Here is a 72,089-nt window from a genome sequence, read left to right as displayed (position 1 = left end):
CAGTTCATAGACTGCATGGGTGCTTGAACTGAACCAATAAAGGGGAAGGACTTCCTTTTCCTGTTCCTCCTCTCTTTTACCTCCATGGCTCTGAAAAACAAGCCTGGGGGTGTTTGCTTCTGTCTTGTGTCCTGTGTCTTCCTTATTTCCATGTGTCAGCAGTGATCTCTATCAGACTGGGGAGTTACAGCCATGGTAACCTTGGAGCCAGGATTTCAGGTGGGATGGTGCAGCCAGCCCACCTAACATGGACGCCCAGAGGGCTCCCCAGAAGAAAGGAAGGAAGCTGTCTCCAGAGACAGAGGTGTATAAGGGGATGAGAGGGACTGCTCTCCTCCATGTTGAGAGGAGGAAGTTTGTACATTTGTGATTATATCTTTTGAAGTAAATATTCTTTTGTAAAAGCTAATAAGACCGTGGTGGCTAAATGGAACTGAGATGTAGCAGACTCCTCCTTACAACTGAAGGAACAACATTGGTTGGACCTGCAGACATTTGCAGAGAGCTTAGACACCCCCCAATCTCCTGAAGATTACCAGAGAACCACTGGGGCTGTGAAAGCAAACACACCCGGCCTTCTGGTGCTGCCGGGCCAGGATGGTCAGTGTTACAAGTACTTGATTCTGAAGGCAATGGGATTTTATTAATATGGGGGTGATGTGGTCAAAACCGTACTGTAGAAAAATCACTTTGGTAGCCAAAAATGGAACATGGATTGGAGTCGTGAGAGATTTATGGGAGGCAGACCCACCAGCACGCTATTGCAATAATGCAGACATGAGGTGATGAGGTAGGGGACCTGAGTGGTGTCAGTGTCAGAACAGAGAAGGGGGTATATTCTAGAGATATTGCAAAGATGAAACTGAAAGGCCTCGGCAACAGATTGGATAAGGTGAGGAGGAGGAGGAGGGGAAGCAATAGGGAGGGGTTGAGGATGACACTTAGGTTGTACGCCTGAGGGATTGGAAGGATGGTAGTGCCCTCAAGAATAAGAGGGAATATGAAAAGATTGAAAGAGAAAGATAATGGGTTCAGTTTTGGACATATTGAGTTTAAGCTGTCCACTGGGTATCCAGTTCAAGTTCTGAAAGGCAGTTGGAGATGTGAACATAGAGTTCAACAGAAAGGTTAGGGCTGGGTAGGTTGATTTAAGAGTTATCAACATAGAGATGATAATTAAATGCATGGGAATTGATGAGACCCCTAAGTGAAGTAGTACAGAAGGAGAAAAGAAAGTCCAAGATAGAGCTCTATGGGACACCCAGAGTTAGTGGCTGTGAGTAGGATGAAGAGACTGACAGAGAGTTGTCAGAGAGGTAGGAGAGAGTGGTGTCCTGAAAACCTAGAGAGAAGAGAGTATTAGGGACAAGAGGAGAAGAGGCTTTTGGATCTGATGATGAGGAGACCATTGGTAACTTTAGGGAGAGTAGCTTTGCTCAATGATGAGATTGGATGCCAGAGTGAGAGGAGAGGAAGTAGAAGCACTTATTGTAGATACCCTTCTCAAGGAGTTTAGCCATAAAGAGCAGAAGAGATATAGGACTATGGTGAAAGGGGATATAAGGATCAAGTTAGGGTTTTGTTTTGTTTTGGTTTGGTTTTTTGAGGATGGAGGAGACATGAGCATGTTTGTAGTCAGTAGGGAAGCAGCTAGTACACACAGAGAGTTTGAAGATGAGTGAGACGACATAGAGGGAACTGAACCAAATCTATAAAACATAAGAGCGATTGCTCAATTGATAAATGGCCAAAGGATACAAAAAGGAAGTTTTCAGAAGAAGGAATCAAAGTTACCAATAGTCACATGAAAAAATTCTCTAAATCATGAATAATTAGAGAAATACAAATTAAAACAACTCTAAGGGACCATCTCATGCCCATCAGATAGGCTAAGATGAAAGAAAAGGAAAAATTTTAAATGCTAGAGGGGATGTGGGAAAATAGGAACACTATTACCCTGTTGGTAGGACTGTGATTCAATGGTCCATCCATTCTGGAGAATAATTTGGAACTATGCCAAAGGGCTAGAAGATTGTTCATACCCTTTAACCCAGCAATACCACTATTAGATTTATACCCCAAAGAGATCAAAGAAAAAGGAAAAGAACCCACAGGTACAAAAATATTTATAGCAGCTCTTTTTAAGGTGACAAAGAATTGGAAACTGAGGGGATGCCCCATCAATTGGAGAATAGCTGAACAAGTTATGGTACATGATGGAATACTATTGTGCCTGAAATTCTCTCCCTCATCATTTCTGTCTTCTGCCCTCCCTACCATCTTTCAGGCTTGGAAGATGATTTCTTTTTTTAGCCAAAGTGTAAGATTTTTACATTTATCTCTATTAAATTTTATTTTATTAAATTTGGCCAAATGTTCTAACCTTCTGAGCTCTTCCTGGCTCTTGAGCCTGTGATCTTACATGTCAGCTATCCCTCCCAGTTATAGATCATCTTACTTTTTTTTTATTTTGTAAACATCTACTGTTTCTTCTGATGGGGGGCATAATGGATAGAGCACTAAGCCAGGAGTCAGGAAGAGTCATCTTCATGAATTCAAATCTGAACATGACCTGAAATGACCAAACATTTTTTCTGATCCTCAAAACAGCCTTGTGAAGGTAGGTATTCCAAGTATCCCCATTTTATAGATGATGAAACTGATACTGAGGGAGGTTAATCAAACTGCTAAAATTCATAGCATTCCTCTCATCTATTAGTTTAGTAACAAACTTGCTCAAGGTTATAGAGTTGCAAATGTCTGGGCTGGTATGTGAGCCTCTCAGGCTCTGGATCCTATACTTTATATGCTGCATCAGGCTGCCTCTTCTTATTAAATCTGAAAATGTGACAAGCATGTAATCCATGCCTTTATTTTAATTCCCATTTATGCTTTGATTCAGGGCATTGATAAAATGTTAAAGAGCACAGGGCCAAGCGCAATTCCCTGGGGCACGTCAGGAGAGATCTCTGGTTCTCTTTCATTACACTATAAGCTCCCAGCCAGTCTGACTCCTCTCTACAATGTTCTCATCATAATCTCATAAAACAGGGTCAGCAACATGCCTGGAATGCATTCCCTCCTTATCTCCACCCATTTAAATTCTTCTCTTCCTTCATGGTTCATCTTGGGTGCCATAAAGTCTTTCCTCCAGTCTCCAGTATCTCCTCCCTCCTGTGGTCTCAGTTTCCTCTCTTCAGTCTTAATCGTATTGTCAACCACTTCAATTATATACTCTCTTCTACCCCTGAATATATCAATCCTTTGTGTTACCACCATTTACTCCCTGACAATCAACCCTAGGTCACTGCCACAATCCACCTTCTCTACTTCTTCTCTTGATACCATTAATACCACTGGAGGTAGTTAGTGATGTAAGTGTACCAACTGAGTGCACTACAAATTTATGCTATCACTGTTGCAAAACAGCCGTCTTATCCCTCTGTGGTGGACTTTTTATTCCATTGCCCTTAGCAACTATTCCAAATCTTTCTTTTTGTCATGTCTTCTACCACTTTCAAGCTCTTAAGATTGGGTTCAGATTACTCAAATTGATGTCCGGAACTCCTACTAATCCTTTCATGACATGGACTCCTGGTTACCTTCTCTGGACACTCCAACTTATCAACATCCTTCAGCCATTGGGCATGGGCCTGACACAGTATTCTAGATGAGGTCTTATGAGGGTGGAATAAATTGGGTCTCTCACCTCCTTCTTCCTGGAAGATTTGCCTCTCTTAATGCTGCTGCCCAAGGTCACATTCGATGTTTTTGGCTGCCACACCATGGTGCTGACTCATCTAGAGCTTGCTGTCTGCTAAAACCCCCGGTCCTTTTTCAGAACAACTAGTGTCTTTCCATGCCTCCCCCTTCTTAGACTAGTGAGGCTGATTTTTTTGTTTTGTTGCTCTTCAGTCATTTCAGTCATGTCCAACTCTCCATGTCCCCATTTGGGGTTTTCTTGGCAAAGATACATTTCCTTCTCCAGATCATTTTACAGATGAAGAAACTGAGCCAAACAGGCTTAAGTGACTTGCCCAGGATCACACAGCTAGTAAGTGTCTGAGGCCAGATTTGAACTCAGAAAGATGAGTCCTCCTGACTCCAGGACCAGGGCTCTAGCCACTGCTCACCTAGCTGCCCTGAACCACTATTAAGGATATTTGAAAAGTCATGGAGAACAGAAGAGGCAGCACAGGATTGGAGAAGTGTAAATGTACTGATTGTAAAAAAAAAAAAAGTTATGGGAGTCTACAAACTATAGAGAGGTATGTGAGCTTGACATTGTTGGGGGGTGGGGAAGGAGCAGGGAATTCCAGCATGTAAAATGAGAGAAATGGTTGGCAATCTTCTAGAAAGGCCACTATGACTTCCTCAAGAACTGATCACCAGACTAATCTCATTTCTTTTTTTGACTGGATTACTAAAACAATAGATGAGGGGAATGCTATGAATTTTAGCATTTCCTAGCTTTTAGTAAAGCTTTTGATACTGTACTTGTGAAGAGGAGGAGAGATGCAGATTAAAGTGTGATATAATCAGTACTGGTTGGATGGTCAGTGTCTAAAAGTAACTGTTAATGGTTCTGTATCTCTAGGAGAGTATCCCAGGTATCTGGACTGGCCTTCTGCTGTTTAGCATTTTTATCAATGGCTTAGCTAAAAGCATAGATTGCATATTCATCAAGTTTACAAATGAGACAAAGCTGGTAGGAATAGCTAACACAGTGCATGACAGAATCAGGATCTAAAACATTTACATTGCCCGCCCTTTCAGTACCAGTTCATCTGGGTCAGGTGACTTGAATTCATCAAGGAAGGCTGGGTGCTCTCTTACCTTCTCCTCACTTATCTCGGGTATCAATTTGAGTATCAACCCCCTGTAATCATTTTTGTTCAGTTTCCAGTGTAAGGGCATTCTCTTTTAGAGAGAAAACAGAAATAAAACCATAATGGGGGAGTTAGTTCTGCCTTCTCTTTGTGGCCAGCTGTCATCGTCCCATCCACCCCAAGCTAAGGTCCTATTCCTTCTTTTATCCTCCTCCCCCCTCACCACATAGCAAAACAAAAAACAAAAAACAACACCCCCCCCTTTTGTTGTCCTTAGCTTCCCTCACTAGCCTAAACTCATTCTGAGCTTTAGCATTTCATACTTCTATAGGATCATGCCATACTTTGGGATTCTTCTGTTCCCTGGCCCAGCTTTCATTGTCTATGTCTTTCTTTTAAAAATCTAAGTTATTTGATGAGTTTCCTGTGCATATATATTGATCTCTTCAGACCAATCCTTTGTAATTCCCTTGCTTCTGCATCAGGTTGACAATGAGTGGAGTCCTTTGCCTTTTTTTTTTTTTTTGAGACAGCACCTTGATTTTATTGGTAGAAGAAATACCTGGTGAGGAAGCTCTATCAATCTCTCTATCAATAACCTCTCTATCAGTCACCCACTGTGTAGCTTACAGTCTTAGAGAGTTACTTGGGCTCTGAAAGGTTAATTGATTTGCCCAGGGTCCCATAGCCTGTATGTGTCAAAAGCAGAAACTGAACCAAGGGCCTTTTGACTCTGAGATCAGCTTTCTATCCATTTTTCCACTCTCCCATTCATTCTTTGACTTCAAATAAGAAAATGCCTTTAATTTGCTGTTCACTCCTAAGATGCTAGTTGTGGTCATTAAAAATCTCATCATCCTCCTTTTCAGAAACAAGAATAAGAAGGGCTGGATGGTGCTGGTGACCTTTGTGTTACTTCCCCTACCTAGAATAAATTTACTTCCCCAACCACATTCATGGAGGCTTAATGTTTATGCTTGCTCAAGCAAGAATTGCATTTAACCATACCTTCAAGGTTTTAGCCTACCCCTAGAATCTGTCTCCTCTCATAATAATAATAGCTAGCTTGCTTTGTATATATTTGTTTACATGTTATCTCCCCCATTAGACTGTAAGCTCCTTGAGGGCAGGGAATGCCTTTTGCCTCTTCTTGTATCCCTACAGGGCCTGGTAAGGGCAGGCACTTAATAAATGTTTTATCAATTGATTACTTTTACTATATTATAAATTACTATTTTATAAATACTATTTCATTTGATCATTACAACAACTCTGGGAGGTAGGTGCTATTATATCCCCATTTTCCAGATAAGGAAACAGATAAAAAGGTTAAGTGACTTGCCCAGGTTCACAGAGCTAGTAAGTGTTTGAGGTTGGATTTGAACTTAGGTCTTCTTGACCCCAGCCCTGGAGCTCTGTCTACTTTCACCACCTAGCTGCCTCACATCTGTATACCTACGTCATCACACAAAACACTTGCACATACTCGGACTCATTTGACCTTCGTAATAGCTCGATAAGGCAGATGGTATAAATATAATTATCCCCATTTTATAGATGGAGAAACTGAGACCCAGATAAATAAAGTGATTTGCCCAAGTTCACCTGACTAGTAAAGGGTAGAGATGGGACTTAACAGAAGTGTCCTTCCTTGTCCCAAGCACTTTACACCACACCTTTCAAAATAAGGCTAAATTGTTCTTCCATGTATAGCCCAGGCTGTGAGGACCTCAATCAGAAGGAGAAAGTTTTATCTAGGGGAAAACTACTATGTATGTAAATGTCTGGAAGTACTGACAAAATCAAGAATTTGAAAACAGTGAATGTCTCTGAGTGTCTACAGGTAGAACTTTAACATGACAAGCCTTTAAGAAAGAAAAGGGAAGGACATCCTTTCAGTTTTAGGAAGAATTATGTACTTGGGCCATAAATCTGTGGCTTACCTCACTTTCAACTACGTGCCTCACACCGTGCCTTGGACAGCCAGTCGAGCGAGTTGAGAGCCTGACAGGTAAGCTGCAGGATGTGTAATATTTGGTAATACTTGGCCGGAAGAGGGAGATCGGCAGCCACGAAGATTTGTTTTCAGCTGTTGACAAAAAGGTCTATCCTTTTTGAGCTGGACTCAGTTGGGTCGGAAGGGTTGCATTCTCTTCTGACAACCCCAGGGGATGGAGGAGGGCAGCAAAACAAGGGAGAATGAGGGGGACCAATGCTAATGCTGTTACAAGTTGCAAGAGATCTCATTGTCTTCTGCTTGGACAGGCCACATTTGCCGTATTGTGCTCACTTCTGAGTGTTTCCTTTGTGTGGGACAGCGACCCTAACCCAAATTAAACTCAGAGACTTCTTAAGGTGGAAAGCAAAGGTTACCTTTATTACAATCTCTCGAGATGGCTGTCTGCTCCTCTGATACACGTGGAGAGAGAGACCGAGTAACAGGGGCCGCCTTATAAAAGCAAATCTCCGCCCACCATGAAAAGTCTCCACCCACCACACAAACAAGTCTCACCTACAACTATCCCTTACCCCTTTAACTGGGGGTGGGCTTACATTCTAACTGGGAGGTGGGGCTTACATTCCAGGCCCAAAATTCAAAGACAAGGAAAGAGGCGGGAAGCCAAGGGCAAACAGCTCAGGTTGGAGGTGGGGCAGGGCTTATTCTTTTTGTTGTGTGCTTAAAAACAGGGTCTGAGCAGGGGAGGATTTTGAAAATAATAATCAAACATTATTGACCTTTTGAGGAGGCTTCACCTCTGAGAATTCATCTCTCACACCTTTAAGGAGTGATAATAGTGACAATTTGGAGTAAGAGAGCCGTGAACCTAGCCAGAAGACTTGGATTTGAATCCCAATTCTGCTCCTTAAAACTTGGTGGGACATTTAGCAAGTCACTGGACTTCTTTAGAGTTTGGCTTTTCTGTTAAATAAGAGGTTCTTGGGTCTGTAAACTTTTTTTTCTTCGTTTTTGTTTTGTGAGGCAGTTGGGGTTAAGTGACTTGCCCAGGGTCACACAGCTAGTACGTGTCAAGTGTCTTGTCTGAGACTGGATTTGAACTCATGAACTTTTTTTTTCTTAAAAAATTTTTTTGATAACTATTTCAGTATAATTGGTTTTCTTTGTAATTCTATTCATTTTATTTTATATATTTATGATGATCTCTAAAGTCTCTTCCCACTCTATTTCTATGATTTTATGAGTCTATGAGTCCAGAGGAAGGTGACCAGGATGGTATACCATACACAAAGATGGATTCACTTTAATTCACTTCATTTCAGTTCAATTCCATTCAAGTCAAAGCAGCAAACATTTATTGAGTGCCAAGTGGCCAAGGGGGTAGAGTGCTGGGCCTGGAATCAGGAAGAATCTTCTTCCTAATGATAAGGATGGGATCTGGACCCCAAAAGGAAAAACCCTGGACTTTCCCACATTGCTAAATCTCTGGCGTTCACCTGAGGCTATAATCCTATCAACTAGCCTTTCATTGTAGCCTATGCCCAATCTACCTCCAGATGGCCCCCAGCCTCTTCCTATCCCTAATCCATCTAGACTCCATTCTCCCTTGACCGTGATCTAGGTCCCAGGCATTCTATTTACCCCAGCTTGCTGACCACTCCCATCCAGATCTTCCTTAGACCCGCTTCCAGTCACCCCAAGCTACTTGGCCACTCCTAGATCCTTCCCACAGTCTTTATGTATATAAGGTCCATCTTGTCTCCACTAAGGTGCTCTGATTCTTAAAATCTAGCCACTGCTCAGATTCTTAAGATCTGGCCTACTTGCACTAGTGATATAAATGTTTAGATTCCTTAAGAGTCTGCCCAGTATGACCTTGTCTTTGACTGAAAGAAGGCTTGGGTCGAATTCATTTGGGCAGGAACCACATATCGTGATTTTGGGGTCTGAGCACCCCTAAACCTCAACACTGAGTTCAAATCTGGCCTCAGACACTAGCTGTGTGACCCTGGGCAAGGCACTTAACTGTTTGCTTCAGTTTCCTCGTTTATAAAATGGGCTGGAGAAGGAAATGGCAAACCACTCCAGTATCTCTGCCAAGAAGACCCCAAATGGGGTCATGGAGAATCAGAGAGGACTAAAACTGAACAATAACAATAACTAACAATACTGTATTCTGAGCTGTATGGTAGATCTTGAGAGACATATAGAGTTTAGCTAGACAAAAAGGGTGCTGCAGGGAAATCTATTCTGAGGGAATCTGAGACATTTAACCTGGAGAAGAGAAGACAAGACTTAGGGACACCATAGCCGTTGTCTTTAGATATCTGAAGGGCCAGCTTATGGAAAAGGAATTCTCTTTGTCCCCAGGGAGTAGAGCAAAGGGCTGAGGTTAAAGGGAGGTGGATTTTGTCTCAGGGAAAGTAGGATATTCCTGATGATGAGGGATGTCCTAAAATAGAACAGGTGCGGCATGGTAGGTGGTGAATACCCTGATTGGAAGTACTGAAGCAGAGGGTAGACAAGCAATTCTCAGGGAGAGTATATGCTTGCTTAGGAGGGAGGTTGGAATGCTTGGCCTCCATGGTCCTTTCCACCTCAGAGATGCCCTGATTCTGTTAAACATGGAGACTCCGTAACTGTCGAGCTCTTTATGTCAATTTCCAATAATAATACTTAGTTATTGGCAGTCTGTCTAAGAGATTGAAGAAGGACTTGTGAAAAGACTTACCCAATTAAGGTAAAAGAGAAACAGATGTGAAAGAAGGACATGTGTCACAAAGGGAGCTGCTGGCAGAGGTAGGTTTGTAACCCATGGCCCTTAGTTACAAAATCACAGTCATAACATAACCTGTGAGTCCATAGGCCAGCAAAGAATAGACAAATTCCAGTATTAACATAATCCTGCTTAAGCGTAACTTAAATAAATATATAGAGAGAATATATAATTATTTAATGTTAGAGTTGAAAGAGACTTTAGAGATCACTTAAGCAAACTGTTCACTTTACACATGTGGAAACTAAGGCCAGAAAATCAAAGCTACTTGCTAGTGGGTCTGGGATGAGGGCCTAGGTACCCTGATGCCTGTTCAGGACAATGTCATTCCAATTTAACCACAGATCCTCTCTGTACATACAATAGCAATAGTTTTTTTAAGCTGCTAAAATTAATACAATGTGGTAATGATTAATATATGCAATTTAAAAAATAAACTACTATAACACACACATACTCCTTGTGTCCAAGATGCCCATAGAGCAAAAGCCCATATGAGTTTTGGAGAGTATCATATCTCTCCTTCACTTGAGCTGCTCAATCCCACCCCCACCTAAAATCTAAGAAAAATGTCTTCATTTGACAGCCATGCCCATACAGTAAAAGTTCCTGAGTTGTATGGCTGCTTCAGATAGTTCCTAAAGGTTGTCTACTCGTAGAATCATTGGATCTGAGAGCTGGCAGGAACCTCAGATTCCATCCAGTCTAACCCATACATCAGCAGAAACCTTCTTTATAATATATCTGACAAGTGACCACCCAGACTCCGCCAGAAGCATTACAGTGAAGGAGGTAGGTGAGGAACTCATTTTTTCCTAAGGCAACCCATTAATCATTAGAGAAGTAAGTGTTCCTCATATTAAGCTGAAATTTATCCTTTTTGTAACTTCCTCCCTTACTCCCAGCTTTGCCCTCTGGGCTTAACAAAACAAATCTTTCTTCTTCTTCCCCAAGACAGCCCCTCAGATCCTTGAAGATAGCTTTTGTGTTCCTCCTCAATCTTCTTTTCACCAGGCTGAACATATACAATTGCTTTAATCAGTCTTCATAGGCATAGTTTTGATTCCTCTTAACCTTCCAGTTTCCCCTGTCTCCTAAAATTGAACTCAATACTCCAGAGATGGTCTGGGCAGGGCAGGGTACAGCAGGATTTTCACCTGCCATGTTCTGCTCAGTGTTTCAGTATTTCAAGAGATCTATTGGCTCATCAATGTACTCCCTCCAAAATGCAGATTGCAACCCAGCCATTCCTGTCTATCTTGTGTAACTTTTGTCTATTTCCTTCTGTAAATCTGTCATGGGATGGGGCGGGGGCGGAGAGGGGGCAGAGGTGGGGGATAGGGGGCATACAACATGGCTTTCACTTCCTTTGCATTGATTGTGCTGATGCCAATGGAGATACCAATGACTAATCTTTAGTCTACTCTCAATTTCTCAACTTGCTCAGACTGTCTTGTTTTCTGTTCATCCATCTCTCTAATGTTCTCCTTTACTTTGCTTCTCCCATGTAAGTTCTCATTTGTAATACATTTTAGCTTGCTATATTGTATATATAGGTGTGTGTATGTGTATGTGTGTATGTACATATGTACACACACACATACACATACATACATACAGAATAAGGTGACATTTGGGTTTTTTCCTCCTGCTTGATTCATACTGTGTTTTTAGTTCATCATATCCTCAGGTGTTTCTTATACATGAATTGTTGTCTAGCAAAGTTAACTCCAATTTTATCTTAGCGTAGTTGATTGTGTAAAGCCAAATGTTTAAAGCTTTACAAAATTTCATTTGGTTCCTTATTTTATGAAGTCAAGGTCTTTTTAGCTCCCTGCCTTTTAGGTATACCACCCAGTTTTGTGTTATTTACATATGTGGTAAACATCTCAAGGCCAGACACTAGCTGTGTGACTCTGAATAAGTCACTTAACCTTTGTCTGCCTCAATTTCCTGCAAAATGGGAATAATAGTAGAACCTACCTCACAGGGTTTTATTGAGAGGATCCAAAGAGATAATTGTAAAGCACTTAGCATAGTGCTTGACTCATAAAATGCTTATTCCTTGCACCTTCCCCACTCCCCCCATCTAAGTCACTGATCAAAATTTTGAATAGAACCAAGCAGAGACTGGGGTACTCTATTAGGAAGATAACTCATCTCAGTGTTCATTACCACTTTTTGGGTCCAATAATTTAACCATTCCCAATTCCACTTAAATTTGCTATTATCCAACTCACATTTCTTTATCTTATATAACAAAGATATCTTGCAGAATTTTGTCAAATACTTTACTGAAATCCAAGTGTACAATGTCTATTGCATTTATGTCTAATGATCCTGTCAGAAAAGGAATTGAGGTTAGTTTATAGCAACCTTTTCTTAAAGTTGCTGAGTCATTTCGGTCATTTCACCTCTTCCTGACTCCATTTGGGTTTTCCTTGGCGAAGATATTGGAGTGGTTTGCCATTTTCTTCTCCTGCTCCTTTTACAGATGAGGAATTGAGTCATGATCACCCAGCTACTAAGTCTCTGAGGCCAGATTTGAATCCAGTAAAGATGAGTCTTCCTGACTTCAGGCCTGTCACTCTATCCACTGTGCCATCCAGTGGATTTCTTAATAAAGTCATATTAATATTTAGTGATGATCTCCTTCTTTTTCTAAATATTCACAAACATAACTTTAATAACATGTTCTAGAATTTTACCAGAAATCAAACTCAACAGTCCATAGTTTGAAGAATACATTTTCTTCTTCTTCTTTTTTTTTTCTAGGCAATTGGGGTTAAGTGACTTGCCCAGGGTCACACAGCTAGAAAGTGTCAAGTATTTGGTCTGAGGCCAGATTTAACTCAGGTCCTCCTGACTTCAGGGCTGGTACTCTATCTACTGCACCACCTAGCTGCCCCTATTTTCTTCTTTTTTGAAAATCAGGACCAGGAGTTCATGCCTCCAACAATGGAACACTTTTCCTGTTCTCCATAGTGCCCCAATAACAGTAATAGGAAAAAAAAACTTTGTCACAAAAATTTCTGCTAAAAGTCTGCAACCTACAATTTATAACTAATTAGCACAAATTGCAAAAGTAAGATCCAATCCATATAGGTAAGTGATGAATGAATATCTATCTATCATCTATCTATCTACCTATCTATCTATCTATCTATCTATCTATCTATCTATCTATCTATCTATCTATCTATGTATCTCAGCAGTTCTTATAAGTAGAAACATAAATTATCAATAATATCTGAGTTTTCACATTCTCCAAAATCAGATAAATGTAATTAAACAACTATGAGATACTACATTCTACCCATTATATTACCAAAGCATTAAAAAACAATAAAATTCAATGCTGATGAATTTCTGGATTAATAGGAACACTTTTATGTAGCTGGTGGAGTTGTATATTACAGCAATTTTTTTGGTGAGTGATATAGAAATAAATATAAATGAAAGCTATCAATCTGTAACCCAGTTATCTTATTTATAGGACTCTACTGCAAAAATAGTATTTAAAAGGAGGAAAAGTCCTATCTATATGAAAATATTCCTAGCAGTCATGGGGTGCTTGGGTGCTTGTGTTTGGATGCTTGTGCTTGGACCCCAATTCTCCCTAGCCTCAGAAACACTGTCTCTGGAAGTTTCTCCCTAGCCCAAGGACACTGTGCCTAGCAATTACTCATGAGTGGGCCCCAGCAAGACCCTTATCTCTCTCCCTGGTGCAGTTACAAACAGTACCTGAAGGAATTATTAGTTTGAACTGGCTTTGCACTGGGTCATAAAGATACTGTTACCCACTGGACTATCTATACTACCTCCCTACCTCATTATCTATATCCTGGACTCCTCATTATCTGTATTCTAGACCTAAGACATACATATACTTCCGACATCTAGCTTGTCAAACAAGACATTGACTGGTGGCAGACTGGACAACTCTTAGTTACCTCTGAACTCTAGTTAACTTAGTGACCTAGCAGGTTGAAAACCACACCTCCATGTGGCCCCCCCCCCCTTGTGGGCTTTTCCTAGTGAACTCTGGGTAAAATGCCAGTGCAGTAGATACAAAAAGTACATGTTTCTTTAAGAACTGACCACTCCTTAACCATGCCCTGATCCTGCCCTGTATCACCTAGTTAGCATATTTGGCACATGTTTTATTGTATTTTATCCTGTATAAACTTTTAGTGTACCCCTCTGAGGTCGCAGTTTCCTTAAAAATCCTTGCCCGCTGAAAAGCATAACAATAAACTTTTTGCTAACTTAACTTAAAGAATGCTTGAGTCTGTGAATTCATTCCAGACGACCCCATCCTGTACTCCAATCTTTGAGGGGTCTCAACCTCTCAAACTGCATTGCTTGTAACAGTAAAATACTAGAAACAGAACATATCTAATATATGGAGAACAGCTGAACAATTTAAGGTGTATAAATATAAGAATGTTATTGCATTGTAAGAAATATCAAAGATGAAGACCCCAAAGAAATATGGGAAGACTTTTAAGTGATGCTGAGTATACAAACCAAAACTAAAACAACAACATACACACTAACTTCAACTAAGCAAGTAACCTTAAAAAAAAACCCAGAAAAATTCATGCAAACAGTCAATTAAACAAGCATTTATTAATGTGTGACAGGAACTATGCTGAGTGCTGGAAATATAAAGAAAACGCATCTACTGTCTTTTCCCTTAAAGAACTTACATTTTAATGGAAAAGACAATTGGATCAATATCTATCAACATACTTCAACTCTCCGATATGGGTTAGGCTATTTTTTTTTCCCTAAAAGGCAAGGAAGCTGCCTCTAATACTTGGTTAGCCACTCTCCTATCCATGTGGTTTCTTGGGGGCCTCAGGTACCATTGGAGTGTCTTTCTGTTCACCTAAAGGCATAAAAGAGGACTGCCTACATAGAGTTCAGGGTTCTTCAGACTTGGTGGACGTTCCAAGGCCAGAGCCACTACATCCTACTCTGTTGACCAAATGCAATTCAGCATGGGGATGAAGGAAGAATATTCAACTACGTGAGATAAATGTTTGTTGAACATCCTTTCTGCACTGTGACTAAGTAAACTTCTTTTGTGAATTGTAGAATAATCTTAAGTGGCTCTATATCTATATATCTATCTATACAGTGATTCTATATCAGACCATTTGATTCTATATCAGAGGTATCAGCTGATTCTGGTCAGTCTCAAGCTAAAACAGTCACTGTAGTGGGAGGGCTTTAGCAGTTGAGGGGACTGGGAAAGGCCTTTTGTGGTACTTACGCTGAGTCTCAAAGGAAACGGGGGATTGATTCTATGAAGTGGAGAGGAGCAGGGAGAGAATTCCAAACATGGGAACCAAGCAGTGAAAGGGCAAACAGACAAGAAATGGAGTGTGGTATATGAGGAATTGCAAGGAGGGTAGTATGGCTGGAGTGCTTAGAGGAGATAATGTGAAAGAAGACTAGAAAGAAAGGAAGGGGGGCAGCTAGGTGGCGTGGTGGATAGAACACTCAGGGGGACCTGAGTTCAAATCCGGCCTCAGACCAAACACTTGACACTTACTAGCTGTGTAACCTTGGGCAAGTCATTTAACCCCAATTACCTAAAAAAAAAAATTAAAAAGAGAGGAAGGAGCCATGTGAAAAATTTGAAATGCTAAACATAGTTTATATTTGATTGTAGAGGTAATAGGGAACTAATAGAGTTTATTAAGTAGGGAATGACAAGGCTAGGTCCAGGCTTTAGGAAAATCACTTTGGCCACTATGTGGATTACAGTTGGGAAAGACTGAAGGTGGGTGGGCCAATTAGGCTTTCGAAATTATCTCTGCTAAGGGGAGGGTCAGGTAGGGGTTGTGAACTAGGGTGGTTGGGGAGTAGAGAGCAGAGGACAAATACAAGGGGTAGAACAAATACAATGGGATAGAAACGAAAATTTTGGTGCCTAAGGTGGTTAACCTGACTGACTGCATTCTACAGTAAGAGCGAATTTTGGAATGGGGTAGGTTTCAGGGATAAGATAGACACTGAATTTGAGAGGCCTATGGGACATCTAGCCTGCAATGGTGAATAGGCAGTTTGTGATGTGGGACTGGAAGAAGACAAAAAAAAATTCATAAGGGGACACAGAAACATGATAATGGTATTATTAATTTTTATTACTAATTTTTATTTTATTTTATTTCTTTTATTAAATAGATATGAAACAAAGAGCAAATGATGGAACTGTACAGTTTCGTGTGCATTTATTTTTTTTTATTACTCCCTTTTATGCACTCTATGCTTCAGCTAATCTGGCTTATGAGCTGTTCCCAGAACTATATATTTTATCACTTTGGGTCCCCATGTCTTTGCCTTACCTGTTGCTGATGCTTGGAAAGCACTCCTGCCTTATCTCTGTCTCTTACAATTCCTACCTTCTTTGAAGATTCAGCTCATATCTCACCTCTTACTGGGAGCCTTTCCTGATTGCCCCTGAGATGTCAGTGGTTTCTACCTGCTTGAATTGTCAATTATTTAATCATCTGTATACTAGTTATATTCAACCAGTAGAATGTAAACTACCTTAGAAGAAGCACTCTAGTTTTCATCTTTGATTACTCCTCTTCCTCCCCAATCCTACCACTGCCTTACATGTAGTAGGCAATTAAAAGATATTTGTTAAATTTAATTGAATTCTCATTTGTGTATTTCATTGTTTGTATTCGCTGATGGTTATTAAGGTTATAATTGTAATTGAGTGTAATGATTTGGGGTGTCACAGGAAAACAGGGCAAAGGTTACTATATTCACCAGCTCCACCCATCCCTTTTCAGTATTGCTCCAGACATGATATTTGCATGGCACCAGGGGAATGATTGGGCTTGAAAGAATCTTCTTAATCTAGCTCCACCAAGGTCCTTGGTAGTATAGCTAAATATAATCCTTCCAATCTCATTCCTCTCCCTCTCACCTTGAAGGGGACCCCTGCTTGATTTGAAGTGGACTCAGGCTAGCAGCCTGAGTTATTATGAGTTTAAAATTTTTCAGACTTCACACAGAGTTAACATGGTGAAAATTTGAGTGGTAGTAGGGGAAAGAACAATTTAAAAAGACAGAATTAAAATGAACAAGTGTTTCTGGTTGGAGAATTCAACACAAAAGAACTAACACCATCTAATAAGATAAAGAACTAGAAGACTCTTCCTCTTGGTGGGGGAAAAGCAACATTACATGTGCCATCACCTAGGTGGCACAATGGCTAGAGCCCCAGACCTGTAGTCAGGAAGACCTGAGTTAAAATCCAACCTTAGACACTTAGTAGCTGTGTGACCCTGATAAGTCACTCAACCCCTGTTTGCCTCGGTATCCTCAACTACAAGATGGGGATAATAATAGCCCCTTTCCCAGAGTTGCTGTAAGGATCAAATGAGATAATATTTGTAAAGCATTTAACACAGTACCTGCCAGCCACACAGTAAGCACTATATAAATGTTAGCTATTATTAGCTATCATAATTAGTAGTTTGGCAAAAAAGCTTCATTGCCTGCTTATTAACTGACTATGGTAGCAGGTAGCAACAGCAGCTTAGGCAAGATGCCAGGTATGCAATAAAGTTGCCTGGCAGAAAGAAGTGGAGAGCAGTATAACACCAGCAGGTGACATCTGCTGGCTCTGCAATATTAGAGGCGTGAGCTGTCCCTCCATATGTGTTCCCTGGCTGTGCGTGTTCCCTACATGTGTGCTCCTTCACACATGTTCTCTGGTCATGTGTTTCTTACATATATGCTCCTCCATGAGAGTTCTTTAGTAGCTCATAATTACTATAAGTGTTAACTGGTGGGAAAGTGTACTCTTGTTTGTAAAAGGGATCTTTCTTGCTGCATTTCCAATGTTTACCATGCCTGCCCATAGCAGACACTTAATAAATGCCTGTTGACTTATTTTGCTATGATGATAGATTTAATGTCTTTTGTTTTGAACTAATAGGTTCTCTGGTTAGTCTAGTAAAAGAAACATATCAGTGGGGGCTCATGGGATATGGTTGGTTTTTTTTTTGAGTGGACACTGACCCATAAAGTGCTTCAAATCTGAGGTAACCTGAGGGCTCATTTATAATGGATCCCCCAAGTGCTAATAAATGAACAAATGAGTGAGTGAATGAATGAATTAGTGACTCAATAATAGCAATTTAGCAATCGCATGCACCAGATTTTTCAGTATTCTCCTATATACTTTATCTGGGCCTATTAACTTTTAATTCAATGAGGACAAAAGTTACTTTCTTACAATTTCTGCATTTATCTTAGGTTTCTTTCCCCCACAAACATGTCTTCTGTGTACTTCCAAGTGTGAAGCTTTTTCTCCTTGTTAGGAAACACAGTAGCAAACCTGGAGTTTAATAGTTCAACCTATTTCCCATCATCTATTATCTCTTTCCACCAACATAATTTTTAAAGTCTCTTCTGTTGTCCGTAGCCTTCATTAGAATTTTCAGCCCTCTGTGCTTTATTTAGTGCACCAAAAATTATTTTCACAGAACCATAACAGTCTATTGTACTTGTTCTAAATTATGCACCCTTGTTCGCATCTCCTGTACTTGTCTTTTTAAAATCCAGCTTGATTAATCTAGTCCCTGTACATTCAATTCTGTAAGTATTTCTTAAATGCCTTGTATGTTCCAGGTCCTGTGCTTGGTGCTTGCATACAAAGACAGAAACAAAGTCTTTGCTCTCAAGGACCTCAGATTTTATTAGGGGAAAACAGAAGGTTTAATAAACTAAGTTAAATAGAAAATACATACAGCCTCATTCATGGTGGGAAGGGCACTCTGAAGTGGGGGATCAAGAGAAGCTTCCTAAAGGAGGTAGTCATTGAATTGAAGTTTGAAGGAAGATAACAAGTCAGCAAGATGTCCCAGCCCAAGGCCAGATCACTGAAGTTGACCACCGCTGTTATACAATGCCTCCATATTTGGTTTATGAGGGGTTTCCCAAACTCATTGCCCATTTTCCCACATTCAAACATATATTTTTGTAGATAATCATCTTCCTGAGTTGAAGATGAACAATGACTGGTGAATTTATTGTTGTTTGTTGTTCATTCTTCATTCTCTAAGAGGACTATGACCTGAGGGTAACATCTTGACTTGCAAGTAAATTGGATTTAAGTGAGGCAGGGCTGTGCAACGTCATCAGCCTCACTCTCTCTTCCAGAGTCATCTGAGTCCAGTGGCAAGACATAGGTCAGAACAATTGGCAATATCCTAGGATGCAGTAGGAGACTTAGGCCTTTTTAAGCTAGTCTTTCCCAGGTCTCAGGAGGCAACACCCATCTAGTGATTTAAGGCTAGGTAAGAATTGAGACAAAAGATTGCCTAGTTTGCCTACTCAAAAGAATCAATCTGTGAAGGGTGAATTTGTTAACAGATGCAGAGTAATGTGGGGGAGAGGGGGAGGTGCTGATAAAAAACCAAATAAATAAATAAGTATCCACGGCACACTTTTTAGTTTAATCTGCATTATTAGCATTTCACCTATTACTTTTTTAAGTCTAGACAATCAACGAAACAATAAATCAAACCCTGATTTGTAACACTTTCCGATTTCCAAGGTGTAATTGCTCAAACTAAAAATTTAACAACCAGCCACCCAGACATATGAGCCAGCTCCAGCACATCCCTAGGGTACAAACTGTACTAGCTTGGGAGTCAGGAGGCCTCGTTTCCTTAAACCATGAGATCACAGCTCTGGAGCTGGAAGGGACCTTCTCATTTTGATTCCGCCATTGAATAGTTGTATGACCTTATTTTCTATAAAATAAGAGAGTTGAGGCGGGTTATCCCTAAGATCCCTTCCAGCCTTGAGTCCTCCAAGGATGAAGGATCTTCATTAACAACAACAACAACAACCACCCAGAGAACAATAATGAGAGACAGTCAGGGAAAGAGAAAGTGTCTTCTTCAAAGAAAGACTTGTTTGTTCTAAGGTTAAAAGTTAAAAGTTGTACTCAGATAAGAGATTTCAGGTCATGGAGAACAGTTGTTCACCCAGTGTCAGAGAGAAAACCACCTCATCCCACGGCCACATCACCCCCTGGTGGAAAAGATTATATCACCGTTAAACATATGTACTACAGTTGCCTGACTTTCAGTTTAGAGTGGAGAGCACCTAGCCCCGGAGATGTGCTGGAGGCAGCTTAGACTGGACCCAGAGAGCTAGTAGTTAAACTTTCAGTGTGAGCATTTACATCTCTGAAATCAGCAAACTATACATCGGGGCTTGAGTTGTTCTGTTCATTGTCTAGACTTAAGAAAGTGATAAGAAAATTTTAATAATTCAGATTGTGAGAGTCAGGTAAAGGTTAAATTTCCACAGAGAAAGAGAATAATGCAGAGATCTAAAGAACAACAGCTCCAGGAAGTAGTACACTGTAGGTGGGCTCGGGCTTAGCCAATAAAAAGTTAGTTGATGGTTCCAAAAAGACCCCCAAATCAAGATAAGGGTCGAGCCAGCTCAGGCCATTTAGGGTCAACCTGAGGACACCTGAAAAATGCTTAATGAACTTCATTACTATTATCCGACACACCCCGCATAAAATTAGAGCCTCATTAATGAGTCATGGGACGTGTGACCAAGGGAGGGGGAACATACTTGAGCATAACAAGGGGAAACATGTAAGGAAAGGTGTAACCTGGGACGGGATGGACCAATCCAGGCCTGGGAGGTTTCTCACCCAATTCAACTGCATAAAAGTGCACTGCCCTTGCACTCAGGGCCCACCCCTCCTGAAGAGGTGTCAAGCATATTTCTAACAAGATTAAACCTAAAAGTGTGTCATGGTACATTTTTTTCTTGGAGAGCTGGTTGTTAAACATTTACCAGTATACAATATACCTAGGCCAAGAGTTCTTAACTTTGTTTGCATCATAGACCCCTTTGGAAGTCTGGTGAAGCCTATGGAACTGTTCTTAGAATACTGTTCTTAAATGCATAAAACAAGACACATATTATAAGAAAGGAAACCAATTATAGTGAAATACTACTACCACAATAATTTAAGAAGCAAAGTAACATACCCCAGGTTAAGAATCCAGGATCTACAAATTGCTTACCATCTTAGGGAGAGGGTGGTAAGAGAGGGAGGGAGAAAATTTGGAACTCAATTTTTAAAAAAATGTTAAAAATTTTCTTTATGGGTAATTGAAAAAAAATTAAATACTATTAATATATAAATAAATATAAAGAACATATAAATTATATATGTATATACATATGTGTGTGTGTGTCCATACATATATATATATATATATGTATGGACACACACACACATACATATATTCCTGGATCTAATTGTGCACAGTAATAGCAATGTTGTAATGATGATCAACTGTGAAAGACTTAGATCAATATAATGATCCAAGACAATGCCAAAGGACTCATGATGAAGAAATGCTGTCTTCCTTCAGAGAGAGAATTGATGAAATCTGAGTACAAATAGAAGGATAATTTTCTCTCTCTCTCTTTTTTTTTTGCTTTTTAAAAAAAATGTCTCATCTGGAATTTTGTTTTGCACTATTTCTTTCACATGTATAATTGATATCCTAGAGTTTGCCTTCTCAGTGGGTGGTGGAGGGGATGAGATGGAGGGAGAGAAGTTGGAACTCAAAATTTAAAAAGAAAAGAATGTTAAATATAATAACTAAAAATAAACTTTTTAAACCATTTTAAAAAAAAAGAAAAGAATTCCAGCTCTAGTTTAATCTTTGTTTTGTTTTTTATAGAGGAGGAAACAAGTTTATCGACGTATCTAAGGTCACATTGCAAGTTTGGGTACCATCTTAAGCAGAAACATTTTACACTAATTTGATAGACATTAAAAAAAACACTTTCTACACTCTTTAGGTTATCATCACTAATATTATTAATGGCTTTTGTCACTTTATAAAAAAAATCTCTAATGGCTTTTTAGCTTTTGATCACATTCTAAAGTCCCTTCCTGAGAAAGAAATTGTGTTAAATGACATTTTAAAAAAACCCTGAATTTGAGGCTGAATTAATATGAACATGCTTATTTGAGACCAAAAGCATTCAGTAGAACAAAAACACCAAAACAGGAGAGGTGAGGGGTTGTTATCAGACAAAGCCTTTTAATTCTAAATAGTGCATTATTCCAATCAGCAAGATTCTGTCATCTGTGGTTGGCTGGTCTAGAATCACTTGGGTCCCTTCTGGTGACAGTACTTATGACAGGTAGAAGTCAGGGCAGCCACGAAGACCACAAACTCATTGAAGTCCACTTGAGAATCCCCATCATTATCCAGGTCTGTAAATAGTTTGTCAACTGCCTCATCATTCTTCCCATTCTGAAAGAGAAAAAGAAGAGGTGGGTATGAAGATGATAGGGCAGGGTCACCAAGGGCACACTTGTTCCTCTAGGCATTCCTGTAATAACATTCCTTGGTCTCCTCACCTGCAAAATGATAGAAAACTGCCACTTTGTGCCATTTACCTAGCAGACTTGTGTGGGAAGAACTGTCAATCCTGAAAAACTATATACATTTGAGTAATTATTATCATTACTTCCTAAGTTCCTTTCAACTTACAAAGTACCTCCTTATCAACAGTCCTGTGAGACAGGTCATGTAAACATTATGTTTTCATTTTACAGATGAGGAAACTGTGAATGGAAGTGATTTGTTTATTGTCAATCAGCCAGAATTCCAGACCCCCAGTTTTCTTGTTCTTAGGAAAGAAGAATGAACAAGATCAAGGGATAGTAGAGTTAGAAGGGACAATAAAGATTGTATTTTCTCATTCCCTCATCATTTTTGAGAAGAAACTAAGGACTAGAGGTGACATGAAGCAGCTTCTTCTAGTTAAGGAGACAGGATGAGCACAAAAAGAGATCTATAACAATACAAGGGAGCATATTCTAAGGGCCACGTGGGTGGGGACAGATAGTGAAAGTCCTACAGGGATTCACAAGGCTAGAGGTCATTCATGCCTGGTATGCCACCTTCATAAGTCTGCTGGTGTTGAAACATACACACTGTTGGATAACATCTTACCCCACAGAGCCAAAGAAAGGAGCTTTCCCTGGTGCCATAGGCTAAATAAAACTCAGTAACGATGAGAAAATAATACTAAGCATAGGTATTTAAGTCTCACATTTTTTTCCTTCCAGGCATTTGAATCTTCATACAAACTTATTTGTACCTCAGTTTCTCCAGGGGGACTATTTGATATCCAAGGTCTCTTTCAGTTCTAACATTCTATATTCTAAGGTCTTTTATGGCTCTCATGGTCTATGTTCTATATTCTATGTTTAAGGATTTAAGGTGCTTGAGGGCGGGGATTGCCTCAGTGTTGTATGTGTATCCACAGAGCCTGGCATAGTGGCTGGCATACAGTGAGGGCTGAATAAATGCTTGATTCATTGATTGTTAAGGCTTCTACCAGGCCTAAGATGCTTTGTTCTAAAGTCCCTTCCAGTTCTAATATTCTATGTTCTAAGTCCTCTTTCAGCTTGGACATCTTATGTCCTAAGGTCCTTTTCAATGCTAGCATTCTAAAATTCCATCTGAGAATACTGCAATACAGCAATGAACGTGTGATCCCCGCCCACGTCCAGAAAATTCAAAGAGGCTATTTTGCAAATCACCAGCAGATGGCACAAAGGACATATAACATGTACTGATTATGTCAGTGGCCCAGGAGCTACCTGGGGGGAAAATGGATCAAAATATTGGATAATTTTTATGAAGTAAATTAAAAGATACATTTTGACCACTAAGGGCAAAAGCTGGGAAATCCTTGCTTAGGTTTGTTCTACATATATTTTCAAAATATCATCTTAGCTGCATTTTAGAGGAAAGAGATAGAATATGCCGAAATGAGAAGCTTGAGTTCCATTGAGGCAGGCCCTGGCTCCATCATGACTTTAAAATTTCAACAATCTATCATTTTATCCATGTGGAGTCTACCTCCACCAGCATGAGCCACAGCCTGTTTCAGGCTTAGCAGGTGTTCTTGAGGATTATAGGTAAAAAACAAACAAAAATCCATTTTCCTGCAGCCAGTCTGGTGATAAGTCTCTGCATTTGCCTAAGTCTGGTCCTCAAAGAAAGATAGTCTGTCACTAGGTTCACTACCAAAGGCTTTCCAACTTGGTAGGACCTCCCAAAACTTATTCCTCTCCCTCAGAGGCACCAGGAACACGGGGTCTTCTCTACCCCAAGTTGAGACATGAGAAGTTAAGTCAAGTCAACAAGCATTTATTTAACATTAACTGAGCACCTGGCACTGTACAAAGTGCTTGAAATCCAAACACAAGTAGAAAGAAAGATAGTCTCTACCTTCACGGAGCTTACCTTCGAAAGTGGGAAGACAACAAATAAAAAGAAGTTGGAAAGGGTGGAGAGACTGAGGGTTCTCAGAGAGGGGTCACTGCAAACATAGTTCAGGAAGAGAGTGAGGAGTGCAGTCTGAAGAGGAATGCATACATAGGTGGCTTTGGTTACCAAAAAGACTTTGATGGAAGATTCTATTGATATAGAACAATGAAAACAAGGCTTGAATTGGGTAAGCAGAATTAGATGGAGACAAGGAAGACAAAGGGCAAGAGAAAAAGCCAATGATGTCTTTCATCATACATGATAGCATGCTTCTTTCAACTGTAATCTTTTAACAATCTATTTCATAGGCTCCTTGGAGGGAAGACCTGAAGAGCAGCCTAGAGGCAGGACATCTGGTCCTCCTCACTCTGCTTGGAACTAGAGATGGCTGTATCAAAAACTACATAAAAATCCCAGTAACTCCTAGGGCTAGGGCTTTATTAGGAAATACAACCCATGGCCTACTGAGTGGAGGGGTATTAAATTTGCCTTCAAACCTTGGCTCTGTCATTTATTAACTGAGCAAGTCACATTGGCTTTTTTTCTTTATCTCACTCTCCTTATGTGTAAGATAAGGCATGTACCATAGGACCTACCTCACGGTGTTGTTGTAAAGTTCAGATGATCTATCTATCTATCTATCTATCTATCTACCTATCTATCTATCTATCTATCTATCACCTATCTATCTATCTCTTGGTGAACCTTAAAGCCTGGCATCTAAAGCTCTAGCATGGCACTCAAAATCCTCCAGTCCTCCTGTCTAGTCTTCTTTCATATTTCTTCCCTTCATACTCTCAGCATTCTTGTCCAATTGGCCTGTTAGCTGTTTTCTATAAATGGTATTCCATCTCCTGTTTCCTGGCCTTTGAAATGGTGGTTCCCCATGTCTGGGATGCACTCCCTCCTCATCACCTCTTGGAGTCCCTGAATCCCTTCAAAGCACAGCTCAGACTGCCTTCTAAATGAAGCTTTTCTGGATTCTCCCTTGTTCTTTGTGCCCTGTGTTCTCTTCCTCCCCACCCCCCTCCCCCTACCAATGATGATGTCCAAACTTTGTATTTACTTGTTTGTGCACGTGTCATTTCCTTGTGGTAGAATGTAAGCTCTGTAAAGTCAGGGACTGTTTCATTTTTCTCTTTGTCTCCTCATTGCCTATCATAGTGACTAGCACATGGTAGGTTCTCAATAAAAATTTGTTAAATTGAAAATGTTATATAGGTGTCAAGAGGCAGCATGGTGTAGAGGTCAGGAAGGTGTGGGTTCGGGTCTTGCTTTTAACTCATGCCAACTTAGCACAGTTCCTGGTACATAGTAGGTACTTAATAAATATTTATTGGATTAGATTTATTGGATCGTCTGTGGACAAGACAGTCTCTCAGTGCTCTAGGCAACTCTCTAAGATTACAAGTTGCAGGAAAGGTGTTGATCTACCTGTATTAGTTGAAGAACTTCCTTGTATTAGTGAAATTGCAGGTCCAGTTTCTAATGTAAAAAATTAGTTATTGCTATTACTCTATTGAGATACCTGAGTTTTTGTTTTGGCTGTCAATAACTGTGTGACTTCAGGCAAATCACTTCAGCTTTCTGATTCTCAGTCTTCTCATCTTTAAAATGAAAGGGTGAGGCTAGATGATCTTGAAAAAATTTATTCCAGCACTAAATCCTGTAATTCTATGAATTCTAAACTTCTTCTGGCTTTAAAATTCTATATGACTCTTTTAGTACTATCTTCTTAACATGGCGCAGTGGGGAAAGCACAGGACTTGGAGTCAGGAGATGGGTTCCAATGGTAGTGCTGTCCTTCCTAGCTATGTGACCTTTGACAAATTAATTCACCAATCTGAACCTCAGCTTCCCCAGCCATAAAATGGAGATAATAATGCATGTACTGCCTATATAACCTATATAACCTATCTATAGACCTCAGTTTCCTTATCTGTAAATTGAGGCAATTGCAAGGCCCCTTCCAGCTCCAAATCTATGATCAGTTGACCTTGGCCACTCATGGGAGTATGGTAAGGAATGTGCACAAGATAGAATAAAAATGCCAAAGTGGATGAAAATCATCCAAAAGCCAGGAGCCTGGAAATAATAGAGTAAGTGCAAATGGAGACTAGGGAAGAGCAGCGATGTTTAATAAGGGTACTTAGAATGATGTAGATATGAATGCATATGTGCCTCCCAGGTTGTGGAGAGAATACTATATTATGTTATTACCTCTAAATACAATCCCCAGGGACATATGACAATGAAAGCTAGTTGGAGCCATGGCAGTAATCAAACTGAAGCGGCCAGCCAGGGTGACTAATAGCACCTCCCAGAGCTAAAGCAGCCTGAGCTGAAGACAGGAAAGAAAGAATGCTGTAGAGATGCTTGAAAATGTTACCAAAGACAAAGGGACTGTTCCAAGGGGTTGTGAGATCAGAGCAACCCTTTCAATGGGGAATGGAGAAAGGGCAGATTGGGACAGACCATGCTGGGGATTCCTTTTCTTCCATAGTATTTGTATCCGGGAAGTTAAAATGGCCATGCTAGGTAGCTTTCAAAGTGGAAAAAAAAGTTTTAAAAAATTAAGTACAGTAGAAAGTTCAGTGACGTCAGAAGACCGGGGTTCAAGGCACAGCTCTGCCAAATAGCTTGCTTGGACAAAAGTCACTTCCCATAGTGGGGGCCTCAGTTTCCTCATCTGTAAACTGAGGAACTCAGTCTAGATCCCCACCCCTGGATGATGTCCAAGGTTCCTTTGAGCTCTAACATTCTATGTTCTAGGATCCCTTCAGTTCTGACATTCTATGTAAGATTTCCTAGAGTACAGAATAAAATTCTGTTCTAGGAACTGAATCAGTTCATTTCTGCTGTAGTCATTTTAACAAATCTCTTTGGCTCTGACATTCAATGTCCTAAGTTCCCTTCTACTCTGACTCTGTGGGCTCCAAGATCCCTTTAAGCTCCAACATTCTTTGGTTCTATGTATTATTATTATTATTAAAAATAAGAGGTTATTGAATATCATACTCAAAAGTCCACAGTGTACTTCTAAATTTCCTTTTAGACAGAATAGTATAGTATAAAGCTAGACTCAAAAAGGTAGCCTTGGGTTACCCACCCATCTCAGACACTTTCTGTATAACCTTGAAAAAATGACTATTGCTCTGGCTCGCAATTTCCTGCATTGTAAAATGAGGGGATTGGACTAAAAATTCTCCATGTAAGGTCATTTTTGTCTTGGCTACATTTTTTAAAATAATATTTTATTTTCATTCCCAATTACATGTAAAATCAATTTTTAGCATTCATTTTTTTTAAATTTTGAGTTCCAAATTCTTCCCCTTCCTCCCAACACCCCTCCCTGAGATATAGGTTATACATGTGTGATCATGAAAACATATGTCCATATTACTGACTATATTTTAACAAGATGTACAGAGTTCATTAAAATAGGCTGGTTTTGAGTTATCTTGATGACCTGTTTTGGCAATATTGATCAGCTTCACTATGTCTTTTACTCAGATGGCCAGGTATACTAGATGGGTCATTTTTTTCCAATGTATTCTTTTCTATGCTATTCAAAACAGTAAACATTTTGTTTAAATTGGAGAATTTAAAAAGGGCTCCTGTGGAGCTCTGGACTTATTGTCAGAAAGATATGGGTTCTAATTCTGACTCTGCCACTTATTAGCAATGGGACCTTAGAGAAGTCTCAACTTTATTGGTCTTCAATTTCTTCATCTATAAAATGGAGATAATAATATGGATAATTCTAGCAGTAACAATAGGAACTTTGCATTTATAAAGCACTTTCAAATTTACTCAAAATGAATCTATTATCTTATTGTTATGGAAAAGAGGCTTTGTAAATCATTAAACATTTTTTAAAAATGAGAGATGTAACTAATACAATTCTAGAAGCATATCTTCCCTGGTCAGGAATGATCAATTTTATAGAATATCATAGAATCAGAGACATAGAGATGGAAGGGAAATTAGAAACTTATTTGTCACCCTCCACTACTCCTTCCCCTCAACCTCCCTTCCTCAACCCATTTTACTGATGAAGAAGCTGAGACCCAGAGAAGCTGATATGTTATACAAATAATTAATGGCAAACCTGGGATTAGGAACCAGCTCTCCTGACTCCAAATCCACTTCCTCTATGGGAGCTCAATAATAAACTCTTACCTTAACAAAGTTTGGGAACTCTTTTTCCATGAGTGTCTTTAGCTCCCCTTTAGTGAGAGCCTCTTTATTACTGCCAGTCCCTGCATACCGGTCGAAGACATCAATGAGCATCCCCATGGCCGTCTCCAGTTCTGACATCTTGTCCATGTTCTTGACCTCCCTTCTTTGCACAAACAGGCTTGCTTGATGATGTGTCCAATCTGGGAGACTGATGTTGTCTTTTATAGGGCACGACTCAATATTGACAAAGTGGGTGGTTATCAAAGTCAGCCAAGTAATTTCTTTCTTTTTTTTTTTTAATTCTCAGTTCCAAATTCTCTTCCTCTTTCACACACTCTCATACCCATTGAAAAGGCAAGAATTATAAGATCCATTATCTATAGGAAGTCATGCAAAATGTATTTCTACATTTAACTTAGTAATTTCAAAAGACCTATTTCTTTTCCCCCTTATAGATCCAATCTAGTTTACAGAATAAAATTCTATTGCAGGTACTAAATTAGTCCATTTCTACTGTAGCCATTTTTACAAATTTATACTGTCCATGCTTCCTACATATTTCAGTACGACTTATGGGAACAGAAAACAAGCCTTTTACCTCAGAGAATCAGCAAAAACATTAATTCAGATGATTAATAATTTCAATAAATTAGAAGGATAGAAAATAAATTCACAAACGTCATTAGTACTTCATTTACTCCTAACGACAGTCAGGAAGAAATGATAGAAAAAGAAATTCCATTCAAAATTAACTACAACATGTATATGATATCTAGAAATTAAGTCTACTAAGTCACACTAGGGACTTATGCAAATAAAACTTCAAAATGATCTTTACACAAGTAAAGGAAGACTTTAAAAAAAGATTTTCAATGCTCAGGGGAGAAAAAGAAAGAAAGCAGCATTTTGGTGGTAGCAAAGAATTGTAGACAAAGTGAGTGCTCATTGATTATGGAATGGCTAAACAAACTGTAGTGTATTAATGAAATGAAATCTATACGTATATAGTTTTAAATAATTTATTCTCCCCAATTACATATAAAAACAATTTTAATATTCATTTTTTAAAAAGTTTTGAGTTCCAAATTCCCACCTCCCTCCCTTCAACTCCTCCCTGAGACAGTAAGCTCTCTGTATACATATGCCATCATGTAAAACATTTGAAATGGAATATAGGGGTCTTTTTTGGGCAGCTGGACCTTGATTTCTTCAGGGTAGGGAAGTCCTGGTAAGGAAATTCCCTCTACCAGTGCAAACAGGTGATGGTTCTGCATCTTATGGTCTAAGAGCTGTCTGGAATGCTGAGAGATTAAGTCACTTGATGAGAGTTAGACAATGTGTATGTCAGTCAGGACTCAGGTTTTCTTGGCTCTGAAAGCCAAATGCTGCCTCTCCACTGAAATATTATTATGCAGTAAGAAATGGTCACTATGAGGAACTCAGGGAAACGTGAGAAGAGTGATGGAGGGTGAAACAAGTAAAACCAGGTGGGCAACATTGAATTCTAAAGGAAGTTAATTCTGAGTAATTATATTGACCAAACATCCAAGCAAACAGATAATGAAAAAGAAGCCCCTTCTCTCAGCAGAGCAGGGGGTGGAGAGAGGGGACTGTAGGTATAGAATGTTGCACATACAATTAGAATAGAATATTGTAAAGGTTGGGTTTTCCCTCTTTTTCTTTGTTAAAGAGAAGTCTTAATGTTGTGTGCATGTATGTGTTAGTTTTCATACCTTTAAATGACAGTGAATATAAAAAATGAAAAGCATGAATAAAACTTATTCTTTAATTAAAAAAAGTCTTGAATCAGAGAGACTGAGTCAATCAACAAGCATTTATTAAGCACCTTCTTTGTCACTTCAGTCTACACATAATGACAACTTGGGTCTCTTACGCACCTTAAAAGAACCTACTCTAGTGTTTATTCCCACTGACCTCAGAAGTATGGGGGAAATGTTTGGAAGACAAATGTTTTCCTGACTTTGGCTTTTCTTCACAAAATCATTTTATTTGGAGAGTTAATTACTAGGATATAGTGAAAGATCACTTTTAACTACAGTCATAAAACCTATCTTTGAATCTAGGTTCTGTTATTCACTATTTCTCTGTGTGACTTTAGGAAAGTCACTTCCCTTTTTTGGGCCAGATTTCATATGCTTCTCTAAAATAAGGAGGTTGGAACAGATGATCTCTAAGGATCCTTCCAGTTCTAATATTCTATGATCCTACTTTGTATGCTGTAGTGGAGAGAACATGGAGTAATGAGATCTCAGGTTTAGTCTTTACTATGCCCTTAACTTGCTGGGTGACCTTGGAGAAATCACTTATTTTCTGAGACTGATGGTCTTCATCTGGAAAATGAAGGGGTTAGGGGCAGCTAGGTGGTGCAGTGGATAGAGCACTGGCCCTGAAGTCAGGAGGACCTGAGTTCAAATCCAGCCTCAGACCAAACACTTGACACTTACTAGCTGTGTGACCCTGGGCAAGTAACCTAACCCCAATTGCCTTTAAAAAAAAAAAAAGAAGGGGTTGGACTAGATGAGCTTCAAGATCCCTTCAAGCTCCAATAATCAATGTTGTATGGGCTAAGGGACCTTTCAGCTTTAAATCCCTATGGCTCCTCTCTATGTAGGGACAGAATTGTGCAGGAAGACACCTGGGAAGAGAGCAGAAAATGGTAGAACTGGAAAAAGCTTAAGAAGCCTTCTATGAACCCTTTAATTTAATTTAATTTCTTTCTTTTTTTTTTTTAGTTGAGGCAATTGGGGTTAAATGACTTGCCCAGGCTCACCCAGCTCATCATTTCATTTCCTTATCTCCCACTGTATTCACTGATTTAACTTGTTCTCAAGTGCCCCAGGGGACTTTCCTCCACAATTTCTGTCACCAAGTCTTATTTCTACCTTCCCAACATCTCTGGTATGTGAAGAAGGGCTCCATATGCAATAAAATGTTTAAAGCAGCACTTTTTGGGACAAGTGAAAAAGTGTTCAGAGTACTTTTTGTGTTCCCAAAGAACTGGAAACAAAGTAGATGGCCATCAGTTGGAGAACGGCTAAACTAATTGTGGCACGTGAGTGTAATGGAATATTACTGTGTTGTAAGAAATGGTGTGTGGGATGAATACAGAGAAGCATGAAAAGACGTCCATGAATGGATGCACAGTAAAGGAAGCAGAGCCAAGAAGACAATATAGTAACTACAACAATGTAAATAGAAAGAACAACCTCAAAGTAATAAAAAAAAATGAATGTTGCAAAATTACAAAGAATAGGCATTGCTCCAAGGAAGAGATGTGAGAAGCCACCCTGCCCCTGCCCCCACACACACATACACATTTCTTGGAAGAAGGAAGAGGTCTATAGGGGGATGAATTGCATGTATTTTCAGATTTTTCAATGTATCAATCAGTTGTGCTGATTTTCTTTTCTTCTTTTACTTTCTCTAAAAATATTGTTATTTGGGACAGTTCTCTGGGAGGGGGAATGGGAAAGATACTGGGAGAAATTTTGGTGATGTAAAAAATAAAATATATCAATATAATTTATTTTTTAAAATGAATGTTAGGAAATTACAGAAACCAATCACGGTTCTAAAGAATAGATATGAGAGGACTCCATCCCCTACTCTTTTTTTGTTTGTTTGGTTGGGTTTTTTTTTTGGCTAGGCGATGGGGTTAAGTGACCTGCCCAGGGTCACACAGCTAGTAAGTGTTATGTGTCTGAGGCCAGATTTGAACTCAGATCCTCCTGAATCCAGGGCTGGTGCCCTATCCACTGTGCCACCTAACTGCCCCACTGCACCACCTAGCTGCCCCCATCCCCCACTCTTTTGCTGAAGTGGGAGGTGGGGGTATCCAAAGGTATAATACATAGCATATAATATTAGATTTTTTTCACTACTGTATATTGGTTTCAATGGATCACTCTTACTGAATTCTTATTTTCTTCCTCTTTTTCTTTGTTTATACATTTTAAAAATTTCTTTGTTATAAGGGGTTGATCTCTGGGATGGGAGAGGGCTAAAGGGGGGAATTTAAGCTATATAAAGACAAAAGATGTCAATAAAATGTATTTAGGTTTTTTTAAGTGTTAGGTTTAGATCAGAGGAGCCCAGTTCAAATCCTGGCTCAATTACCTATTTAATCTTGGGAAAATCCATTAACTTCTTTGGGCCTCATTTCCCCCCTTAGTCTAATGAGGGAGTTAATTGAGAGCACCTCTGCAGTCTCTTTCAGCTCTAAATTTATGATCAATCTCTTGTTTACTGGAAGAGGAGCAGAGGTTAGCTTAACTGGTGAGAATATTATAGGTGACTTTATGGAATCCCTGAGTGATAGGAGAGAAAGGATCCACTCCCTCATTTCATAGGGTAAGAAACTGACGTCCAGGGAGAGTGATGCTTGACCCAAGATCATGAAGGTAGTTACCTGCTAGGTCTCCTCTCTGACCCACTGCTCTTTCCACTGTGCCACATTGTTCTGAGTGTCGGGCATACACAGTAAGTGGCACAGAGCCTTTTTCTTTGGGAACCTCTCATGCAATTCATCAGTCCCATCAGTCCCAGCAGTCTGTACTGACCTGCCAGGCTATGACTAGTGACTTAGCAATGTTACCTGCCCGGACTGTCCTGGGCAGGCTTCCCAGTCTCCATTTTAATGTGTTTCTCTTAGAGGCACTTCCTTTCCTCAGAACCAGGTGGAAGGGCAGTTACACATTTGCTCACCATCTACACGGGTAGTACTAGATTACTGTGATAAAACAGCTCCCCCTTGCACTCTGTAGCAAGAGGGAAGCTCAAGGAAGCCACTGGAATATCTGGAACAAAGGTGGAACCAGAGCTAATAATTTTTGCACCTGGGACAGTGGTAAGGTGAAATTGAGGAGGCTTACCCAGGGTAGAGGATGTGGGTATGGGGGGAATGCCTCAAAATTAAAAGAGAGAAGGGAATAGAAAGAACAGCACACCTACTTCCTGGCTATTTCTACAGCATACCCCCATGCACCACCCCCTTCTGGTTCCCCTTTAAGTGTTGCCTTCACCCATTAGAATGTAAGCTCCTTGAAGGGATGGTTGGTCTTGCTTGTTTGTAATTGTATCCCTGAGGCTTAGTACAGTGTCTGGTATATAGTAAGAGCTTAATAAACAGTCTCTCTCTCTGTCTGTCTGTATCTATCTATCTATCTATCTATCTATCTATCTACCTACCTATCTATATCTATATCTATATCTATATCTATATCTATATCTATATCTATATCTATATCTATATCTATATCTATCTGTCTGTCTGTCTGTCTGTCTGTCTGTCTGTCTGTCTATCTATCTATCTATCTATCCATCCATCCATCCATCCATCCTCTCTCTCTCTCTCTCTCTCTCTCTCTCTCTCTCTCTCTCTCTCTCTCTCTCTCCATCTATCTATCCATCCAACCAACCATTCATCCATCTATCTGTCTACTGAGGACCCTTAAAGGAATTAGGAGGAAACCCAATACAAGCTTCCTGTGGTGTTATTTCTTGAATTTCATAAATCTAATAATTTCTAGGCTGCTGAAGGGAGAAATCACCTCCAGGACTGGGCTGTAGTTTCTGTCTCTGTGGGGGTAAGGCAGGCAGGGAAGGAAGCCCCCACAAGCAGTGCTTTTGGTGTCCCCTAAATTTTTTTTCCTAGGACAAAGGCTCAGTTGCTCCACCCTAATTTTAATCCTGACTAAAAGGACCATTAATATGGTTGTCCCTAGTGGCGTACAGGAACCAGGGCTAACTCTATAGGATTAGAATCCCAGAATCCCAGAATTGTAGAGCTGAAAGGGAGCTTAGAGATTGTCTATGTCCATTTAGTCTAACACCCTCATTTTACAGAGGATGAAACTGAGACCGAGAGAGGGAAAGTGACTTGGCCAGAGATACATGGTTGGCTAATGGCAGAACCAGGGATAGAATAGAAAATGGTACATCCGGAAGAGACCCAAGAGGCCCTCTGCTAACCTGCCATTTTTATGACTGTTACTAATATTGGCCAAATTTATATAAAGTGTTAAGGATTTTATAAATATTATCTCATTTGACCCTTATTACAAACCTGGGAACTATTTTTATATCACATATGATATATATATATATATATATATAATTATAATATTATAACATATAATATTATACCCATATAAATTATATATGTATCATATATATTTTTATAAGTGCTTTTATCCTTATATATTATAATATATAATAGATTGCATTATAATAGTTGCTATTATTAGCATCTTACAGAAGAGAAAACTGAAACCAACAGAGTTAAGTGACTTGCCCAGGGTCATACAGCTAATAAATATTTGGGAATGGATTTAAATTCAGGTCTTCTTGACTCCAGGGCCAGTGCTATATCCACCACTATGCCACCTAAATGCTCCAAAAAGAAATATGCCATTTGATAGCCATTTCCTTATTTCCCATTTAATCCCTTGATTTTAGCTCATTCTAAGTGTCTCTTAAGAACTCCCCTCAATAGTTTCTAAATTTCTAAATTTCAATAAATGGCAGGAATCTACTGCCAAGTCTTGTCATTTCTATCTCCACAATATTCCTGACATATAACACCCCTCCCCCACTCTGACACTGCCCTGACCCTGGTGCACACCCTCAGATCACCTCTAAACTAGACTATAGCAATAGCCTGCTTGTGAGTCAGCCTGCCTCTGGTCTCTCCCCACTCTAGTCCATCTTCTACTGGCCACCAAAACGATCTTCCTAATGTTTAGGTCTGATAATGTCACTCTCTTGTCCTCTCCCCTTGAGTTCTACTAGATGCCCTATTAGTGGAATGGTTGAACAACTCTAGAACTGTGATAGAATATTATTGTGCTAGAAGAAATAATGAAGGGGGATGGTTTCAGAAAAATCGGGGAAGACTTATAAGAACTGATTCAAAGGGAAGTGAGCAGATCCAGATCATTGTACGTAATAATAGCAATATTATAATGATGATCAACTGTGAAAGACTTAGCTACTCTGATCCAGATAATGATGCAAGACGATTCCGAAGAATGTATGATGAAAAATGCACTTCACCTTCAAAGAGAGAGAACAGGTGGATTCTGAGTGCAGATTGAAACATGCTTTTAAAAACTTCATTTTTCTTTTATGTGTGTGTTTTCTTCTGCAAAATGTCTAATATAGAAATGTTTTGCATGACTTCATATGTATAATCGATATTATATGGCTTGCCTTCTCAAGAGTTTGGGAAGGGATGAAAAGAAGAGAAAGAATTTGGAACTCAAATTTTAAAAAAAGAAGAATGTTAAAAATTTTTACATGTAATTTGGAAATATTTAATGAAATAATAATATGCTTACACAAAAAAACCCAAAGAGGGCAGATATTTAGTTATCAAAATGATGAAGCACTAACCAATTAACCTACACACTTCTATTAAACTCCTACCATACGCTGGGCACTGTATTAGAAGCTGAGGAAATAGGACAAAAAAAACTAACTAGGGGAGACAATGTGCATGTATTATGAGTAAATACAAGTGGAGGGCAATTTAAGAGGAAGGGTAGGAGTAACCAATGGGGTCAGGAAAGGTTTCATGTAGAAATACAGGTAGAGAACTCAGTGCAGACTAGCTATGCTATCAAGAGGTTTCCTGACTGGCTGAGACCTTGGGAATGGAAGAATGAATCAATCACAGACAGGGGTGCTAAGGAATTCCAAAACTGGCTCTGAAAGTAAAGACATTACCTTCCTCTGGGGCCATGAGGAGGGCTGGACACTATGGCCCCAGCCTCCCAGCCTAGGAGTCCAATCAACCAATTTTACAGATAAGAAAACTGAGGCTCAGAGCCAGGTGACAGACTTGTCTTCATAGGCCATTCTAAGCTTGAGGAGTTATAGCTAACAAGACCATAAAACCTAAGTGCTTCTTGGTCTGGAACTAGACACCTTTCTTTTATACACCCTTCTTTTTTTTTTAATTATTTTTTTTTTGTTATGTTTTAAGTTCCAAACTCTGTCCCTCCCTCCTCCCCACTTTGCACTAGAGAAGGCCACTATTTGACACAGATATATATATATATATATATGTGTGTGTGTGTGTGTGTGTGTATATGTATATGTTTATACGTATACATATGTGTGTTGTGTATAAAACCACAGTATGCATACTTCCATCAGTTCTTTCTCTGAAGGTGGTTTATATATCCTTCTAACAAACCTCCTCTGGAATATTATCTCTGAATTTATATGTTCTCTTCCTTGTCAATAAGCTGTAGAAAATATACTCTTGTGGCCTGAAAGAATGAAGATAAGGTTTAGAACCCACAGAAAGGAGTGAGCGTTATAAATACCCCCAAGAGAAGATGGCAGAGACAATGGAGGAAGAAGAGGAAAAGTAATTGGATTTGAGGTGGGGCCACGATGGCTCAGGGACAGGAAGGTCAGGAGACTTGGTGCCTTGAGTTGAGGTTCAGGAATTTAAATTTTCTTACGTAACTTATGGACTTGTATTTGGAAAGAAACTTAAAACTATCTCTAGTCCAGGGGTTCCAAGAGGCCACCAACTCTTAACTTGGAATCCATGAACTTGCCCAGGGTTCCACAGCTAGTAAGCAACAGGATCAGGATTCAAACCCTGGTGTTCTGATTCCAAGGCCAAAGCCCTTGTTTCTACACTCTGTTGGATGCATGGAAACTTAAAACATAATTAAAGGTTAACTCTCCGGCCCAGTCCCAAGTAGAAGAGCTGGTCAGCAGGGTAGCTGCTGTGGTTCCATTAGGCTTCCCACTCAGGGCTGGATTCTTTTTTTTTTTAATATAAACTTATTTTTAGTTTTCAACATTTACTTCCACAAGATTTTGAATTCCAAATTTTCACCCCTTCTTGCCCCTCCCCCCACCCCAAGATGGCATGCATTCTGAATACCCCTTCCCCTAGTCTGCCCTCCCTTCTATCTCTCCCCCCCCTTCTCTTATCCCCTTCCCCTTCTATTTTCCTGTAGGGCAGGATAGACTTCTGTACCTCATTTCCTGTATTTCTTATTTCCCAGTTGCATATGGAAACATTTTTTTAAACATGAGTTTTTAAAACTTTGGGTTCCAAATTTTCTCCCTTCCTCCCACCCCACCCACCCTCATTGAAAAGGCAAGCAACTCAATATAGGTTATACATGTGCAGTTATGCAAAACACTTCCATAGTAGACATGCTGTTAAAAACTAACCCTATTTCCCTTAATCCTATCCTGCACCCCCATTCATTCTATTCTTTCTTTTGACCCTGTCCCTCCTCAGAAGTACTTCCTTCTGATTGCCCCTTTCCCAATCTGCCCTTCTCTCTATCATCCCCCTGCTCTCTTATCCCCTTCCTCCCCTCTTTTCCTGTAGGGTAAGACAGATTTCCATACCCAATTGAGTGTGTATGTTATTCCCTCCTTAAGCCAAATCCTATGAGAATAAGATTCCCTCATTTCCTCTCATCTTCCCATTTCCCCTCCACTGTAAGAACCTTTTCTTGTCTGTTTTGCGCAAGATAATGTACCCCATTCTACCTCTCCCTTTCACCTTCTAGTATAATCCTCTCTCACCCCTTAATTTTATTCTCCAGATATCACCCCTTCATCTTCAACTCACCCTGTGCCCTCTATCATCTATCTATACATACACATAATTTTTTACCCTCCCACTACCCTAATACTGACAAAGGTCTGATGAGTTATAAATATTGTCTTTCCATGCAGGAATGAAAACAGGTTAGCCTTAATAAGTCTCTTATGATTTCTCTTTTCTGTTTACCTCTTCATGTTCCACTTGAGTCTTGTGTTTGAAAGTCAAATTTTCTATTCAGCTCTGGTCTTTTCATCAAGAATGCTTGAAAGTCCTCTATTTCACTGAATGACCATTTTTCCCCCTGAAGGATTATACTCAGTGTTGCTGGGTTAAGTTCAAGGCTGGATTCTTCACAGGCTTACAGGGAAGAAGCTGGCTACTAGTCCTGAAGACATTACAAGAACTGAAGAGCAATTTTCTCACATTTTGGCTTCGGGGAAAAAATCTCCGAATACTTAGAGAACCACTCTTTTATTCACTTGACAAAAATTTATTAAGCCTCTCTTCTATGCAGAGCTTGGTGCCAGGCACTGGGGAGATACAGAATTTAGATTAAGACATGGTCTGCATACACTTTGACCAAGCAATATCACTAGTAGGTCTCTATCCCAGGAAAAGGATCCATATGTACACAAATGTTTACAGCAGCTCTTAGTGGTGGCAAAGAATTGGAAATTGGGAGATGACCATTGACTGGGGAATGGCTAAACAAGTTGTTGTATATGATTGTAATGGAACACTATTGTGCTATAAGAAATGATGAGCAGGATGCTCTCAGAAAAACCTGGAAAGACTTATATGAACTGATGCAAAGTGAAATGAGTGGAACCAAGAGAATACAAGACAACATTGTCTTTTTTTTGTTGTTGCTGTTGTTTCGTTTTGTAGGCAGTTGGGGTTAAGTGACTTGCCCAAGGTCACACAGCTAGTAACATGACAAATGTTTGGTCTAAGGCCGGATTTGAACTCAGGTCCTCCTAACTTCAGGGCTGGTGCTCTATCCACTGCACCATCTAGCTGCCCCTACAAGAGAACATTGTATACAATAACAACAATATTGCATGATGAGTGACTGTGAATGACTTATTCTCAGCAATACGATTCAAGACAATTCTGAAAAACTTATGAAAAATGCTAGCCATCTCCAGAGAAAGAATTGATGGAGTATGAATGCAGACTGAAACATACTTTTTCTTTACTTTCTTTATTTTTGCTTTTATTGGCTGTGTTTTCTTTTACAACATGACTAATACAGAAAGATGTTTTGCATGACTGTACATGTATAACCTATATCAAATTGCTTGCCTTCTCAATGTAGGGAGAAGGGTAGGGAGGGAGGGATAGAATTTGGAACTCAGGAATTTTTAAAAACAAATGTTAAAAATTGTTTTTATATGTAATTGGGGAAAAATATTAAATTAAAAAATAGATAAAACATAGTCTCTGCTCTCATGAGGCTCACAGTCTAGTAAAAGGATGGAACACATCAACTAATCAACCTCTATTGATTATCTCCAATTTATCCTTTACATATCTTGTTGGCATGTTGTTTCCCCACTTAGGCTGTGAGCTCCTTGAGGGCAGTGACTTTTTAAAAATTTCTTTGTGTATAGTGCCTAGCACATAGCATCCTCTTAAATACTTGTTGACCGACTGATCAATCAATCAATAAGAATTTATTAAGTGTGTACCAGGCCCTGGGGGTAACAAAAGTAGTCCCTGCCCTTGAGGAGCTTACAATTTGGGGGTTAGCGTGGGGTGTGTGGCAGAAGGAGACAATGGGAATACATATGATTATATATAAAATAGAGAGAAGATAAAGTGGAGGGGAAGATCGCCAGCAGCTGGGGGGAATCAGGAAAGGCTTCATATAGGAAGTGAAACTTGGGCACAGTGGAGGACAGAAGTGCAAATGAAGAGCTAAGTGAGGCTCATAGGAACCTAGGCTATTCCCAACTAGGGGCTGAGGATGAGGACGGGGGAGCCTTTAGCTAACAGCAGAAAGACTCACCACCCAAGGTTGGATACTGGCTGATAAAGATTTCTGGTCTGACCAGTTTATAAAGATCCCCTTCTCTAGGGCAGAGGGGCTGCAATTTATGGAGTAAATACTTACACAAATGAAATCATGGGCCTTTTGAAATATTGAAGCATTTTAAATGTGTCACTAAGGTCTTTCCTCTTCTCCACTTTCTTCTGGAGGTAATTGAACCCCTCTCGCTACAAGTCTTCCAGCAAAGCCTTGATGACTATTTATTTAAGATGTCATAGATGGATTGCCTACTCAGATACAGGTGGATTTCACTGACCTCTAAGGATTCCTCTGGTTCTGAAATTCTATGAGTTTGGTGTCTGTTTTATGAATTCTGGTGACTTTTCCCACGCTATACTAACTGTGCTAATTAAATGTATTAACTGGAGGTGAGGGGTAGCAGCAGACCATAGGAGATTAGTGAGTGTATCAGATCACTGGCTAATCAGCAGTCATCAAGTGAACAACAGAGGGTAGAGGACCTACCCAGGGTGGATACCAAAAGTGGGTACCTACCCAGGAGGGAGAGAGCCTAGGAGCCCACATGGTAAAATCAGAAAAAATGGCCAGTGAGTAAAGGCAGAAATGTCAAATCAACTGAGGTAACAGCCTATGGATCAAGAAGGAATGCAACAGTAAGCCTTAAAAGGCTTTTGCTCAAGAGCCAAAGAGAACAAAACTAAGGCATGATGAAGAATCAACTAAGGAGGCAGGTGACCAGACAATATCATTTAATGGGGAATATCCATAGCATAGTGGATAGAAAGCCAGGAAGATCTGAGTCCAAATTCTGCCTCCCACATTGTGACCCTGGGTAAGTTTCAGTGCTCTAGGCAACTCACTGAGATGAGGTTCAGAGAAGATGCTCACTTGCATTAGCAGAGGGAATTTCCTCACCTGGGGTTTCTCTGTAGAATAAAATAATAGGTTTAGTCCCTATCCATGGCTTTATCTCAATCCCTAGCTCAGCTGAAGGTGAAGTAGCTGTGGGCTCTGACCACTCCTGAGGGGTACCTTCAGTTCAAAGGATCTCCCCAGACGCTCCAGTTCACCAGGGGAAGGACAAAATCTAGTATCTATTCAAGTCAGAATTCATAGCTTTTGAAAGGGAACTTGGGTTCTGATCTTGAATCCACAGGACGTGAAGAAAGTCATTTTCTCTCTCTAGACCTCCGTTTTCTTATTTGCAAAATGGAGAGGTTGGACCAATTAGGTGATGTCCCAGGTCTTCAAATCTTGGCTTCCTCTGAGACCAGTTTGCTCATGCGTTGTTTTGGTGGTGGTTCGGGTCAAGTTGGTACCTTCTGAAGAGAACTCAATCTGTCTGTATCCAAGATCTAGGTTTCTTCCCTTCCCAGGTATGTCGCTGGGAGTTTCTGGAGCACCGGTACTGTCTGTGAGTACAATGGCTGATGGCCCTGGGCTCAGCACTTGTAATGGGTCTGAGCAGAGACAAGTGTAGATGTCATCATCTATCTGTTCACCTGGCTTTTTAGCAAAAGAGGTCATTGATTCATAAAGGACAGAAACAGCCTGGAAAACAAAATTAAATCCTGTTTAGATCTGATGACACACTTCAAGGCAGATAGTTGTGGCACAGAAGAAGAGCACTGAATTCTCGGTTCAAATTCTGATTCTGATACTTACCCCTTAAGCAAGTCACCTCCTTTCTTCTGGCTTCAATTTGCTACTTTACAAACTAATAGGACTGAAGTAAGGCTCCTTTCAGATCTAAATCTATGACCCTATTGTAATTTAATTCCATTTTTAACAAGGTTTCTAGAAGTAGTTAAATCTCCGCTCCCCCATAAAAGAGTTTCAATCAATATTTTTTGAAAACAGCATGGGATAGTCACTAGACTTCACATCAGAAGATCTCAGTTCAAGTCAGCTCCATTACTTGCTGTGTGGACCTTGAGCAAGTTGCTTAACTTTGATGAGTCTCAATTTCCTCTTCTGAGAAATGGGGAATAATAATATTTACCCAGGCTTCTACATAGAGTTGTTTGTGAGGATTACATGAAATAATATAAAGTGTTTTGTAGCCACGAAGACCTATGTCAGTGTGAGCTAACTTTCAAAAATCTGTGATTTCAGAGGTTTGAGTACTTCCTATACAGATGCAGAGCAAAGTCCTTCTGGGACTGGGAGGTGATCTTTGAGATTATCACCCCGCAGCTGGCCTGGCCACAAACTGTATGGATGTGGCTAGGCTGGACGTCAAATGATAGATATAGGCTCCATCATGGGATGTATACATGGAGTCTTCCCAGATTGTTTTACTAGATAACCTCTGCAAATTCATTGCCATAATGGGGCACTAATGGGAGATGCTCGCACATGATTATTGTATTTTTACAAATAACTGTAATTAATGTGCTGCAGAACTTGGCATAAATGGTAGATAGAAAAAAAAAACCTGCCCTCATTTTAACTTTCCAGTCACAGCTGATTAGCCTTAACAATTAGCCAGGAGCTGCATAAGCTCATAGAAAAATAAGAGGTATTTTTAAAACCTTATTTGGACCATTGGATTTATTATTTGACCATACTATGCCTCCAGGAAGCATTTAATAAAAGTATCTGGAATGAAAATTCTATGAAACACTCACATGGCTTGAGTAGCTATGAGAAGAAAGAATGTAGGGGCTGAGAAAAGAAATAAAACTGGCTGTCCTCAATTAGTATTTCCCCAACCCTATTCAAAATCCTATGGAGCCTCTGAGGGCCATTTCAATAAGCTAGACCATTCAATGCTATCTCATAAAGCAGTGAGCGGCATCCAGCCTTTGCTTGAGCACACCTGTCAAGGATACTGTAGAGGGGTTTATGCCACAGGTGAGAGATAAGACTAGGTGACTTCTAAGATCCCTTCCAAATCTAAGAATCCATGATTTCTATGATCTTTCAGGGAGTTCTGTGTAATCACCCTGGACAACAATGAGATCTTTTTCTCTCCTGGGCCACAAAAGCACTTACTGTCAAAATATAGGTGCTTGATTATCCTGGATTGTGGATGTCTATTTACACCTTAGAACCACAGACGCCTACAACTTGGAGGATGTCAGAGGTCATCCAGACCAACCATCAGCCTGATGGAAGGAAGCAACTTTGTAGAGTAAAAAGATGACTGGATGTAAAGGCAAACGCAATTCTGCTCCTGCTGTTGTTTGTTCTTCATTTTTGAAGAGGATCAGTGACATGATGGGGCAATGTCTTGACTTGCTTGTAAACGGGATTTAAAGGAGGCAGAGTTGCACAGTCGTCAGACTTACTCTTTCTTCCAGAGCCATCAAAGTCCAGCGGCAAGACAAAAATCAAGATAACATTGGCATCTCTGAGGTCTGACCACGCTCTAGGGGCCACACTGAGCCCGCTTCAGCCACTTTCATGGGCAAACAAATTGTTGTCATCTGCCCATTCCACCATGGGAGGTCTTCACATATTTGGGGCAGACACTCCCTACCTCACTGATATGTTTGAGGCCTGTCAGTTACCCTCAGCCTGGTTTAGCTCGTCTGCTGAGATAGTTGACCGGAGTGTGGCCACTGCACAATCTACCGTGTCGTGAAGTCACTGATGAGAGTTGGGAGGCAGGTGGACAGGACACCAAAGGTGGATGAGCAGCCCTCACACCAGAAGTACTAGTCCTCCCTGTGCACCCCATACACCCCACGCTCCTGCCACTTCCCACTTAGACGACTTAGGGTGACTTGTTTAAACTCTCTATGCTTCCATTTCTTCAGCTGCAAAATGAGGGAGATTAAGAGTTAGAAGGAACTTTAGAGGTCATCTAGTCCAACCTACTCATTATATGGAGGAGAATACAAGCCAAGAGAGGCTAAGGGAATACTGTCCAAGGTCTCAGCAAGTAAATGATAAAGTTGAGATCTGGGTCTAGGTCTTCTGACTCCAAACCCAGTACCCTTTTATTATCTCTTTCTAAGCTTCTTTCTAGTTTTAGATTTTGAATCTCCAGACCAGGGGGGTTTTTAACCTGGGGTCTGTGTACTTGATTTAAAAAAAAATATATATTTTATTAATTGTATTTCAAGAGAGTTGGTTTTTGTTGTAACTCTATATATTTTGTTTTACGCATTTAAAAACTTTTTTTTTTCTGAAAAGGCATTACCATACTGCTAAAGGGGTCCACAATACAAAAAGGTTAAGAACCCCTGTTATAGTCCGACCATCCAGTAATTATTCCCTGTCTCTGTGATAAAATTTTGACTGCTTTCAACCAATGGGTGTTTAGTTTGTTAAGCACCTACTATGTGCCTGGCACAAGGATGCAAACAGTCCCTGCCCTCAGGGAGCTTACATCCTATTAGGGAAAGACACAATGTTTACCTATAGGTAGATGTATGGTAGAAGTGCATCCAATATCCCACAGAGTGCCTAACCAAGCACCAGACACAGGACAAATGCCCAACCATCTGGTGGAAGTGAACTGAATGTCTGCCTCATCAAGCTCACACACCTTTCTTTCTAAGCCAAATCTAAGAGCACTTTTTCCCCCCTAGAATTTTGACTTATAAAAATGATTTTTAAAAAGCTCTCCCAAAAGATGAAATGAAGGATAATTTGCAGTTTTGGAAAGCTCAGCCTTGTCACCTGATTGCTGAAAGGCAAAAGAAACCTGAGTCTTACTCTTCTGTCTGCTTTCCTCTCTTGCTAAATGACAACTCCCGTTGGCCAAGGCAACGTGACTTAAATCAGTCAAAAAAAAAATATGTATGAGGAAAACAAACAGCTCTTTGATTTGAAAGGCTGGAAGCATTCGCCAAGGTGCTGAGCTCTCCTGAGATGCCACGCACTAAATGGGGTGGGGTTTCCTTTAACAAATGATGTCCTTTCCTCTCTTAATTGCATCTGTTGTCATCTTGAACCAAATATTCACCACTGGGGTTTCAGCTGTGGCTAAGAAGAAGAGATGATATGGAAGAATGTGATCACTGAGGGACTGAAGACCCAGTTTATTAGTTTATTATCTAGGTTCATCATGTGCTAATGAAGAAAACTGTAGGACAGCCGTTGGCAACTTTTGAAAAGTGGCATGCTGAGAGTCTTGGGGTAGGGAACATTTGGCCTTTTGGATTCACTTGAGGACTTAAGGCCACAGGTGGGTGAGTGGGTGAGAGAGAGAGAGAGAGAGAGAGAGAGAGAGAGAGAGAGAGAGAGAGAGAGAGAGAGAGAGAGAGAGAGAGAGAGAGAACATGCTTTGTTGTAGCTCCCTTCGTGAAGGGAGGAAGAAAGGTAAATGAGCATTTATTAAGTACTTACTATGTCCCAGGCACTGTATTAAGTGCTTTACAACCATCCTATTTGATCCTTCCAACAACCTTCAGAGGTAGGTGTTATTATTATCCTCATTTTACAGAAGAGAAAACCGAGGCAAACAAGTTAAATGTCTTGTCCAGAGTCACCCAGCAAGGAAATATCTGAGGCCCGATTTGAACTCAGATCTTCCTAACTCCAGGCCCAGAACCTCATCCATTGTACCACCCAGCTGTCCTTCTTAAGAGCTGGGATCCTGTCTTTTCTCAGCTTTGTGTGTCTTCCAAAGTCTAGAACACTGCACACAGTAGGCCAAATTGTACCTGGCCGAAAAACTCCTCTGATAATAATTCATTTCCATAACACTTGAGAGGTAGCAAAGCCCTTAATATATAGTAACTTGTCTGGGTCTCACAACAACCCTGTGAGCAGAGACACTATAAGCTTCATTATTCCCACTTCATTAGATGAGGAAACTAAGGCTTGAGAGATTAAGTGACCTTGCCCATGGTCGAGGGAGGATTTGAGCCCAGGCCATCCTAACTCCTAGCCATTATACCGCACTGTCAAGTGCTGGCCCTTCCTATGCTTGGAATGGACTTTTAAGAAGTTCTTTCTTTTAAGGTCTAACTCAACTTCTATCCCAAATATGAACTCCATGTACATCTGTAAGTGGTCACTCAGCCTTCGCTTGAAGATGGGGTGCTCATTCCCCTACTCCCACCCCAGTGCAGCCTATTCCATTTTCAATCTTAATGGTCCAGAATTTTTTCCATCTGTTGAGTCAAAGTCTGCTTCCTTGCCTTATTGGTTCTGATTTCTGAGACTGAGCAGAAAAAATTAAAATCCTTCTTTCACATGGCAGTCCTTTTACATACAAGATGAGTAATTATGGTGGGTTTATGTCAGGTTCCCAAAGTGCAAGTAGGGATTCTTTTTAATGTGGGGCAAAACAACTGGTCAAGGGGCAATGGTGGGATGGGAGACAGTGATGCAGAATGTAGACTGGTCATAGGTACAGTCATGTTGGAAGAGGGGGTGGCAAAACAGCTATCAAAAAACAATTTAGAACTGTGCCCCCGAAGTTACTAACCTGTGTATATCCTTTGACCTAGCCAGATCACTATTAGACCTACAAACTCCAAGGAGATCAAAGAAAGAGGAAAAGGACCCATAGGTACAAAAAAATGTATAGTCACTCTTTTTTTTTGTGACAAAGAATTGGAAACTAAAGGGGTGCCTATCAACTGAGGAAAGGCTGAACAAATTGTAGTACGTGAATTTCATGGAATTCTATCATACTATAAAAAATGATGAAGTTTTCAGAGAAACCAGGGAAGACTTATGTGAAGTGAACAGAACCAGGAGAACAATTTATACCATAACAACACCATAAAAATGAACATTTTTGAAAGACTTAAGAACTCCGATCAACACAGTGCCCAACCATAATTCCAGAGGACTGATGATGAAGAATGCTACCCACTTCCTGGCACAGAAGCGATGGATTCAAGATGCAGAATGAGGCACATGTTTGGATATGGCCAATGTGGGAATTTGTTTGCTTGACTATGCATATTTGTTACATGGATTTTCTTCTTCTTTTCCTTTTCCCAGTGGGTGGGGGAAGTAGTAAGGAAAGAAAATCAATGCTTGTTAACTGAAAAAACATTAAAAAAGAGAGGGTGGCCCATTCTAAAGAGTCTAATTGGTGCCTTCACAGAGGTTAGGGTAAGGGAAGGCAGGTTCCAGGAGAAGGGTCCTACACAATGAAGGAGGTGGAAGGAGGTTGGCCCAATAGCCATTTTGAAAAGCAAAGAGAAGGTGGGGCAGCTAGGTGGCGCAGCGGATAGAGCACTGGCCCTTCAGTCAGGAGGACCTGAGTTCAAATCTAGCCTCAGATATACTCACTAGCTGTGTGACCCTGGGCAAGTCACTTAACCCCAATTGCCCTCACCAAAAAAAAAAAAAAAGCGCAGAGAAAGGATGGCAACCCCTAGAACTGGTGAGGGAGTGAGGCAATAGGCAGATGGCTACAAGGCACAGGAAACTGGGTGAATAGTCTCCAGGCAAGTGGTAAAGAAGCTTCATCCAACCCCAGCTATGCTAGTGCCCTGGGGCAAAGACGCTGTCATTTACCCCAGTTAAGAGCTTGACATTCACCTGTTTCTCCCAACACTAAGATTCTATAATTTCCCTTAAACTGTATTATGACAGTTTCTTAGAATTAGGAAGAGCAGGGGTGGCGGGGGGCATTTTATAAGGGAACAAGGAGCTGGCAGGATTCCTCTGGGCATACTTAGGAGGGAAAAGCAAAGCTGAGGTGTGAGAGATTTCTTTAGTGGCTCTCCTAATCTGAAAAGCCAACCAGCTCACTGAGCCTCATGAATGATTCATGGCAGTCAGTTCCTGAAGCTCAGCCTTGATTCCCTCAAATCCCCGGGACAGTTGCCAGTAAGAGCAGACAAGAAAAGGAAGATGTCACCTTTCTTGATTATAGCTCACTGTGGCTAATAGCTTTTTAATTAAAACAATACCAGCAAGCCTAGATTCCCTCCACTCAGCCTTGGGTAATTATTGGGTCCCAGATTTACAATCTGAAGGGACCTCAGAGATCATTCAGTCCAATCCCTTCATTTAAAGAAGAGGAAACCAAGACCCAGAAAGAAGTGACTTGCTCAAGGTCATATGGTTAGTAAGTAGCAGAGCTGGGGTTCAAACTCTGGTCCATCTTTCTCTTTCACTTTGCCACACTGCCTGGTCAAGTCCAATGTCTCGATTGAATGCCTAGGAGCTAACTCATTTATTCAGATCAGGCTCTATCTATCTCTTCTCATCTTCAAGACAATTTCTTGTGTCCTTGTCAAAGATTAATAAACACGAGCTATTTAGTCTTTTAAAAACTCTAATCTGATTAGTAGAATTTTATTATCTCAGCCCACTCCTCTCCCCCCACCTCCAACCAAACCTCTCCTGAAAGCTTTTCATTTCAGAAAAGAGATCTTAAATCTATTTGAAATTGTTCCCTCTAAGGCCAAGAATCCTGCAATTGCTATCAGACCTCTGGTTAGTCAGAACACATAATAATAATAATTGTAATTACAGAACAGCTCAGTGTGGGAATAAATGAATAAATGAATGAATGAGAAAGCATTTTTAAACACTCAATCTGTGCCAGGCACAGTGTTGAGTGCTGAGGATACACAAAACAGACATTTCTCACCCTTAAAGGAGGGAGGACAAGTGTCACCTCTCTGGGCCTCATAAGATAAGGATAAGAAAAGATAAGGAAACTGAGTCTCAAAGAAGTTAAGTAATTTGGTCAGGTTCAACCTTTCTTCCATTTCACCTCTATCCAATCTCATTAGAACTCACCCTCAAGGACCTGCTGGCTGGGCTTTCTCACCCAAACTATAAGGAGAACAGGGGGCTGAATGATTCTGATCCTGTGGCTCCTGGAGGGCCCCTATTCTTGGCTTCTCTCAGGACCACCTGGAATAGCTCAGGTGTAGGCAATCCAACTCCTGAGACAACCTGAGATCCTTTTAGACTCTACCTATGTAGAATAGTTTCTGTTACAGTGTAAATGAAAGAATAATCACAACAAAATAATAGCAACTGAATGATGAGAAATTATCAAGACAAAGCTTGGAGACTTTTTCCCCCCTAAGCAGCTGCTAGGGACATGAAGAGGCCTAGGATATGAAGGGAGGTACCATATTGAATCATCTTGGGGAGGTGGTGGCATCATAACTGGTATTAAAAAACATAATAAACCCCCAAATATCTCAGCATTAGGCAAGGCACATCTGTTGAGAGCTCCCTTATCTTCTTCCTTACCTCCATGATGAGTACAATAGAAAGGACTTTACTTGGTAGGCCAAGGGTAGTGATTTGGTTCTCCAGATATCAAGACTATATACCACCTTTTGCCTCTGCCTTCCCCGCCACTTATGTCCTTGGAAATATAGCCTCTTATCTGCTCCTCTCTCCTGTCCTTACCATGTAGTATTGTGTATTATAGCTATATGAACATGTTTTATAGACCTCTGCTAGACCCTAAATTCCATGAGGACAAAGTTTGGATAGAATCCAGACTTCTAGGTCCCCTGACCCTCTCATAGCATTATGCACACCAAAGCACATAATAAATGAGTGGTATTAGTGGTCTTCTTGTTGGATATCTTCTGAAAGCTCAGTTCTAATGTTAGTGCAGAGGTTCTGCATCTTTGAATACTCTGCTAGGTCTAATCATTCGCTACCTCATGAAAGGGTCACAGGTCACCCACCCACAGAAGCCAAACCATTCTAAAGTGGCATCCTAAGGACTTATGTGACAGCCCAAACACTTATTATAACACAGACTGCAAAGGTCTATGGGTTGTCTGTTTCATTGCTCTGACAATGTCCCTATTCACAAGGACCTGCTCTTTTGACCAGAATTGTTCTTGTGCTTTGGCAAGTAGATGGCACAGAGGACAGAGTGCCAGGCTTGGAGTCAGGAAGATCTGAGTTCAAATCCAGCCTCAGTCACTTACTAGCTGTGTGACTCTGGGCAAGTTATTAACCTCTACCTACCTCAGTTTCCTCAAGTATAAAATGGGGATAACAAAAGCATGTACCTTGGGGCAGCTAGGTGGCGCTGTGCATAGAGCTCTGGCCTTAAAGTCAGGAGGACCTGAGTTTAAACCTGGCCTCAGACATTTGACACTTATTAGCTGTGTGATCCTGGGCAAGTCATTTAACCCCAACTGCCTCACCAAAAATAAAAAATAAAATAAAATAAAACAAAACAACAGCATGTGCCTTTCTGGTTTGTTGCGAGTCCTTAGTACAATGCATGGCACATAGCAGGTGTTATATAAATGTTAGCAACAATAACAATAATAATCTAATATAACATGGGAGCTGACTATCTATGGATTATAATAATATATAATAATAGTTATTACTATTAACCACATCCTACTCTTTTCCCCCTGGAATAGCACTTTTTGTGCTTCTGTCTCACATCTGGTTTAGATAAGGCCCTTATACCCAAGACAGATGGTATTTACATGGCTTTAGTTGTGACTGACAAATTGGATAATATGACTTATAATAATGCACCTGGATTATTGAACATTATAGTCTGAATTTTTTTTAACACAACTGCAAAGAGATTGCTCTTAATTGAGAAATCCCACTGGAACAATCTGTTGTTTATGATTGGATTACTCTGTAAGGCTAAATATGGCCTGGTCAAAGACACTGACTCTTTTGACTTGTACTTTTGGAAATTACACAACAACCTGCATGTTTTGATACCTCCTTGTATCCCTTTGGGCTCTAGAGAGAATGGGCCTTAAGCTCTGCCAGACACCTTGTTGCTGGCCTGAGTCAGCTGTCACTCGTGTCTGGATGGCTCCAAGATCTCACTGACATTGATATTTCCTCCAGTGGTGTGGACTGCAAAAACCATCCATTCTTCTGCATCTTGTACAATTCTTCTCTATGTTCTCCAATAAATCCTCATGCTGGGGGCATTGCTCTAGATCTCTAACCACTGCAAGGGTCTCAGTGGAGCATGTGTACAGTTAATCGTCACTCTAGATATATGACCGGACCACCTACTTTTCCAGGCTCATAGAGGATTGTAGTATCATAGATTGAGAGTTGGAAAGGACCTCGGAGGTAATCAATAATAATATTGGCTCTGATACTATTGTTTTCTCTCCTGAATAACTTTGTTGGTAATATACTGTATCCTACTTGCACCTATCATGAACATTTTTATTGACCATTTGGCTTATTCCCAGTAAACTGGCCCCTATGTGATGAATACTTTGGTTATGGCATCTCATGATTCACAGAAAAAAACAGAATGATCCACAGTCCTCTGAGGACCCTCTTCCACTTCTATAGTGACAGTGGTAAAAAAAAATGGAGAGAGTTTTAAAAGCCATACAGTTTTTTCTTTTACTTGTATATTAATTTAACTGTTGACTGTAACCCTGAAATTAACTTACTGTAGTTTTGGTAGTTCATGATACTATGATCCTGAAGGGGGCTTATTCCAATTTTAACATGTTGTCCATACTTTGTCTTCTTTTTTCCTGGAGAGGGTCCTTTAATCTCCAGATAACTACAATAACACTGAAATGGTGGTGAGGGAAAAGAAATCCTTATGACTCCTACCATTTCTCAACCTGAATCAGAAGACAGACCATCCCTGCCTTTATCAAGTAAATATTTGCTCTGGGTATCAAACTCTCCACATCAGATCCTGTTGACTTTAGCTCCAGTTAATCTGTACGAGGACCCAGAAAAACAAATATGAACAATTCAGAGGAATGAAGCTACTATTAATCATTTGACAGAATTCTAAAGAACCATGAATAGAATGAAGAGGATTGTAAACTGAATGACCGAATCTCCACTGTCCATGATCTGTCATAGAAGGAGCTGGCTCATAAGATAGAGAGTTTCCCATCATGGAAGTGTTCAAGCAGAGTTTAGATGGCCACCATCTGTTAGAGAGACTAAAAGTGAGACCGAATTGTTTGGTAGGGGTTGAACCTCCAAAGTCAGATCTGTGATTCTCTAATTCTTGTCATGGAAACAGAATTGGCTTAGGTTACTGAAACCTTGGGAGAGGTTAATCAATACTTTTTGTTTTCAAGATTATGAAAACATCTTTCTCAACAAACCTTGTATCAGCAAGGCTAACAAGTAGCCAGATTTGATAGTATTGGGTTTCCTTTCATCCCTTTTTGGGCTCTCAACAGCAACAGGCACCATGAAGAGCCCTCTTCCTAGGCTTTTTCATCCTTCCTGCTGCCTAGAGCTTCTGAGCACTGGAGGGCCTCATGGAGCACTTATGGGGAATATCTCTCTCCAACTTTCTTGCCAATGAACCCTTCCTTTTTCTGCCTTCTGGCTGTACATGGATGCTCCCATCTGCCCAGTGCTAGAAGGAACATAGAACGCTTCCTCCACTCTGATCCCTGGTCCTATGACTCACTTCCCACAGTACTGGGTTGGATCCATCACCAAAAGTAGTCATCTCCCATGCTTGAGCTTTGTCTATGTGCTCTGGGAATTTCTGGTTAGTGTCCCCTCATTTCCATTTAACTGCAATGACTCTGAAATGGTAGTGGAGCAAATAATTTCCTATTGTTGAGTCAGAAGACCAACCCTATAGTTTATCAAACAAATATCTGCCCAATGACTCAGGCCCTGAAAACTCACAAGGCTGCCTGATGTGAGAAAGATGTCAAGAGCTCTGGAGATGTGGTAAAGTCATACGGTGCTTTGCACAAGGCCAGCCACACAGGATGTACTTAATAAATGTGTGTTGACTGACTGACTGACTGACAGGCTTGCTGGGACTCAGGTTTAAGCTCTGCCACCAATGAGCTGGGTGATCTTAAAAAAATCACTGCCCCCTCTAAGCCTCAGTTTCCCCATTTACAAAATAGGGAGATTGAACTAGATCATTTCAAAGTTCCCTTTGTAATGTAGATATTATATTTGAAGGCCAGCAGTGGGAGAAAAATTCACTTATTTGAGAGGTGATGTGAAAAACTGGCTATTAGTTTTCACTGATTATTTATATTTGGCTAATAAAGAGCATCTTCAAGAATCATTACAAGCTATCACTAATTGTCCTTGGAATGAAGGCTGAACTCAAAGCTAGCAGACTTGGATTCAAGTACTGCCTCTGACAGACTGTGTGACCCTGGTAATACATCTTAACTTCTCAGTGCTCTAGGCAGCTCTCTGTACTGGTAGAGGGAGTTCATTCATCAGAGAGAGCTCTCTACATCAATTAAATCATAAGTTCAGTCCCAATCTCCTATCAAAGATTTGGACAACAGACTAGAAAGCACACTTATCAAATCTACATAAAGCACAAAGCTGGGAGGAATAACAGTTAGAGCTATTCAGAAATTCAGTGGACTGTCTGGGGGCAGGGGTAAGATGTTTCCCATCTTTCAAGGTCTTCAAATGGAATTCTAGATGAATAGAGATTCCTGTTATAGTATAAGTTGGACGCTGAGACCTTCAGGATCCCAAAATCCCTTTTGAGATTTATTGTTCTATTCAGCTGTCACTGAGCATACTTACCCATTCTGTTGTATTAGATGGGGTTCTTCCATTTTCCTTAGTTTTTCTTTTCATTTCAATATACTCAGTGTCTTCTTTTTCCTCCTGGTCAGCTCTGTTTGGCTCTAGGGTTTGGATGAGGCATAATTAATTCTCACATTTTCAGGTCAGGTTTCTCCACAATGGGGTCACCACCATGCTGCTATAACTCAAGCTCTCTCAGGTTGTTAGGGGTAACCTTGTTGTAGGGTGATAAACATTCCTACTACTCATCACTGTAGCTCATGGGCCCTCAGTGGTGTACTTGCCAGTTACATGGAATTGGCCAACATGATGCCATTGGCTCAAACATAAAACATTCATTAAATAATAATGCAAAGGCAATAATAATTTTAGCGTCAAGATTACTCAACGGAAGATAAGTACAGGAATAATCAAAACATCACAGTCTATTCATACACCCTACTCATGCCTTCCCATCAGTGCATGTATTATCCATGGGGGAAAGTAGCCACATACTTATAGAAAACCTACTAGGTTTCTACAGGGAAACCCACATACTTGGGGCCGATTTAGAACTTTGGACTATAGGCCTTGATTTCCTGGTCACTTTAAGAACAGTTTACACCACATCAAGCTGTTCTTCTGTTACCTCTCATCTTCTAGTCCTCACCACTCTCCTGGGGCAAATCTCTTCTCTGCTTTAGAGCTGATGAAGCAATGACAAGCTCTTAATTAGCTTACTGCTGCACTTAAAAGCTGCTGAGAAAGTCTTACACTGTTGTAATGACAAGGAGTTCCCTTAAGCTGAAGAACTGAAAAACTCCTCAGGTTGACTTTCTGGGCAATGCACACAAGCCCAGCCAGCTCTTCAAATCAACTGGACTCCGAATCTTATCAGGTCTAGTCTCTTCTCACAGCAAAACAGATGCAAAACTTCTCTTTTTCTGCCTCTGAAGCCAGAGAGGGCAGTAGAGGCATCAAGTATCTTTGAGAGATTTCCCTCCCTTATATGGTTCTGGAGGGTAACAAGCTTAAATAGCAACAGAATTCAGCCCTGTTTCAGCTCCCAGAATGCTGAAGCTCCTGTCAATCAGTCAAGAAATGCCTCTCTTTAAATCAACAGGCTTCCAGCAAAGCAGTGGAAGCTTTCTAACCAGTCTGCTGTCCTGCTGTGAGCCTGGCTCATAGCAATCACTTGGAGTTTCGTGCGCTCTTCAGCATCCTGTTATGCAGTTGTGAGTTACGAGTCATCCGGCTCCGTCAGCTCTAGAGCAGGACAGGAGCAGATGTGCCCACACGAGAGTGGTCAGGACTGGCAGGTGACCAATCAGAAGAGGAAAAGCTTAGCGTGGGGCAGATGGTTTTTGAAGGGACCAAGCACAATGACAAACACTTAAGGTTCACCGATGGATCTATCATCTTGATTGATTAACTGTGGTGAAGGTATTCTTAGCCTGGCCAATATACCAGGAGTTAGTTTCTTGACTAAAATCATGGACTCTCAGAGCTGTAGGGGACCTCAGAGGTCAACTTATTCAACCCATACCTGAAGCCCAAAGGCAGAAAACTACAACAACCAGTTTCAATGGGAAGAGCTCCAGGGTCAGGGGAATGCAGCCATTCCATCTTAGACATCTCCAATGGTTATAAAAGACCTTCTTAAACAGAACTGATAGCCGCCTCCCTATCAGTCCTCCCTGTTATTTCTAGTTCTGACTTCTAGGGTCTAGTAGAAAAGATTTAGTACCTTGACTTAATGACATATCGTGTTCATATCCTCTTCTTTAGGCACTCAGATCTTCATAAACCCCTAGAACATTCAAGCTGGACGGGCCCTTAGAGATAATCCAGTCCAACTCTTCTCAAAATCTGGACTCTACCCCTTGTGGAACCCAAGACCCTTTCAGGGGGTCCGTGAGGTCAAAATTATTTTAATAATACTACTAAAACATTTGACTATTAAAATACTCTTCCAACCACATACATGTATGAGGTCAGATTTTTTTCATACACTTCAACCAAAACAACATATTGCAACAGTTTGAATGTAGAAACAGATATGATAATTCAACTTTCTTCTATTGACCTAGACCATGGGTGGGGAACCTGCAGCCTGGAGGCCACATGTGGCCTTCTAGGTCCTTGGGTGCAACCTTTTGACTGAGTCCAAGTCTTATAGAACATATCCTTTTATTAAGAGGATTTGTTCTGTGAAGTTTGGATTCAGTCATAGGGCTGCACTTGAGGACCTAGAAGGACACATGTAGCCTCAAGGCCTGATGGATATTAAAGGGATTTACAAAACTATGTAAAAACAATGCCATTCTTCTCACTAATATTGTTTTTGTTTCGAAAATTACAGTTTTCATAAAAATATGTTATTTACATTAACATGTAATGGGTTTTTATTGTTATGTATAAATGAATTAATAAATAACTAAAAATTAATCTATTTTAAAGGCCAATAAGGTAAACATTAATAGATATAACCAGGGATGTGCTGATGTTTAACAAACAGTTCTCTGCAAAGGCATGACACACTTTTAAGTTCAGTTTGAATTATAAGCATTTTCCCCATCTCGTTCTTAAGTTTAAGTGACCAACAAGAACATTTTTAGCATTAGCTGATTTTTGAAGTTTAAAGGCTCACACTGAAAATTTAACAATTGGCTCTTCCATGTTCAAGCATACCCTTGGATAGAATCCACATAAACAAAAGCTTCTTAGGTTTGTCAATAATATTTAAGAATGTAAAGGAGGCTTGTGACCGAAACATTTGAAGAACTGCTGCTTTAGTCCAACCTCCTCATTTTACAGATATCATATCACCCTTATCAACCTCTCCCACCAAGTATTCATATTGTTAGCATATCTTTAACTAAGAAAATAGTTTCCCTGGGGCACTGTCTGCACCTGCCACCATTTTTGTAACCCTACTTCCTGATTACAATGACACTACATATGTAGCCCACAGAAGAATTGTTTGGAGGATGAGTCAACAATAATCTTCAAAAACCTGAATACTTGTCAATTAGAGTGAAAACTGTTCTACATCACTACTAGACTGGAAGTTCTCTGAAGGCAGAGACTCTTTTTTACTCATCAGCTAACATCCCCAACAGCACACAGTAGGAGTTTAACAAACATTTGTTGAGCTACGCATGATAGGAAAGGCAGCATGGTGCACTCCATATAGACCTGATCTTGGAGGCAGGAATCCTGACTTAAAGTCTAGCCTCTGAGCTGTATGACCCCGGACAAGACACTTAAGAGATCAGGGCTCTTGGTAGCTCTTTAAGACCAGAGATAATCCTGACTTGCATTGATAAGGGTTTCCTTATCTAGGTGTAATCCATATCAATGAAATCCCAGATCTAGTCCCTATCCCTAATGATGATATAAAAAGAGGAAAATGACATATTGTTACATGGCAAGTTTATGGTATATGTAAATAAAAATTTATTTAAAGAAAGGGTTATTAATATTGATATTATTACTAGCTGTTAGGAATAATTATTAGTTATAAGCAATAATAACAGTAACAATAACACTATTTAGAAAGTGGTATAGTAGCTAGAGTGCTAGTCATGGGATCAGGAAGACCTGAGTTCAAATCTACTTTCAGATACTTTGTAGCTATGTGACTCTGGGCAAGTCACTTCACCTCTGCCTGCCTCAGTTTCCTCAGCTGTAAAATGGATATAATAATAGCATCGACTTCCAAGGACTGTTGTGAGAGTCTTGGCCTAGCTGGCACATGATAAACACTTAATAAATGCACATTCCCCTCCTCTGCCATAACCTCTTACATTTTTAGAACACTTGAAACAACTCTTACCAATTCTTTTTGAATTCTTTCGCTTCTTGAAATAATAGCTCAAGCAGGCACTGAATGTTAGGAGAAGAAAGATCACCAAAGTCCACCAGGGCCATTGTTTTTTTTTATTCTTTTCTGCAAAGAATATAGGCAAAAGTCATCTATGTCTGTTACTTTAAAGCACTAAAAAACATCGAAATTAATTCCCAAAATGGTTTAGTTATATCACTATGAAATTTTAACTCCCCTCTACATCCACAGAATCCATAGAAAAGGTTTATAATAGTAACTGTTGACATTATATAGTATTTTACATCCATCTGCACCCCACAAAAATCCTAAGATGTAGGAAGACTATTATTGTGACCGAAACATTGAAGAACTGCTGCTTTAGTCCAACCTCCTCATTTTACAGATATCATACCACCTTCACCAACCTCTCCCACCAAGTATACATATTGTTACCATATCTTTAACTAAGAAAATAGTTTCAGAAAGGTTGAGTTGCCACATAGCTAATAAGTGGTAACAATATATATTTTTATGGGTTAATATTAGTAGGAAAACAGTCTCAGAGCTGGAAAGAACCTTAGAGATCATTAAATTCAACCACCTCATTTTACTTATGAGAAAGCAGAGGCACAGAAAAGTTATGTTGGAAGGGACGTTCAATAAAGAAGGCACCCATTATGTCCCAAAGCAGCTCATTCTACTTTTGGATAATTCTAATGGTTAGGAAGGTCTCCCTATATCACGCTTAAATATGTCTCTGCAACCTCCCCTCTGGCTCCTCCCCCTGGGGCCAAGCAGAGTAGGTCAAATCCCTTTTTCCATGACAGTCTTTCAAATACTTGAAGACAGCCATCATCTCCACTGCACAGCCACCCCTGCTAAGTCTTGTCATCTCCACGCTAAACATTCCCAGCCCCTTCAATTCTCATACAGCATGAAGTAAGACCCTTGACTTTACTCTCCTGGTAGCCCTTGTCTGGACACTATAAAGTTTGTCAACTGACTTCCTAAAATGTAATGCCTAGAATCGAGCCCAGCATTCCAAATGTAGCCTGGTCAGAGCAGAATATAATGAACATAACCCCTCCCTAACGCCATGTTTCTTCTTTAATTAATTAATTAATTAATTAACTAATTATTTTAGACGATTGGGGTTAAATGACTTGCCCAGGGTCACACAGCTAGTAAGTGTCAAGTGTTTGGTCTGAGGTCAAATTTGAACTCAGGTCTTTCTGACCTCAGGGCTGGCGCTCTCTCCACCACACCACGTAGCCGCACCCCCAGCCCCATGTTTCTCTTAACAGAGACTAGGATGGTGTTCACTTTCTTTGGTTGCCGTCTCACACTGGATAAATGGTTATGGAATTGAATTAAGGCCAAACAAGTCTACTGTGCAGTCCAAGTGGATGCTCAGTCAGTACTGGTGGCTATGAATCGATCACGGAAAGTTGCTGCTGTTGGGTCTACCTGGGAATTCTGCAGTAGGAAGAACTGTGGCCTGGGTCTGCCGCTTACCGATGACCTATATGATCCTGAGCAAGCCACTTCTCTGAGCCTCAGTTTACCAGAACATTGGGCTGATCCACTAGTGTCTTTTATTAAATGTTTTTTAAAAGCTATTAGTTTCTGGGGGGCAGCTAGGTGGCACAGTGGATAGAGCACCGGCCCTGAAGTCAGGAGGACCTGAGTTCAAATCCGGCCTCAGACCAACCACTTGACACTTACTAGCTGTGTGACCCTGGGCAAGTCACTTAACCCCAACTGCCTAAAAGCAAAAAAAAAAAAAAGCTATTAGTTTCTTATTTGTTAGCTATTTAAAAATAATTAACATTTATTATTGATGCTATTTAATTGTTGGTTATTTCTATCAGCTGTTTATTTAATAATTAATATTGATCATTGATACTCTTTATTTAGCTATTAGCTATTTTTATTAGTTATTTATTTAACTCTTCTGTTAGTTTAATTTTTGTGTATTTAGAACCTAGTCTCCTGACAAGAATGTAAGCGCCTGGGGGGCAAGGAGTCTATCTTTGCATTTCTCCCAGCCCAGAGCATAGTGTGCTAGACACAGCAGGCACTTAATACATATTTGTTGAATAAATAAAAACTTGCGCTTGATCAAATGAGCACTGGTCAAATGCCCATAATCTGAGTAGGGTAAATGGCAGCTTCAAAGATCAGGCAATGGAGGTGAAAAAAAAAAAACACCGTCACATTTCCTCTGCTTCCGGGTGCTGCTCCTTTTGGAGTGTTTTCTATCAGCAGATGCTGTCATTCCTTAAGAGGAAGGGGAAGCAAAGAAGGAAGACAGAAATGGGCAGAAGGTGTCAGAGAAGGCGCTGAGCTGAATCTAACAGCTCGGCTGCAATTATTAATGACCAATGATTTTTCATTCATTCATTCGATAAGGTGTTATCAGATGCTTCCTCAATGCTGGTTATTATGGTGGTGGGGGGTGTGCATGTGCGTGTGTGTGCGTGTGTGTGTGTGTACACAGGAGGGTTCAGGGAAGGGGATCAAGCACAAGAAAAACTTAAGATTGCCTCTGACACAAAGCCGTGTGACCATGGACATATCACTCAACCTCCTCTAGCCTCAATTTTCTCCTCTGTAAAATGGGCATAAAAATATCATTGGCCTCACAAGGTTGTTGTGAGAACCAAATGAGAAAGTACATAGAAAAATACATATACACACACACGTATATATGTACATACACACATATGTATACATATACACACATAGACAGATATGCAAAGACCTTCAGGAGCATGCTAGATAGAGCCAGCTCGAACTGGTTCTTGGGAGCTGACTTAAATTTTCAGTGTGAATGTTTACACCTCAGAAATCAGCAAAGGTACAAATCAGGGCTTGATTCACTGTTTCATTGATTTCTAGACTTAAGAAAGTGATGGAGAAATGATGAAAATGTAGACGAAACTTAAAAGTGTGTCAGGGTTAGGTTTTTCCCCCCGAGGGTTGGTTGTTCAATATCTACCAGCATACTTCTGTATAGAGCCCCATATGAATAAAATAACACTAAATATTAAACAATAAATAATATAAAAATAAATAAAATAATGTAAAACCACGTCAGATTGAGTTACAGGAGTGGACCTTAGAGATCATCTATTCCAACTCTTCATTTCAAAAGGAAAGAAATTTCCATGAAGTTCTCAGTGGTGTGTTTGATAGGAAGAACAGTAGATGTGAAGTCTGAGGTCCTGACTTTGAGTCCCAGTTCTGTCTGCTATTTACTAACTGTGTGACCTTGGACAAATTACTGACCCTCTCTGGACCTGTTTTCTCAGCCTGTTGGACTAAATAAAGGACTTTAAAATTTCTTTCCATCCCCAAATCCTATGATCACTAGTGTTTCTACTCTTTGAAAAAAAATGGGCAAATTCCTATGCTTCCCACCATCTATTTTGATATCTACAGTGAGGCGGACACAATGGATACAGGGGGCACAGTGAGGTACAATGGAGAAAGAACCTGTTCTGTAGCAGAGGATCTGTATTTAAATCCTATCTGTGATGCTTATGGTATGAACTTGGGGAAGTAACTTGACCTCCTTGGCCCCACAGCCCTTCTTCATAAAATGATGGGGTTAGATGAGATCACTAGGGTCCCTTCTAGTGCTATAAGGGAAGGGTTAAGAGAAAACATGGGAGGGAAGCATCCCTTGTGCCTTACCTTTCACAGTAAGAAGAGTCCCAGGTCCTTGTGCGTGCTTATATATAGGAATGTCAACTGTTATTTTACATAAATAAAGTCCAGAGTCATGTACTTGCAGGTTTTTTAGTTCCAGGGGTTCCTTCCCAGTTCCTTGGGTGAAACCGCTTCTGTTGTACAAGTTCTTCTTAATGAGGGTAGCATTGTCTTTGAGGGCTTTTGTTGGATGGGTAACACTGTCTTGGACGTGGCTGACTTTCTTCCATTGTACTCGAAACTGTTCCACCTCAGAACTGACATTCCAGGAACAGATTATTTCAGCAGACTGTCCTACCAGTAGCTGCAGCTCAGAAGGGCTCTGAGTGATTGTCAAGTTATTCACTGATGTCAGCACTTTTAGCAAAAGAAGAATTATCACTATCTTAACTACTGAAGAGAAAGTCCAGAATATCCCCAGAATGGACATCCCAATCCCTTTTTATGGTCTCACAGAACTCTGTGGGCCTTACTTTCTTCATCTGGAAAATACAGAAGTAGATTATCCATAATTTTGGATTTAGAACTGGCAAGGGCCTCAGAGGCTAACTATCTCAACTCCCTCATTTTACAGATGATCAAAACTCATGAGGCCCAGAAAGGCTGTGTTCTGTTTAAGATCACACAGCTAATAAGTAATCAGTAAAGCAGAGAAATTCCCTGCTTTCAAGGAGCTCACAGTCTAATGGGGGTGATGACAAGCAAACAACTATGTACAAACAGGATTTTATATAAACATACAGTACATATACACATATATATGCACATATGCATATATATCTCATATATATACATATACATATATACATACACACACATATGTATATAGGGCATGCACATTTCCATAGCCTCTTGGGCATAGTTCCAAATCGCACTCCAAAATGGCTGGATCACTTCACAACTCCACCAACAATGCACCCACATTTTCCCACATCTTCTCCAATATTCATCATTTACCTATTTTGTCATGTTGGCCAATCCAATAGGTGTGATGTGGTACCACAGAGCCTCCTTGATTTACATCTCTCTAATCAATAGTGATTTAGAGCATTATTTATATACACATATATATATGAATAAAATATATATATAATGCTCTAAATATATACATATATGAGATAATCAACATATATATAATGCTCTCTCTATATATATACATATATATACATATATATATACATATATATATATATATATATATATATATATATATATATACGTGTGTGTGTGTGTGTGAGATAATCAACAGAGGGGCACTAGCCATGAAAGTTTTCTTGCAGAAGGTAGGATTTTAGCTGAGACTCGAAAAAAACCAGGGAAATCAGATGGTAGACTCTAGGAGGAGGAAATTCCAGGCTCGGGGAACAGCCAATGACAATTCTCCAAGGTGGGAGGTGGAGCATCTTCTGTCAGAACAAGGAGGCCAATGTCACTGAGTAGTAGTATACATGGAAGAGAGGGATATGTGAGAAGACTGGAAAGGTAGGAAGGGGCTAGTTTATGAAGGGCTTTGAAAGCCAAACAGAGGATTCTAAATTTGATCCTGGAGGTAACAGGAAGCCACTGGAGGCAGAGAGACCGATCAAAGGCTATTGAGATAGCTCAATGGTGAGGTGATGAGGCCTGGGCCTAGGTGGTAGCAGTGTCAGAGGAGAGGACAGGGTGACTAGCAGGGCCAACTTAACAATAGATTGGATATGGGTGATGAGAGAAAATGAGGAATCAAGGATGGTGCCTAGGTTTTGAGCCAGGGTGCCTAGGAGGATTACTTCATAGTCAGAGGGAAGCTGGGAAGAAGGAAAGGACCTGGGTTCAAATCCCAACTCTGCTTCTCATCTGCCATCTGTGTGACCTATGGTGAATTATTTAACCTTTCTGAAGTTCAGTTTGTTTATGTGTAAAATGAGGGGGTTGGTCTTCTGTAATCTGTAGGTTCTTCCTGCCTTAAACCTATGAGCCTATAAATCTATGATGCGCTCCATCTTGGGAGGGCCTGTGTTCTTCAGTCACAGCCTTAAAGAATCCAGGGTCAACCCAATAGCAAGAGACAGAAAGAGAAATTCCATTTAAAGTTACTGTAGACATTATAAAATATTTAGGAGTCTACCTCCCGAAAGGAAACCAAGAACTAAATGAACACAATTACAAAACACTTCTCACACAAATAAAGTCAGATCTTACTAACTGGAAAAACATCAGTTGCTCATGGGTAGGCTGAGCTAATATAATAAAAATGACAATTCTACCTAAGCTAATTTACTTATTCAGTGCCATACCAATCAAACTACCAAAAATTATTTTATAGAGCTAGAAAAAATAATAACAAGATTCATTTGAATAACAAAAGGTCCAGAATATCAAGGGAACTAATGAAAAGAAATAGAGGGGAAGGTGGCCTAGCTATTCCAGATCTTAAATTGTACTACAAAGCTACAATCATCAAAACTACTTGGTACTGGCTAAGAAATAGAGTAGTGGATCAGTGGAATAGGTTAGGTATGCAAGACATAGTAGTCAATGACTATGCTAATCTACTATTTGATAAACCCAAAGACCCCAGCTTCTGCAATAAGAACTCACTATTTGACAAAAGTTGCTGGGAAAACTGGAAAAGAGTATGGCAGAAACTAGGCATAGACAAAAATCTCACACCATATACCAAAATAAAGTCAAAATGGGTTCATGATTTAGATATAGAGGCTGATACTATAAGCAAACTGGGAGGGAAAGGAATAGTTTACCTGTCAGATTTATGGAGAACAGAAGAATTTATAACCAAACAGGAGATAGAGAACATTATGAAATCCAAAATGGATAACTTTGATTACATTAAATTGAAAAGTTTTTGCACAAAAAAGTCGATGTAGTCAAGATTGGAGGGAGACAGGGACTGGGAAGGAATTTTTACAACCAGTGTCTCTGATAGGGGCCTCATTTCTAAAATATAGAGAGAACTAAGTCTAATTTGTGAGAATACAGGTCATTCACCAATTGATGAATGGTCAAGAGATGTGAACAGGCAATTTTCAGATGAAGAAATTAAAGTCATCTATAGTCATATGAAAAATGCTCTAAAGCACTCAAAACAACTCTAAGGTACCACATCACACCTATCGGATTGGCCAACATGACAAAACAAGTAAATGATAAATGTTGGAGAAGATGGGGGAAAATTGGAGCGCTGGTACATTATTGGTGGAGTTGTGAAGTGATCCAACCATTTTGGAGAGTGGTTTGGAACTATGCCCAAGGGGCTATGGAAATGTGCATGTCCTTTGACCCAGCAGTAGCCCTTCTGGGGCTGTATCTCAAAGAGATCATAAAAGTGGGAAAGGTACCCACATGTACAGAAATATACGTAGCAGCCTTTTTTTGTGGTGGCACAGAGTTGGAGACTGAGAGGATGCCCATCAGTTGAGGAATGGCTGAGCAAGTTGTGGTGTGTGAATGTGATGGAATACTATTCTGCTGTGGGAAATGATGGGCAGGCAGATTTCAGAAGAACTTGGAAAGATTTGTATAGACTGATGCTAAGTGAAGTGAGCAGAACCAGGAGAACATCGTACACAGTAACTGCCACATTGAATAATGACTGACTTTGTTGGCACTTCTCAGCAATGCAGGGATCTAGGACATCTCCAGGGATCTCATGATGGAAAATGCTATCCATATCCAGAAGGAACTATGGAGTTTGAATGCAGATTGAAGCATACTATTTGCTATTTTTTTTCTTCTGTTTTGTTTTGTTTCCTCTTTCTGGTGGTTCCTCCTATTGGATTCTTCCTTACAACATGACTAATGTGAAAAAATGTTTAATAGAAATGTATACATATAGCCTGTGTCGGATTGCATCTTGTGGGGGAAGGGGGAGAAAAATTTGAAACTCAGGAGCTTATAGAAGTGATTGTTGATAAATCAAAATAATAAAAACTTTGGGGGAAAAAAAGAATCCAGGGTCACCTCCACCTGAGATCTCTTGTGGTCCAATCCCCTTATTTTGTAGATGAGGTATGGGAGGGAGTGTTAGTGAAAGACAACCGATTTCATTGAAAAAAGTATGGAAATGCCACAGGCCTAGCAGTATAAGGCTGGTCCTACCCCAAGTAGAGGGACTATTTGTGTGACTATGGGCAAGCTACCTGACTTGTAAGCCTTAGTTTTCCCATCTGTAAAATGAAGAGGTTAGATTTTGTAACTGCTGAGCTCCCTACAAGTTCTCATGATCTATACTTTTTATGGGTAACCCACCTCTGACCCTGGCACATTCCTGCCAGAAAAGAGAGAAGAAACCAGCTAGAAAATTCTCCAGCTGATCACGCATTTATCTATGGCATTTTTAGTTTCTGTATGAATGGTCTAAATCTAATTAGATAAGAGGATGAAATGGGCTAGGTTGTATTTGGGAAACATAATACTTTTAATGATTCCAAGCTACTCCTTGAAATCAATTTTAAAATGTTAATAAAAGAAGAATAGTCTTAGAATCTTAGACTTTGTCAAGTTATCTAATCTAATCAGTTTCCTCATCTGTAAAAGGAAGGGGTTAGATTCAATGGTTTCTGGGGTCCCTTCTAGCTCTGCAGCTGTGTTCCTATGGGCTGGCCCAGCCCTTCCATTACACAGATGAGGAAAGTGAGATGCAGAGAGGATCTTCCCAAGGTCACACAGTGGGTTGGGGTAGAGCCAATCACCTCTGAAGTCTAATCAAATATGGCTGGCTGTGGATATACAGAGAAGGGCGCCTCTTTGTCTGCCTGGGCCAGCTCAAGAAGCTACAAGGAAGTTTAGTGACAAAGAAATACAAATTGGCTTCGGGCTCTGGGGACCAAGAGGAAGAGAAAAGTGTTTTAATTCTGTTCAAGAATGAGTGCACACAAGGGAGGGAGCTGGGGCAGAACGGGTTCAGATTGGGAGATAGGGAGAGAATATCACTGTTGAGTTTGTTGGGGGTTTTTTGTCTTGTTTTGTTTTGGTTAGGCAACCAGGCAAAAGGGTAATGGACTGATTAGACTCAGAGGGCCCCGCTGACTTCCTGCAGAGGTGGGGAACCTTCGGCCTCGAGGCCACATGTGGCCCTCTAGGTCCTCAAGTGCAGCCCTTTGACTGAGTCCAAACTTCACAGAACAAATCCCCTTCGTAAAAGGATTAGTTCTGTAAAACTTGGACTCAGTCAAAAGGCCGCACCCGAGGACCTAGAAGGCCACATGTGGCCTCGAGGCCGAAGGTTCCCCACCTCTGAATCATCTGGGGAACCGGCTGGGAGCAATCTAACAAGCTGAATTTGAAAGCTCTTCATTCGTTTGTTTACCAAACACTGAGTACTTATCATGTGAAGGGCATTAAGCTAGTTGTGAAGAGGAATATTTTTGTTCTAGCCCATCCCTGTTCCTCCACAGATGGCTCAGCATCTCATCTGTAACTTAAAGCTCTTAGAGAGTTGCCTGAGGCTCAGAGAGGTTGGATACCTGCCCAGGGTTACACAGTCAGAATGCATCATGGATAACACTTGAACTATATCTTGCTCATTCACCAGCCCACAACACGCACGGTGCTACCCCTCATCTACGGATTCAGAAGTATACAACAGAGTTCCAGAGGCATCTAAGAGGTACCGATAGAGGTCTGGACTTGGGAGTCAGGAAGACCTGAGTTCAAATCAATCTCGAATACTTTATAGCTGTGTGACTCTGGGCAAGGTACTTACCCTCCGCCTGCCTCAGTTTCTTCAACTATAAAATAAGAATAATAACAGCACCTACCTCCCATGGATGGTGTGAAAATCAAATGAGATGATATTTGTAAAGAGCCTGGCAAATAGTAGGTGCTTAATAAATGCTTGTTTCCTTCTTTTCTTACCTGTCCAATAGAAACCTGAAAACTGATAAGGAACTTAACGATCACCCAACTTAGTAGTAGTTTGATCCCATCTCTATATTCACAAAACTGTTCTTGTAAAAACATTTACTCCTAAAAGCCAGTTCTTTAAATGAAGTGAAACTCAAGGGCTTCATTTAGTAGAATTTGCTGACCATTTTAGGAATCAATTTATATAAATATCTATCTATATATATACACACACATATATGTAGTACTTAGCCTAGCACCTATAATAGATACAGACACACACACACACACACACACACACATATACATATAATTTATATTCAACCCTTTTAGCAGCCAACAAAGTGTAACATTTTCATGGTCATTTCTTAGACAAAAACATGGGCCTGGAAAAGTTCCATGGGCCAACCTTTCAGTTGTTTATAATATCTTCTTTCAAGATTCAACAATCAAGCTTATGAGGTCCTGTCACAGGGTGTTAATGGAAAGAGCCCAGGACAGAGAGCAGGGGACACTTGTTCAAATTTGGGATTCTCATTTACTGCCTGTGTGACCTTCGGTAAATGGCTTCACCTTTTTGGACCTCAGTTTCTTTATCTGTAAAATGAAGGGGTTAGACTAGATGGCTTCTAAGTCTATGATACTGTGATCCTTTGGGATAGACTTCTTAAAAATTTTTTATTTTTAATTTATGGAATAAAACAAGCATTTCCACGTCACTGTATAATAAAAGAAACGATTGCATATGAAACTGCAAATCTATTGTGCACAACCTGTAATTCGTTTTAAATATATAATAAAGTTATAATATAAATTTCTTTTTTTCTTTTTTTCCCTCCCTCACCCTTAGAGATGGCTATCATTAGACACAGATTTTTAAAATATTCTACAGATGGGCAGATTTTGAAAGCTTTATAAAACTGTAGGCAGGGATTTAAAATACACGTACACCTAGAAGGAGGGGAGGCAGCATGGTCTAATAATGAGGGTTCTAGACTTGGGAGCTAGGAAACCTGGGTTTGAGTCCTGATTTTGCCATGTACTACCTTTGTGACCAGAGAGGTCTGGGCCTCAGTTTCCTCATCTGTAATGACAGAGTAGGGCTAGATCACTTATCAGGTTCCTTCCTACCTCCCAGGCTTGTTATAGGGAGCAAATGAGGTCATATTTATGAAGCACTTAGCCTAGCACCTGGCACATAGTAGGTACTTAATAAGGGTTCATTTCCTTCCTTCCCTCCTTCCCACTCTAAATCAGATGATCCTACTTCGGTTACCAGCTCACTGTGTGATTTTGGGGCAATATCTGAGCCTCAGTTTCCTTTACGTATAAAATGACGATCTGCATTCTCTTCCTCACAGAGTTTGTGAAGACAGCATTATATAAATGTGGTCTTTCTTAAATGAATTCATTCTCTTAAGGTGTAATTTAAGGTAAGCCATGGATTCTAAGGATAAGATTTTAGATTCATGTATTCATGGGGGAGGGGATTAAAATGACAGCACGAGGGAGAGGGGGAGAAAGCAAAGAAGAAGGAAGAGAAGGAGGGAAGGATAGTGGAACAGAGAGAAGGAAGGAGGAAGCAAGGGAGAGAAAGGAAGGGAAGAAGACAGGGAGCGAGAGGAAGGGAGGAAAAGAGGGAAAGAAAGAAAAACAGAGAGAGAGGAAGGGAGGAAGTGGAGAGAGAGAGAGGAATGTAGGAAAAGAAAGAAAGAGATTGGGGAAAGGGGTGAGGAAGAGAGACAGGGAGAAAGAAAGGGAGAATGAAGAGCAAAAGAGGGGAGGGAGGGGGAGAGAGAGAGAGAGAGAGAGAGAGAGAGAGAGAGAGAGAGAGAGAGAGAGAGAGAGAGAGAGAGAGAGAGAGAGAGAGAGAGAGAGAGAGAGAGAATACTATGTAAGACAGGCTCTTACCCAGGTACCCACAGGGAGCCATGAGAAGAATCAATTCCAGCATGCTGGCCATGTCAGGCAGGCCCCACCACCGGCTTCAGTGACTTCCTCAACAGGCAGCTACATTTTCCTTTGCACAGAGATGGACAGTCGCTGTTTATTTCAGATGATCCTCTTGTAAAGTCTGTCTGTGCTCACTTTTAGCAGGAGGAAGACCTTGAGACCACACCCCAGAGACAGGAACTCAAAACCCCAGAGACCATGAAGCACTACTGACAATAGCACACAGCACATTAATTCGGATGCACCAGGGGCCCCACCTACCTCATATTATGGACAAATGGGCCCACCATCTTTGAGAGGCAGGGAAGACCTAGGTCCAGAGAACAAGCTGAACATCTCACTGCACAAAATAATAATAACAACAACTATTTCTACAGCATCTGAAGGTTTACAAAGTCCTTTTGTCATAGTAGTTTTGAGTGTGTAGATCACATAATTTCTTTTTCAGATGAGGAAATTGAGTACCAGTAAGGAAAACTGACTTATCTGAGATCATACAGCAAGTTCATGGCAAAGCAAGGATTTAAACCCAGGTCATCTGCCTTCCACACTATTTCTATCATTATACACAACCCCACTTTGCTGTGGGCAGCTTTCAGTCCAAATGTAAATGCTTTCCAAGTCTATTTCAGCCAAAAGTAGACTTCAAGGAAATCCTAGGTGGGATTGGCCTAGACTGCAAAACGTCCATATCTCCCCAGCATTTGGTGTTTCACGCTCCCTTCTATCTCTGTCATTCTGCAGCTGGTGTCATGATTAATAAGACTATCATGGCCCTCACTGAAGTGCTTGCTTGGTGCTGACAATCTGAAAGGTGCACAGCCAACTGTCTCTATTACCACATCTGGAGGTTTCTACTCCTACTGACAGTTGTCATAAGATGACATTTAATAGGAATAAAGGTAGCTAGAGACTGACATGGGTTCAGAAAATCAACTCCCTCCTCTCTCCACTTCCTCCCTTCCTCTCTCTGTTTTTCTTTCCCTCTTTTCCCTTTCTCTCCTTTGCTTCCTCCTTCCCTCTCTCTGTTCCATTATCCTTCCCTCCTTCTCTTCCTTCCTCTTTGCTTTCTCTCCCTCCCCCTTATGCTCTCATTTTAATCCCCCCTCCCTGTCATAAATAATGAATCTAAGATCTTATCCTCAGAATCCACGGCTTACCTTTCTTACTCCCTCTCTCTCTTCCACTCCAACATGACAGGGGAGGTAGGAGTAAACCACAGTTTGTCTGAAGAAGATCTGGGGTTTTTTAGTGGACTTCAAGGTCAATGACAGTGAAAAGTAGATGATGCTGGCCAAAACAGTTGTTGAAATTGTGGGCTGCACTAAGAAAGGCACAGCTCCCAGGAATACTGATAGCTTCATTGGCCTCAATTACTTCCACCTGTAAAATGAGGGAGTTAAGAGATTTCTCGTAGCTCTAAATCTATGATACCTGTGATTCTTTGCCTTATGGGAAAATGCCCAGAGGTGTCACAATACCTGTTGTATTATGTCCTGGTCAGAAGGGAAAAAAGTACTTATTAAATACTGGATTTATTAAGTCAGGTACTGTGCCAAGCACTTCACAAATATTATCTCATTTGATCCTTGCAACAATCCTATGAAGTAGGTGCCATTATTACCCTCTATTTTATAGTTAAGGAAACTGAGTAAGTTGCCCAGGGACACATAGCTAGTAAGCATCTGAGGCTGGATTTGAACCCAGGTTTCCTGACTCTGTGCCCTCTAACATTTTGCACCTTCTTTGTGGGGGGAAAATGATATAAAATGTGTAGTGCTTTGCAAACCATAAAGTCTTACATAAATCCTAGCTATTATTATTATCATCATCATCATCACTACATTTTTCAAAACACCACACCCATACACACACAATCTTGTTTCACCTTCACAATAATCTTGCTGGGTATGTACTGAAATATAAGCATGCTTGATTCACAGATGAGGAAACTGAGGCTCTGAAGGTAAGTGTGCTTAAGATGCAAAGCATATAAGTACTCAAACTGAGGCTTGAAGCCAGATCCTTCCATGCCAAATCTGGGGCCCTTTCACTAACCCACCCTTGTTCTATGCCGGCCCTTCCTCCCACTGCTGGAATTATTAGGCTTATTTTGGTGAGATTTGAGTGATAGTGAAATTTATATTTTTAATGCACACGAGTTGAGTGGGGGATATAGGGAGGGTGGATAGTAGAATTCAGTTGTTCCTATTGAATAATTTGTCAGAGACTTCTTTAAAAAGGAGGGGACATCTTGAAATATGTGCAGGCTGTGGTTTACTTTTCAGTAATAGAAAATCTACTTACATCAGTTAAAAAAATAAAAAGTCCAGCCCACACATAGTTGACCTTTTCAGTCACAGAATGTTAGAGTGATTCAGTTTTCCACAAAAGGAAAGCGAGCAGAGCTGATGTTACAAAGTGGGATGTTCTAACCTCAAATTTGATGAGGCACTACACTTATAACCTCTGAAATAGATATTTCTGACTCATAAACTTTTAAAAAATATATAAATTTATCAATATCTTTTGTTTTAACATCACCTACATTTCCCCCTGTATGTCTCTCCCACAGCCCTCACAGAGAGCCATCTTTTAGAAGGGAGAATTTTTTTTTTAAGAGAAAAGAGGAAGTAAAAAATCAGCAAAACCAATCAATACCTAAAAATATCTGTCCATGTTCTAGATCCAAAGATCCCCATCTCTAAAGATGAGTAGAGGGAAGAAGCCACACTTGTACCCTGTAACTTTATAATATTCACTTTCAGTTGCTATGTGATGGCTGTTATTTTCATACATTGTAGCAGTCATTGTATATATTATTTCTTTGGCTCTGCTCCCTTCACTTTGCATCAGTTCATGGAGGTCTTTTCATGCTCCTCTGTATGCATCTTATTTATTATGACAGAGTAATATTTTATTATGTTGATATAGCACAATTTTTTTTTTTGCCACTCCTCAACTAATTCCCATCTACTTTGGTTCCAATTCTTTTTCCCCATAAAAAGTGATGCTGGAAATATTTTGGTGTATAGGGAGACTTTCTTTTTATCAAAGACCTTCTTAGGGTATATGCCTAGTAACGAGATTTCAGGTTCAAAGGGGTTGGACATTTTCTAGCTTAGAAACATTCTTAGCTAGGGGGAGGTTCCAGTAATGATGAGAGCCTCATTGTATCATAGATTAGAGCTAGAAAGAACCTTGGACATAATTGAGTCCAACCTCCTTATTTTATAAAGAAGGAAGTCTCAGACAGGTGAAGTGATTTAATAATAATAACTATTATTTATATACTGCTTGCCATGTACCAAGCACTGTACTAAGTGCTTTATAATTATTATCTCATTTGATACTCACAAAAATCTTATGAGGTAGGAGTTATTATCATTATTATTATTTTTTTTTACAGATTGTTACAGATAAGGAAACTGGGGCAGACAAAGCAGGGTCACACAGCTAGTAAGTGTCTGAGGTCAGACTTTAACTCAAGTCTTCCTAACTCTAGGCCTGGTGCTCTACCCACGGTACCACTCACCTGTCTCTCATTTACCTAATTCACACAGGTAGCACAACTACCTGAAGCCAGGTCCTTTGGTTCCAAAAGCAGTGCTCTTTCCTTGATA

At 40.2% G+C, this 72,089-nt stretch overlaps 1 protein-coding gene across 7 annotated transcripts; it reads right to left on the bottom strand.

Annotated features, from left to right (window-relative positions):
• Nucleotides 1-21,670: 21,670 nt before the first annotated feature.
• Nucleotides 21,671-71,717, bottom strand: S100P (S100 calcium binding protein P). Of its 7 annotated transcripts, XM_020992100.2 has the most exons (8): nt 69,627-71,717; nt 68,728-68,806; nt 68,425-68,533; nt 60,655-61,026; nt 56,965-57,078; nt 53,145-53,248; nt 28,120-28,353; nt 21,671-21,906 (listed from the first exon to the last, which is right to left on the bottom strand). In XM_020992100.2, exons 3-8 carry the CDS (start codon nt 68,474-68,476, stop codon nt 21,757-21,759), a joined length of 1,026 nt encoding a protein of 341 aa, XP_020847759.1. In that variant the 5' UTR covers nt 68,477-68,533; nt 68,728-68,806; nt 69,627-71,717; the 3' UTR covers nt 21,671-21,756. The 7 variants fall into 7 exon arrangements, with proteins under 7 accessions (XP_020847759.1, XP_020847758.1, XP_078004948.1 ...); XM_020992099.2 differs by lacking the exons at nt 68,728-68,806; nt 69,627-71,717 and having other exon boundaries at nt 60,655-61,151; nt 68,425-68,711; XM_078148822.1 differs by lacking the exons at nt 68,728-68,806; nt 69,627-71,717 and having other exon boundaries at nt 68,425-68,711.
• Between the last annotated feature and the right edge of the window lie 372 nt (nt 71,718-72,089).

Source organism: Phascolarctos cinereus, unplaced genomic scaffold, assembly GCF_003287225.1.
Source record: "Phascolarctos cinereus isolate Bilbo 61053 unplaced genomic scaffold, phaCin_HiC Scaffold_9;HRSCAF=440, whole genome shotgun sequence".
NCBI classification, from domain to species: Eukaryota; Metazoa; Chordata; class Mammalia; order Diprotodontia; family Phascolarctidae; genus Phascolarctos; species Phascolarctos cinereus.
This window is presented reverse-complemented; position numbering and strand designations above follow the sequence as displayed.

Excerpts from the sequence above, each read along its gene's own strand:
- S100P (XM_020992099.2), bottom strand. The coding sequence starts at position 61,099 with ATGTCCATTCTGGGGATATTCTGGACTTTCTCTTCAGTAGTTAAGATA. Across the intron at positions 53,249-56,964 it reads AAAGAATTCAAAAAGAATTG|AGCCAAACAGAGCTGACCAG; the intron begins GTAAGAGTTGTT and ends TCCAAACCCTAG. Across the intron at positions 21,907-28,119 it reads AGTTCCCAAACTTTGTTAAG|AATGGGAAGAATGATGAGGC; the intron begins GTAAGAGTTTAT and ends TTTCTCTTTCAG.